The 72089-nt window shown below is 43.0% G+C and overlaps 3 protein-coding genes and 1 long non-coding RNA gene across 8 annotated transcripts; 3 read left to right on the top strand and 1 right to left on the bottom strand.

Annotated features, from left to right (window-relative positions):
- The first annotated feature begins 26211 nt into the window (after positions 1–26211).
- LOC136518759 (uncharacterized) lies at positions 26212–29882 on the top strand. 5 transcript variants are annotated; one of them, XR_010774603.1, is made up of 8 exons: positions 26212–26571; positions 26672–26975; positions 27088–27281; positions 27483–27616; positions 27835–28245; positions 28894–29001; positions 29091–29182; positions 29610–29882. It is a non-coding gene; the product is annotated as an uncharacterized lncRNA (long non-coding RNA). The 5 variants fall into 5 exon arrangements; XR_010774602.1 differs by adding an exon at positions 28663–28780 and having other exon boundaries at positions 26212–26975; XR_010774601.1 differs by adding an exon at positions 28663–28803 and having other exon boundaries at positions 26212–26975.
- Positions 29883–30098: 216 nt separating this feature from the next.
- On the bottom strand, positions 30099–32304 carry LOC136518009 (ATP-dependent 6-phosphofructokinase 6-like). Its single transcript, XM_066511662.1, has 4 exons — positions 31950–32304; positions 31798–31844; positions 30581–31703; positions 30099–30474 (listed from the first exon to the last, which is right to left on the bottom strand). The coding sequence occupies exons 1-4, from the start codon at positions 32163–32165 to the stop codon at positions 30253–30255; spliced, it is 1608 nt and encodes a 535-aa protein (XP_066367759.1). The 5' UTR covers positions 32166–32304; the 3' UTR covers positions 30099–30252.
- Positions 32305–49575: 17271 nt separating this feature from the next.
- On the top strand, positions 49576–50573 carry LOC136515530 (uncharacterized). The gene is made up of 5 exons (XM_066509093.1): positions 49576–49688; positions 49755–49967; positions 50029–50094; positions 50154–50205; positions 50533–50573. The coding sequence occupies exons 1-5, from the start codon at positions 49653–49655 to the stop codon at positions 50571–50573; spliced, it is 408 nt and encodes a 135-aa protein (XP_066365190.1). The 5' UTR covers positions 49576–49652.
- A 14104-nt stretch (positions 50574–64677) lies between these two features.
- LOC136517319 (uncharacterized) lies at positions 64678–71884 on the top strand. Its single transcript, XM_066510870.1, has 4 exons — positions 64678–65314; positions 68694–68849; positions 68943–69345; positions 69855–71884. The coding sequence occupies exons 1-3, from the start codon at positions 64727–64729 to the stop codon at positions 69342–69344; spliced, it is 1146 nt and encodes a 381-aa protein (XP_066366967.1). The 5' UTR covers positions 64678–64726; the 3' UTR covers position 69345; positions 69855–71884.
- Positions 71885–72089: the final 205 nt, after the last annotated feature.

Here is a 72089-nt window from a genome sequence, read left to right as displayed (position 1 = left end):
CAACATGAACAACGGTACACGAAAAAATCACCTCGTCGGGAGGAATTGGTGATGCGTGTGAGACCACGCTGACGAGAGGTTTGTTTGTTGATGGAGGATGGTCGACACTAAAGGCCATTGGGGACTCCCCCTACCATGATTCATTGCGTACTCTCCCATAACCTTCATTGACTGTTGGTCTAGGTCATCCTCATGGATGGTGACCCTCGACTCGATTGTAGGGTCCGTTGGGCCTTGGAACTCCCACTGGGAGTGGTGCCTCATCTTCAAGGGGAGGACTCAACGACCGATGAAGGTACGGATTATCCTCATCCCCGTCAGGCCCCGGTCCTTCAGGTCCTTGATCACATCCAACAAGTTGGGCCCATGGTGCCTGTAGGCCTCTAGGGGTGGTAGTTCCTCCCATGACTCAGGGAGGTCACCACATAGTCGGTCAGGAGAATAAGACAGCAGCGGCAAGCTCTCATTAGGGACATAGAGCCATGACTTTTGCCACCCCAAGCCCACAGAAGGGTAGCGGTCAAGGCTCAGGTACCTATCCTCCAATTCAGGAAGAAGTTGTATCAAGGCGCCCCCCATCTGAGGAAGATGGAGCCCCCTGGGCGCTAAGCGAACCACCCGGAATAAAGACCGCCATAGCTCATAGTGGGCAGGCAATCCTAGGAAGCCCTCACATAGCATGATGAAGATGGAGAGGTGGAGGATCCCCACTAGGGTCAAGTCGTGGAGGCGGAGCCCATAGTAGTATAGCAACCATCAGAGTAAGGGGTGCACCGGCACCCCGAACCCAAAAGAGAGGAAATGGGTGAAAGAGATGACCTCATTCTCCTCCGGACTCAGCTCCACTTTGGTTCTCGGTAGGACTCTCCACCCAATCGCATCAGCAGCCTCCGGGATCACTCATTTAGTCATAGCTCGTTGAACGTCTTGTGGTCAATCGATGACTTCATCCACTATGTGGTCATGGTCCTCGTAAGAGGTGTCGACGACGCAAAGGGCGCCATAGGGTGGAGGGCAAAAGTTTTGGGATGGAAGGAGGAGATTTGGGTTGGGAAAGTAGATGAACATAGAATGCAGCAGATAGGAACCACCCCATGACCCATGACCACTGAGACATGTGTGTAGGTGGGTGGTTCGGCTTCGCCCCGTCACATCAATGCGATGGGCAGCAAGGCGATGTCCCTGCTGCAACTACCTATTGACGCCACCCACGTGCGCGCACCTGCGCGGGAATCCAGGAGCCTACAAGACAAAAATGGATGCCACACATTGTTCATCAATACTATTTGGGTAGTCATGATTTCAAACCGCCGGACCTCCTGTGATAAACCTTGTCGCTCCACTAGTGTCCGGTTAGTGAAAATTTTAGATGATCGTTCTATCTATAGGGTGCACAAACATTTCAATGGTTGTGCATCCGTCCTTTGACGGTTGCAATCAGCCCAAACCTGAATTCAACTACTCCCTCCATCCCCAATCAAGGACTCAGAATTGTCAAATGTGACCAAATAAAAAAAACTCAATGTAACAAGAATCAACCGAAGTATATGAAGTATGAAAGAAATAAAGGAAGATAAATATAATTGGACCAACATAATAACTTCATTCCTTTATATACAAAAGTACATTATGTAGTATTTCTCTAATCGCTAATGTCTAAAACATCTCATCTTTCCAAGGGGACTCATGTCAGACAGTTGACAAATTGCATTCAGATGATCAACATGAGTGAAGATGACAGAGTCTCCTCCCACAAACATAGTAACACTACTAAGTCTTTTCATTTGCTCAAAATTCCTAACATGGACAAAAATCTCGCCACTATCATTGTCTTCGACAACTGTAACAAAGCAATCTTTATCCTCGATTGAGATCTTGATCCTGACTAGAATAAAATGACAAAGAAACTAAAACTCACCTCAACAAGGACGATCACTCTAGTTCTATGGGCAATAGCTGCTAACAAAGTTGTAACACTGCCTCCTTTCCTTGGCTAGCAACTTGCAAGTGAAAAGTAAAAGAGACCAGAAAGGATATTTATACTCGACGCAAACGCTAACAAACCTTAGAAGACATGAGTCCCCATAGTGTTACTAATTACTAATAAATAGACTCAGAATACGAGCAGTCAAAGTAGTAGTTGAGGGGTGGGCGTGTTTTCCTATTCTGATTATGAGAAAGTTCGACGCGTTAAATACATAGAGCTACGGACTTTCTCATTATCAGAGCAGGAAAATGTGTCAACCCCTCGACGACAACACTGGTGATTCGAGTAGTAACGGTGATGAGCAATGGGAACGTACTTGAACAATGGCAAAGTATAGCATCGACTGCGACTCCGGTGAGGAGGACGACGATCCAGAGTACTATGACTCATCCAGCGAATCGCCAAAGCACTAGCGAGGATGAGGATGCTTTTTTCTCTTTCTTTGAAAACTCAAATCCCCTTAGAATCCATGACTTTTTCCAGGTTGGGAAATCCATGGGGATATCAATAACCCATTTAGTTATTTATAGAGGGTTTTCCATTCCTAGGCCTGCCTTCCCCTTGCTTCCAAATTATAGGCCTTAGTTCAAACAGCCACAGACGCAGTCACACAAATAAAAAAAATCGACAGATGCAGCGCAACAAGCTACAACGAGTAGGTTTATTTTTTATTTTTTTGGTAATTTTTAGGTATCAAATTCATGCATCTTTTAATTATTTATTATCATCCTATTTTAGTTTTATGTTTATTTATATTATTATGAAAAAACCAAAAAGGCAACAACTAACTCATTGGATATATAAATAGGTGCACAAGAGAAAAAATGAAAAGACAGATATTAGGTAAGTAACATTTTGTTGCAACCATTTCCTATTAAAACATGGAATAAATTTTGGTCTTTGTTGAGCATAGCGCCGATGTCTCTGTTTTGCCCTCCATGCGGAAAATAGGTTTACCACGCCATCGATTTTAGACAAGGGCATTTGTGGTAATGTGATGGCCACATAAAAGCGCAAAGAGTCATTGTCTCTGCCTCCATCTCCATTCTCTAGCCACACCGTCTCTCTTCTAGCTGCAAATCCTACTCTCATGGCCTCCCTCTCTACTCTCTAGCTGCCCCCTCTACCACCCCGCTCTAGACCCTAGGCGCCATCGGCACAGCAGCTCGACTCCCTCTCCACTCTATAGCCGCACCCTCTCTCATACATTTCCAAACTCTAGCCTCAACAATGATACAAGCCAGATCTAGATCCCCTACCTCAGCACCTTCCATGACAGACCAGATCTAAACCCTAGCCAGAGCTAGATCTATTACCCTTCATCAACGCCAGCCACACTAGCTCCACGACCACGATGACAAGACCAGATCTGAACACAAACACGGAGGAAGAGGTACCCAAATTCCTTTTATGATGTGTGCTCTACTATAGAGGCTGAACCAAGGATATGTAGATAGCGATGGGGTTACATATTTCCTATAGTTGAGTGTAGCTGACATGTGCTTTATTAGATTAATGACTTTCATATAAGCTGTAGTTACTAGTTTGGCACTTATTTGCATACTCTTGCTCTGTTGTGTTGACATTCCATAGAAGCTTTAGTTAATAAATGCCTTTGTAACATAGAAAGATGGAAGAACTTGGAATGCGTGTGGGCCCAAAACCTGTGTCTCCAAAGGCAAAAAAGTCAAGCACAAAGGGTAGACACGATGAAGATTTGGAATATATCCCTGAACCAGGGGAGGTAGTTAAGGGATTTGATGTTACAGATGAAACAGATTTAGATTTAGAAGATGAGCCAGTACCCCTAGTAATTGAGGTGCTTGTTCTATCTTGTATTTAGTTTGGAGAGGGGGTGTAGGTACCAATGCAATGTTTTATTGTTTAGATAGCAATGCAATTTGTACATGCTTGCTGCTTAAGTTTGTATCTCCAATTTCAGTGTCCAAGTCAAAGGAGCTATAGAGGAGGCTCTACTAGTAGGACAAAAGGCAGCGCTGCCATGAGTCCTAGGCGAAGGCACTCTAAGCAGTTGAATTCAACATGACCAAGAGAGTTTGCTCTTAGAGTTCATACTCAGATGGCTACCGCTAGTAAAAGGGTGGAGGTATCAGCAGTAGGTGAACATAATTCTCCATCACCACAGACACTTGTACCCAAGGATCAATTCAAACTTCATGAATTTACTGCAGACATTTGTTGGTATGACACCCTACCTAGCCCTGTGAGAGACTACCCATGGCTAGATGATGATAGCCATTCCAAAGAGGAGCCCTCTAAGGTACCTAGCCCTATGAGAGACTGTCCATGGCCAGATGATGATAGCCATGCCAAAGAGGAGCCCTCTAAGCTATCTAGCCCTGTGAGAGACTGCCCATGGCTAGATAATGATAGTTGTGCCAAGAGGAGCCCTCTGAGCAAACTCCCATCTCCACCCACCTATAGAACAATGAAAGTTGCCTAGGTTGGTATTACCTTATAGATGTCTATCAATCAATTCGCACTAGCTATTTGATATCTATGTTACTTTTCTAACAATCTAAATGTATGAAAACTTTGTAGTAACATTGCTGAGAAGAGTGAGGAAGCCGAGGCCTCGAACTTGTGGAATTTTGCTTGACAAAATGAGCAAATCAATGGGAGGATTTAGGATGCCCAGGGGAATAGAAGGCCACATGATCTAGTGCAAGCTACCAAGTTTGCCTTAGAGGCCGGTGTAGTAGTCAGGCATCAAATACCAATTTTGACATATTGGAAATGTTACAAGAAGCCCTCCGGTGTCATCCATTACAGGAATTTTATGTAGAGGCTAACTATATGTATGGATATGCTCTCTTGACATTCAACTCTGCTTTGAGCAACTTTAACGGATTTACTTTTCATTCACACTACTACATGCAGTCAAGGCTGGACATTGACAAGGCTCACCCACCAACACAAGAAGCTTACTGGAATGTATTGCAGTGTGGGGTACATCAGGCACGCTATAGGTTGAAGCAAACCTACTTCAATGGCATCCCTATTAATCAGATCCGTATAACCTCTCTTGTCCCATGCATAGCAATGCACAGTGGTGTGAACTTGTCGAGACTTGGTCTAGTGCTAAGAACAAGGTGTGTGTGTGTGTGAACCCATCTATTTCCTATCTAGTCTTGCTATGATCTACTTGTCCTGTAGTCTAACACAAATGAAGCTATAGAAAACAGCTAAGACGAACAAGTGAAACCATGTAAAAGTGAAGTACCACCAGTCTACAAGATCTCGCTCCTATATTGTCTAGCTACATACATTTGTAAGTGATGATTGTGTTTTATTGTTACTCTTGCCGTTGTATAAATATAAATAGAAACTCATGTGTAATGTGAATAGAAGGAGAACAAGAGGAAGGTCGCAGAACACGATCCAGGACTTGATGAACAACATGGTCGACCTGATGAAGATGTTAATGCTGTGGAAGTCTTCAAGGACCTCCATACTAGTACGAAAAAGGTCCTGAGAGATGCTGCAAGAGCAGCAGTTGTAAGTACCTTCATTTGCTTTCCTTGAAATCTACTGAACCCATTTCCATAAAAGAAGGAAATGAAGCAAGAGCCTAATGTGGCAACATCATTTAATTTTGTAGTTGTAATTTTACACCAATCAATATGGTACATATACATTGTGCTTATGTAATCTCTATTGACAGTAGGCTGCAAAAGACCTATGCATTGTGCTTATGTAATCTCTATCAGCAATCGTCTGAGGAAGTCCTATGCATTACTTGTTATGAATTAATCTCTTGGGTTTTCAGTTGAAGTCCACTTCCACTATCTGTAACCTAATGTTTTACTGATTCAATTTTGTAGGACGCTATGGAAGCTATGCAAGCAGAACCTGTTGCTGATGGGCAGCAACCAATGACTAGTGTTGATGTTGTTTCCAAGGTCCTTTGCCTCTACCAGGGCAAGCGCCCCTCCTAGGCAAGCAGCAAAAACCTTTTTTTGAAGAATGCTGGTATCCTAAGAAGCTCCACCAGAGTAGAGACATCGGCGGAGATGACACTTTAGGAGCAGCTTGCTGGTGAACAGAAAAGTACATCTGAGCTCATCAAACTAGTGGATGAACTAAAGGTGAGGACAGAAAAGGCTGAAAAGGGAGCTTGAGGAATTCAAGCAACAGCAATAGGAGGAGTATAATAGGCTCTATGAGCTAGTCTTGCGCTTAAGCTCTCCTGGTAATTAACTCTCATCCTTCAACTCTTGTGGCTTGATGCGGTGAACATTTGTGGTCTGTTGTGTGGACGCATGTGATGGTTTGATCTTGTGATACTCTGTTAGTGGTTTGCTGCTGACGTGTGAAATGTTAATTGTGGTTATTTGATTGCCAGGCTGAATTGTTATGTAGTTAATCTATGTAGTAGTGATAATCTCGAATTACTTCTATGATGGATTGATTGTACTCCACGTGGTAGAAACAGAACAGGCCAGTGATCAAATAAAAATATGACACGTGGAGGAACCAGTTCATGACACGTGAAATAGTTAGAGCATGACACATGGGCTATTAAAAATTTGACACATGGAAGGATGTCATCAAGCCACATGGCCGAATAAAAATGCAAAATGTGGACAGACAGTTCTGTGACACGTGGTTGAATAAGAAACCATCACATGGACCAATAAAAATACGCCACATGATCCAATGAAGAAGTGACACGTGATCCAACTGCAACATGACATGCGTGCCCATAAAAAACTAACATGTGGAACAACAGGAACTCAACACATGGTCTAGTAAGAACCTGAAACATGTAAGAACCAGAGATGGCCATGTTGTGCAATAAGAAGGTGACACGTACCTGAACCATCTCCAATGCAACCGGCTATAATATGTACATGTGGAAAGCATTTCTAACGTAAGCACCCACCAGCGTGGTAGCCCCCCTGCAACGCATGCCAAAATAGTTCTATGACATTCTATTTTCATCACAGATCAAGCCACTTCTATGGCAATTTGCGAAAATTGTCATAAAAGTTCAAGTATGACGCGACTTCTACGATTAACCATTTTTTGCTATAAATTCATCATAGAACTGAAATTATGATGAATTTGGCTACTTCAGTGACGAAAGCTATTCGTCATATAACTGGATATTCCTAGTAGTGGGTAGCGCTCCTCCAATCTAGGATGAACTTCGATCGAGGCACCCCCATCGGACAATGACAGTGCTAAGAGCACGCTGACGGAACCACCCAGAAAAGAATCTACCACAGATCATAATGGGCAAGTATTCCTAGGAAGCCCTCGCACAGCATGATGAAGACCGAGAGTGGAGGATCCCCTCTAGGATTAAGTCATGGAGGCAGAGCCCGTAGTAGTAGAGCAACCACCTGAGTAAGGGGTGCACCGACAACCCAAACCTAAGAAGGTGGAAAGGGACGAAAGAGACAACCTCATTTTCATTCGGCCTCGGCTCCACTTCGCTTCTCGCTGAGACTCTCCACCTGAGCTCCTCGGTGGCCTCTAGGATCACCCCCTCTCTCGCAACTGGTCAAACTCAGCTCAGTCAACAGACGACCTTGTCCACTCCGCCATGGTCCTAGTAGGAGGCATCGGCGGTGCAATAGGGTGGAAGGAAAAAGCTTTGGGATGGAATCAGGAGCTCTGGAGAGAGAAGGCAGTAGGTATAACCATCCCTCTCACCTCTTGTCTCTGCTGCTATAGTTTGGGGGCCATAGACCACCCCATGACCGATGACGTTTGCGTCTAGTGGATGGTGGGGCTTTGTCCCCATCATGTCAATGTGACGGGCCTAGAGGTGGACATCCCCTATTGTAACAAGATGCTGACGCCACCCACGAGCAGTGTGCCTAGCGTGGGAATGCAGGAGCACATCGTTCATCAATTACACTATCAGGGTAGTCAAGATTTTAGACTGGTCGAACCTTAGTGTGATCCTGTGAAGTATAGACAGTGTGGTTTAATCCAAGCAGTCACGATAATCGAGGGGTAGACTGAGGACTTGCTTCAATTTCTCTTGATTTGCAGAGGCATGCATCCGATTATAAAAACCGAATACTGAATAAAATTATCTTTGATGCATGGTTCTTGCAAGTTCAACAAATCTTATCAAATACACAAAAATAAGCCAAGTTGGGTTCAACACAAATCAAAGCCACTCATGACTACTACTACTACTGACACAAATGTTGTGCCCTGAGTGCACTCTGTTGGCAATAGTTTTACTCATAGCTCTGTATTGTATAGTGTCCGACAAGATTAAATGTGTCGCATCTGGACTTTCTTGCAAGTGCAGTAAAATATGAATAGCTATCTGGCTACTCCATTTTGGTGGCTCATTTCTCGACGTAGATTTCTTGGAAGGCGTGCTCCTCAGAGATCATGGAGATGTGGCCTTGCGCCCTCGCCTTACCTCCCACTATCGCCTGGCATCTGTTGGAACTCCATTGGCTGTGCACGTCCTATCCTATAAAAATAGAGGAAAAATAGGGGAGTCAGTACAATTGCCTTGTAACCTTGTGAACTCACCTTTCCTGCTCATCGCCTCCTCCCTAGCACCTCGTTCTTCAAGCTTAAACCATGGCGATAGAGAAGCGTCCAAGGGAGGAGATGATGTTGCGGGACCTAGATATGACTAGGCAGGCTCTTTGCGCGGAGAACCAAGAGGCAGAGTGGCTGTAGTCATGCCTCTCTGCTGTGGAGATGGCACTCGCCGCAACCGATAGGGAGACGGCCGCGGTTGAAGCCATAGTGGGTTAAGCGTAGGTGCAGCTCGTTGGTAAGGCATTGTCATTACTATATCTTCTTGTTTTGTGTGGCACCACATCTTATTAATTGGTAGGGTTTTCTTCGTTCTTACTCTTTCAACCGTCATGGAGCAGCGGAACGCAACGTTTGTGCTGCCGATGGGGCTGAACTTCCTTGAGCACGTTCGTGCTCTGCCAGCGTGGATCTGAGAGGTAGTGATGCATGGCATTCACCATCGGGCTGAGTCAACCTTGGTCGTCGCCCACCTCTGTTCAAATGTAGACTTGCGTGCAGTGGAGCCATGGTTCCCGCCGGAGCTGCCGGTCCAAATTGCTCCATATGATTTTTTCTATAGGATTTGGATCCTTCAAAATTCATGTTTCTCCTCCATTCTAAAGTAGCCATAAGTTTTTTAGATTCTTTTGTCTATTTCTTGGGATTCCATTTTGCAGTGTTGGTGGGCCCCAAACAGACAGGGAGATCTGCCCACGTGAAAATTTGATTTTCAGCAAAAATTTCACACCACGCCGAACAGTCCTGCCAACACGCACCAAAAATTAGATGTCTCTCTTTTGCCCTCTACTCAGAAATTAGGTTTACCATGCCATCGATTTCAGACAAGGGCATTTGTGGTACTTTGATTGCCACATAAAAGCGTAAGGAGTCGCCATCTCCGCCTCAATCTCCATCCTCCAGCCGCCACTGTCTCTCCTCCCACTCAAAATGCTAGCCCCATTTCCTTCCTCTCCACTCTCTAGCTGCTCCCTCTGCCACCCCTCTCTGGACCCTAGGCACCATCGGCATAGCAGCTCAACTCATCAATCTCCACTCTCCAGCGACACCCTCTCTCAAGCTTTTCGAACCATAGCTGGAGCCAGATCCCCTTCGATTCATCGATAGCAGGTCAGCTGATGGCGGAAGGACCGCCTCGATGATGGTATAGGCCGGATCTAGATCCCCTACTTCAGCACCTATCATGACTAGCCAGATCTGAACCCTAGCTAGAGCCCAATCTAGTACCCCTTTGTCAACACTGGCCGCACTAGTTCTACGACCATGATGACAAGATCGCTATGCCAACAATGAATCATAGCTAGGGTACGTGGAGGAAGAGGTACCCAAATTCCTTTTATGATGTGTGTTGTATTGTAGTGGTTTAGCCTAGGATATGTAGATAGCGATGGGGTTGCATATTTCCTATAGTTGAGTGTAGCTGCCATGTGATTTATTGGATTAATGACTTCCGTATAAGTTGTAGTTACTATTTAGGCGCTTATTTGATACTCTTGCTCTCTATTATGTTGACATTCGCTAGAAGCTTTAGTTAATAAATACCTTTGTAATCTAGATGAACAGCCACTAACTGCTTTTGAATGAGAGTGGCAGGCACAAGTCATAAAGAATCATAGGAAGATGGAAGAACCAGGGATGGTTGTTGAGGAATTTGGTGATACAGATGAAACATATTCAGATTTATAAGATGAGCCAGTGGCCCTTGCAGTTGAGGTGCTTGTTCTACCTTGTATTGAGTTCGGGCGAGAGGGGCTGAGGGGGTGGGGTGCAGATAGTAATGCAATGCTTTGCTGTCTAGATAGCAATGCAATTTGTACATGCTTCCTGCTTAAATTTGTTTCTCCAATTTTAGCGTTCGGTTCGAAGAAGCCGTAGAGGAGGCTCCGACAGCAGGACAAAAGACAGCATTGATATCAGTCCTAGAGGAAGGTAGTCCAAGAGAGTGAAGTCAACACGACCTAGAGAGTTGACTCATGGATCTGAGAAGAACAAGCAAAACCATGCAAAAGTGAAGTGCCACCAGGCTATAGGATCTCGCTCCTATGTTGTACAGTTGCAATCATTTGTAAGTGATGGTTGTGTTTTATTGTTACTCTAGCCTTTGTATAAACAGAAACTCATGTGCATTATTAATAGAAGTAATAGTGGCAGGAGCCTAAGGCCCCCTTTGGAATGTAGGATCGAAAAAACATAGGAACAGGAAAAATGCAAGAATATGATTGGAATGCATGTGAAAAAACAGAGGAATGAAAAACAGAGGAATTTTGTTAGAAGGGGTGTTTGGTTTTGTACAGGAAAAACATAGGAAACCAATACAATGAGGTTTCACTGGATGTTTTTTCCTTTGTTTTTCCTATGAAAGTTGAAGGATAGGAAACTTTCCTATGGTTTTCCTTCCCCCGTTTCTTCCTGTGAACCTAAGGCCTCTATGGTGCTGATTTCATAGGATTACTGATTCCTACATTTTTTCTTTGGAAATCCTATGAACCAAAAGGGCCCTAAATTTGGCATTATCATTTTATTTTGAAGTTGCAATACCTGTGCATTGTGCTTATGTAATCTATATCTATAACCTATTGTTTACTGCTTGAATCTCATAGTATGTAATCCATATCAGTACCTGTGCATTGTGCTTATGTAGAGGGTGTTTGGTTGAGGGCCACCGGCCGCCACGCCACAAACTGTGGCTCGCCATGGGAACCAGAGCAGTTGTTTGGTTGCTGACTTAAATGAGGCCACCATAGCTTTACTCAATAGAGAATGAGCCACAAGTGTGTGGCGGATGAAAATCCAGCCACCGCCACAACTCACCACAGCGTGGCTATGTGTGGCCAAGATCCAAACAGCCCCGTAATCCATATCAATATGAAACCTGCGTTACTTGTTATGAACTAATCTCTTGGATTTTCAATTAAAATCCTCTTTCACTATCTGTAACCTAATGTTTACTGCTTGAATTTCATAGGAAGCTATGGAAACTATGTGAGCAGAACCTGTTGCTGATGGGAACGAACCAATGACAAGTGCTAATGTTGTTCCCATAGTCCTTTGCCTCTTCCATGGCCAGGTCCACTCCTAGGTCAGCGGCAACGCCCTTTTTTGAAGAATGCTGGTATTCCAACAAGCTCCACCAGAACAGAGACATCGACGGAGAGAATGCTTCTAGAACAGCTTGTTGCTAAATAGGAAAGTTTCGCTAACCTCATCGAACAAGTGGATGAATTGAAGAGGAAGACAAAAAAGACTGAAAGGGAGTTTGAGGAGATCAAGATACAGCAACAGCAGGAGTATAATAAGCTATGTGAGGATATCATGCGCTTCAGCTCTTCTTCTAGTAACTCTTAGTCATCAACTCTGTTGGCTTGATGCAGTGAATATTTGTGGTTTGATGTGTGTACTCATGTGCTAGTTAGATGTGGTGAAACTATCAGCGGGTTGCTCTGATGTGTAAACAATAATTTGTTTTATTTGATTGTCATGCTGAATAATTATGTAAATATTGTTGAATAATTATGTAGTCAATCTGTACAGTAGTGATGATCTTAAATTACTTTTATGATGAATTTGATTGTTGGGCACATGGTAGAACCTAGGCAGGCTGTAACACCCTGGCCCAGGGCTTAACAGAATTAATAGGATACTTATACCAACAAGTTGCAACTTTTTTTCTGGAAGCCCGTCTCTTAAGAACTCCAAGGTTAAGCGTGCTTAGCCTGGAGCGATGGGTGACCAACCGGGAAGTCCTTCCCGGGTGTGCATGAGTGAGGACAAAGTGCGCAGAAAAAACTTATATGGGTCTGTGAGGGCAGTCTATGTCCTAGAAAAGCTGCCAGATGTAAGCGGGTCTGACTCTTGTAGAGGCGGGACGTTACAGAATGGTATCAAAGACGACCCTTACGGTTTCACGGGCGCGTGTGTCAGTTGCGCAGGCATGGTGCGCATGGCTGGTGTGGACCCAGAGTGGTCACCCAGCATGGCACATGCGCTGGCACTAGACACACAGACGTAGCCAAGAGGGGACGTTCCTGGCCTAGGGTTGACCGACGAGGATGTCGGTCTCCTAAGGGGGTGAGGATGTAACACCCCGGCCCAGGGCTTAACAGGATTAATAGGATACTCATACCAATAAGTTGCAACTTCTTTTTCGGAAGCCCATCTCTTAAGAACTCCAAGGTTAAGCGTGCTTGGCCTGGAGCGATGGGTGACCGACCGGGAAGTCTTTCCTGGGTGCGCATGAGTGAGGACAAAGTGCGCAGAAAAGACTTATGTGGGTCTGTGAGGGCAGTCTATGTCCTAGAAAAGCTGCCAGATGTAAGCGGGCCCAACCTTGTAGAGGCGGGACGTTACATAGGCCACATGATCAAATAAAAATGCAACACGTGTACAAACCAGTGCATGAGACGTGAAATAGCCATGGCACAACATGTGGGCTAATAAAAATCCAACACGTGGAAGAAAGTCATCAAGCCACGTGGCCAAATAAAAAAACAAACATGGATGGATAGCACCATGGCACGTGGTCAAATATGAAATGACCATATGGACCAATAAAAATACGACACATGGTCCAATAAAGAAATGACACGTGTGAAAGGTCCTAATGGCTAGAGGGGGGTGAATAGCCTATTAAAAATTTCTACAACAACACTTAACACACTGGTTAGATAATTATGAGGTGAAGCAAGTGTTGCACTAGCCTACTAAAATAGCAAGCCACCTACCACAATTCTAGTTTATATAGTTTCTATCCACACAATAGCTATGACACTACACCAAATTATTGTGCTCTCAAAAGCTAACTAAAGAGCCACACTAACCAAACTAACAAGCTCTCACAACTAGCTACACTAAAGAGCTTGATAACTAGTTTACGGTAATGTAATGAGAGTGAGCAAGAAGGTTATACCGCCATGTCGAGGAAGGAGCCAATCAATCACAAGAATGAATAACAATGAAGACCAATCACCTCGGAATCAAATGATGAACACAATGATTTTTTATCGAGGTTCACCAGCTTGCCGGCAAGCTACTCCTCATTGTGGCGATTCACTCACTTGGAGGTTCACGCGCTAATTGGCATCACACGCCAAACCCTCAATAGGGTGCCGCACAACCAACACAAGATGAGGATCACATAAGCCACGAGCAATCCACTAGAGTACCTTTTGGCTCTTCATCGGGGAAAGGTCAAGAACCCCTCAATCACCATGATAGGAGCCAGAGACAATCACCACCCTCCACTCGATGATCCTCGCTGCTCCAAGCCATCTAGGTGGCGACAACCACTAAGAGTAATAAGTGAATCCCACAGTGAAACACGAACACCAAGCGCCTCTAGATGCAAACACTCAAGAAATGCACTTGGATTCTCTCCCAATCTCACAATGATGATGAATCAATGATGGAGATGACTGGGAGGGCTATGGCTAAGCTCACAAGGTTGCTATGTTAATACAAATGGCCAAGAGAGTGAGCTTGAGCTGGCCATGGGGCTTAAATAAAAGCCCCAACAAAATAGAGTCGTTGAACCCCTTCACTAGGCACAACACGGGGTGACCGGATGCTCCGGTCATATCAACTAGACGCTGGACCTCAGCGTCCGTTCATGCGATGCGTGCCACGTGTCCCCTCTCTTCAAATATTGATTGCTCGATCTCAACAGTCAAGTGATGATCAGATGCTGCAGCTCAAAGTGATCAGACGCTTCCAGTAAGCATCCAGAGATGACTTTTCACGACCGGACGCATCCAGTCATGCTCGACCGGACACACCCAGCGTCCGGTCACTTGGCAACTCCTCTGTGTGTGACCATGTCATTGTGACCGGACGCAGCCAGCCAGCGTCCGGTCGTTTTAGCGCCAGCATCAGGTCGATGACCGACGATGCGCTTTTTTTGCTGCCACTAACCAGACGCGCCGATCCTTCAGAGACTAGCGTCCAATCACTTATAGTGACCTCTATCTTTTCTATCTAGGGCACCGATGGCACCGTCGGACTGTCCGCACTCTACGGGTGGACACTCCATCGGTGAAGTTCCTAACCCTTGCTCAAATGTTGTAACCACCAAGTGTATCACCTTGTGCACATGTGTTAGCATATTTTCACAAACATTTTCAAGGGTATTAGCACTCCACTAGATCCTAAATGCATATGCAATGAATTAGAGCATCTAGTGGCACTTTGATAACCAGATTTCGATACGAGTTTCGCCCCTCTTAATAGTATGGCTATCGAACCTAAATGTGATCACACTCTCTAAGTGTCTTGATCACCAAACCAAAATAGCTCCTACCATTTATATCTTTGCCTTGAGCCTTTTATTTTTCTCTTTCTTCTTTTCATGTCCAAGCACTTGATCATCACCATGGCATCACCATCATCATGTCATGATCTTCATTTGCTTCACCACTTGGAATGTGCTACCTATCTCATGATCACTTGATAAACTAGGTTAGCACTTAGGGTTTCATCAATTCACCAAAACCAAACTAGAGCTTTCAATCTCGCCCTTTTTGGTAATTGATGACAACCCTTATACAAAGATATGAATTGAAATTCAATTGAATCCATGTTGCTTGTCCAAGCATATTTACTATGTGTAAAAGGATATGGATAAGTTTCATGAACTCCATATGGTAGCAATTGCTCCCTCTACATATGTGCTAAGAGTTTGGATTGTAGCTTGCAAATATGCTTAGATAGGAAATATAGGAGACAATGTCTACCAAATGATGTTAAGGTATAAAAGATGGACCTTTGAAGCGTGATACCAATTGGAGTGCACCATTATACCATCCTTAGCACCATGGTTAGCTTGATACCACTTGGAAACACTTGGAAATGAAAATCACTAGATAACCTATGCATGCTAGATTTTCATTTCATCATTCAAACCTATAACTAGCATACACCACACAAGCATGAATATTGAAATTTAAAACTTGTGCTATGTAAGCAAACATATGAAATGCACATTCAACTGCACCATACAAGTTCATGAGCTTACTCCCCTTACTTGTGTGCTCAACATTTTAATTGATCCCTTTCCTTTGTCATAATTGATCCCTTTCCTTTGTCATATTTCTCCCCTTAAGTCAAGTTCTCCACCTATCACTTATATCTTTATTTCTTTCTCCCTTTGTTGTCTTTTCACCATCTTTGTACACTATTTCTCCCCCTTTGTCATCAATGACCACAAAGGTTCAAAATGTAGATAGGTTGAGATTATCAATGTCAATCAATGGGGTGAGGATCATTTTCCCAAATTTGGTCCAATCTAGATCATTTACCAAAGATATTTAACTCGGTTTGATCCAAGGACAACCTTCTTCACACCTCCAAATAAGGGTTATCTTGTACTATATTGAGTTAAACACTTAGAGCTCATTTTCTAGATCAAACACTAGGTTTACAAGCCCACAAACATGTCATATGTTACCACTAGATCAAAATAAGCATAGAAGCAATAGTGGTACCATACAATCATCAAATTCATTTGATTTTCATGAATGAGCCTATTAAATGTGAAAGATGTCTAGATGCACTAAACAAGTCCTTAGCAAGGATGTATGCCATGCCAATTAACTTTTATCTTGGATTGCTCGAAGGAGAGGCATGTCATATGAGTGGGGGGTGCAACAACACATATTTGAGAAATCCAATATGTTCAACTCATTCCTTAGCTTGCAAAATCTTCTATTCCAATGGCTTGGTGAAGATATCGGCAAGTTAATCTTTGGTGCCTATACTCTCAATGTAAATGTCTCCTTTTTGTTGGTGATCTCTTATGAAATGGTGGCGGACATCAATGTGCTTTGTTCTTGCATGTTGAACCAGATTGTTGGTCAACTTGATTGCACTCTCATTGTCACATAGCAATGGCACTTTCTTGAACTTGATTCCAAAGTCACTCAAAGTGGCCTTCATCCAAAGTATTTGTGCACAACAACTACTGGCGGATATGTATTCGGCTTCGACAGTTGATATTGCAACACTATTTTGCTTCTTTGATGACCATGAAATAAGTGATCTTCCTAACAATTGACATGTGCCCGAGGTGCTCTTCCTTTCAACCTTGCATCCTGCATAATCCGAGTCGGAGTAACCAACTAGCTCAAACTTTGCTCCTTTGGGATACCACAAACCAATATTTTGTGTATGCTTTAAGTACCTCAATATTCTCTTTGTAGCCTTCAAATGACTTTCTCTTGGTGAGGCTTGAAATCTTGCACACATGCAAACACTAAACATGACATCTGGCCTTGATGCGGTCACATAGAGTAGGCTTCCAATCATAGACCGATACAATTTTTGATCCACCATATTTCCACTTGCATCACTATCCAAGTTGCTATTTGTTCCCATTGGTGTGCTAATGGCTTTACTATCACTCATGCCAAACTTCTTGATCATGTCCTTGATATACTTGCCTTGACTCACAAATGTATCATTCTTCAATTGCTTGATTTGAAGACCATGGAAGTAACTCAACTCTCCAATCATGGATATCTCAAACTCATTAGCCATCATCTTTCCAAACTCATCACAAAAGTCTTGATTGGTTGATCCAAATATGATGTCATCAATATAGATTTGCAACACAAACAAGTCTTTTCCAATCTTCTTGATGAAAAGAGTGGTGTCAACCTTGCCCATTATGAACCTTTTAGAGAGTAGGAAGTCCCTCAATCTCTCATACTATGCTCTAGGTGCTTGCTTCAAGCCATGCAATGCCTTCTTCAACTTGTACACATGGTCGGGCTTCTTGTCATCTTCAAAACCGAGAGGTTGCTCAACATATACTTCTTCATTGATGTAACCATTGAGAAATGCACTCTTGACATCCATTTGATAGAGCTTGATGTTGTGGGCATAAGCATAGGCTAGCAAGATTCTAATTGCTTTCAATCTAGCAACCGGGGCATATGTTTCTCCAAAGTCAAAACCTTCAACTTATGTGTATCCTTATGCTACCAATCTTGCTTTGCTCCTTACTACTATCCCATCTTGATCTTGCTTGTTTCTAAAGACCCATTTGGTTCCAATCACATTATGTCCTTTTGGTCTCTCTACTAATTCTCATACTTGATTTCTTGTGAAGTTATTCAATTCTTCATGCATAGCATTCACCCAATCAACATCCTTCAATGCTTTATCTATCTTCTTTGGTTCAATGGATGACACAAATGAGAAGTGCTCACAAAATAAATTCAATCTTGATCTAGTTTGCACACCTCTTGAAATATCACCAATGATAGTGTCTAATGGATGATCCCTTGCAATATTGGTTGATTGGAGGATTGGAACTTGATTGCTTGCACTTACTTGATCATTAGGTTGAGATGGTGTGCTAGCCACTTGATCTTGTTTATTGTGATGAGAACCACTTGTGCTAACTTGATTTGTATCATCTTGCACATTTGAGTTAGAGAGCACTTACACTTGATCATCTTCATCATCATTCACTTGCCTAGGCCTCAATTCACCAACATCCATGTTCTTCATGGCATTTGAAAGTTGAATGCCTCTAACATCTTCTAAGTTCTCATTTTCTACTTGTGAACCCTTGGATTCATCAAATTCAACATCATGAACTTCCTCAAGAGTACCACTATCCAAATTCTAAACTCTATATGCTTTGCTTATAGTGGAATAACCAAGTAGCCATCCTTCATCACATTTCTTGTCAAACTTCCCCAATCTTGTGTCTTTCTTCAAGATATAGCATTTGCAACCAAAGACCCAAAAATATGTAATGTTGGGCTTTCTACCATTCAAGAGCTCATATGGTGTCTTCTCTTTCAATGGGTGACAATAGAGGTGGTTGCTACAATAGCAAGCCGTGTTGATAGCTTCGGCCCAAAAGGATTGACTAACATTATACTCACAAAGCATAGACCTTGCCATATCAATGAGTGTTCTATTTTTCCTCTCAACAAGGCCATTTGATTATGGAGTGTACTTGGCCGAGAATTGATGTCTAATTTCAAATTCATCACACAACTCATCAATTTTAGTGTTCTTGAACTTACTACCATTGTCACTTCTAACTCTCTTGATGGTTATTTCAAACTCATTGTGAATGCCCTTGACAAATGATTTGAATATTGTAAACACATCACTTTTGTCCACTAGAAAGAATACCCATGTGTATCTAGTATAATCATCCACTATCATAAGGCCATATTTGTTACCACCGATGCTAGTGTATTGTGTTGGTCCAAACAAATCCATGTGCAATAACTCAAATGCTTTACTAGTGCTCATCATGCTTTTCTTGGGATGGGTGTTTCCAACTTGTTTTTCGGCTTGACAAGAGCTACAAAGCTTATCCTTTTCAAACACAACATCTTTCAAGCCTCTAACCAAGTCATGCTTAACCAATCTATTCAATTGTTTTATTCCAACATGACCAAGCCTTGTATGCCATAACCAACCCATGCTAGACTTAGTGAATAAGCATGTAGATAATCTAGCTTCACTAGCATTGAAATCAACCAAGTATCGATTCTCATATCTAAAGCCTTTGAAGATCAAGTTAGAGCTATCTATACTTATGATCTCTACATCATCTACCCCAAATATGCATTTGAATCCAAAATCACACAATTGAGCCACGGATAGCAAATTAAAGTTCAAGTTCTCTACTAGCAACACATTGGATATGCTCATGTCATTGGATATTGTAATCTTACCAAGCCCTTTGACCTTACCTTTGTTATTATCACCAAATGTGATACTATCATAACCATCATTGCCATTGGTGTTGATTGAGTTGAACATTCTTGCATCATAGGTCATGTGTTGAGTGCACCCACTATCAAGAACCCAATGTCTTCCTCTGGCTTTGTAATTGACCTACAAAAGAAGATCAATTCCTTTTAGGTATCCAAACTTGCTTAGGTCCTTGAAGGTTAGTTACTAAGCTCTTTGGTACCCAAATGGCTTTCTTCTTTGAGCCCATCCATGGTTTATCAATGAACTTAGCCTTTACACCATTTGCACCCTTAGTAAGCACATAGAAAGAGTTAATCTTAATGGAGGATACAATAGCATTTTTACTCTTGTTCTTGCACTCATGCTCTTTATGACCAACGTGCTTGCAACTAGTGCAAAACCGACCATTGTTCTTCACAAAACTAGTCTTGTGAGGAGCAAAGGCCGCCTTGCCTTTCTTGGGGATATAGCTCAACCCCTCTTTGTAGAGAGAAGCTCTTTGGCTACCCAAGCACATAAGCAAGTGGTCCTCACCACCATAGGCCTTAGCTAAGGTGTGAGTGAGCTTATTGACCTCCTTCTTGAGGTTCTCATCCTCAACCATTAGTGAGGCATCACAAGTGAAACCATCACTACTAGATGAGGTGGAAGTAGAAGTACTACAAGAAGGGTTAGTGGGAGCAACAATGATAGGCATAGATAATGATTCATCAATTATATCACAAGTTAAGCCTACATTGCAAGTTTCAATATGCTTCTTTTTATTTTGCTCATTAAGCAAAGAGGAATGAGCCTTTTCAAGCTTCTTGTGAGCCTTGCCAAGCTTCTCATGGGCTTCCTCTAGCCTCTCATGAGTTGCTTTGAGCTCATCAAGGGCTTGCTTAAGGGCTTTTACCTCCTTATTCAAGCTCTTGCATTCCCTTCTCTTAATGTCAAAGTGTTCTTTAGCATCTTCTAGCATGTCAAATAATTCATCTTTAGTAGGTTCATCATCATCACTATCACTATCATTTTCATTTTCATTTTCGTTATCATGTTCTTCATCACTTCCATCATCACAAATTTGTACCTTAGTAGCCTTAGCCATGAAGCGTGATGGAGTGTCGAAGAGAGAAGGCTTCTCATTGATTGCAATGCTTGCAAGTGCCTTCTTCTTAGTGGTCTTGTCATCATCACTATCATCATCATCACTTGAGGAAGCATCACTATCCCAAGTGACCATATATGAACCACCCTTCTTCTTGAAGGTCATCTTGTCCTTCTTCTCTTTCTTTTCCTTCTTGTCCTTCTTCTTGTTCTTCTTGTTGTCGTCATCATTGTCGCTATTGTATGGACATTGAGCAACAAGATGATCTTTGCTTCCACATTTGAAGCACCTTCTTGACTCTTCCTTATTCTTGAATGAAGATTTCTTTCTTCTAGCATGGTACCCTTTCTTCATCATGAACTTGCCAAATTTCTTGACAAAGAGAGCCATCTTCTCATCATCATCATCATCCCATGAGCCATCATCTTCACTTGATGTTTCTTGCCTTGCCTTACCCTTGGATGATGTGGCTTTGAATGCCACACTCTTCTTCTTCTCATCTTTCTTATCATTCTTTTCTTCCTTCTCATCATCATCTCTATATGTATCATCGGTCATAATATCTCCCAACACTTGGTTTGGTGTCATGGTGTCCAAACCACTCCTCACTAGAATAGTGACCAATGTGCCAAATCTTGAAGGTAGGCATCTCAAGAACTTGTGGGAAAAGTCCTTGTCCTTCACCTCTTCTCCAAGTGCTTTGAGATCATTGACAAGTACTTGAAGCCTATGAAACATCTCTGGCACACTCTCATCCTCCTTCATCTTCAAGCTTGCAAACTTCTCTTTGAGAATGTATGCCTTTGCACCCTTCACGGCTTGAGTGCCCTCAAATGATTCTTCCAACTTCTTCCATGCCTCACGAGCTCTCTCAATGTTCTTGATTTGCTCAAATGTTCTCTCATCCAAAGCATCATGGATGGCACTAAGAGCAATGTCATTATTTTGAAGTAGTATTTCCTCAGCGGCGGTGGGAGCCTCTTCATCTTCAATCTCAATCTTTGTCTCTACCACCTTCCAAACCTTCCTATTGATTGACTTGATATAAGTTGTCATCTTAGCTTTCCAATAGGGATAATTTGAGCTATCAAATTGGGATGGCTTCTTGGTGTTGTTGATTTAAGCTATTTTTACACCAAAGGTTGTTAAGCCTCAAATCACGGTGACCTCAGCTCCGATACCGCTTGAAAGGTCCTAATGGCTAGAGGGGGGTGAATAGCCTATTAAAAATTTCTACAACAACACTTAACAAACAGGTTAGATAATTATGAGGCGAAGCAAGTATTACGCTAGCCTACTAAAATAGCAAGCCACCTAACATAATTCTAGTTTATATAGTTTCTATCCACACAATAGCTATGACACTACACCAAGTTAGTGTGCTCTCAAAAGCTAACTAAAGAGCCACGCTAACCAAACTAACAAGCTCTCACAACTAGCTACACTAAAGAGCTTGATAACTAGTTTGCGGTAATGTAATGAGAGTGAGCAAGAAGGTTATACCGTCGTGTCGAGGAAGGAGCCAATCAATCACAAGAATTAATAACAATGAAGACCAATCACCTCGGAATCAAATGATGAACACAATGATTTTTTATCGAGGTTCACTTGCTTGCCGGTAAGCTACTCCTCTTTGTGGCGATTCACTCACTTAGAGGTTCATGCGCTAATTGGCATCACACGCCAAACCCTCAATAGGGTGCCACACAACCAACATAAGATGAGGATCACAAAAGCCACGAGCAATCCACTAGAGTACCTTTTGGCTCTTTGCCGGGGAAAGGTCAAGAACCCCTCACAATCACCACGATAGGAGCCGAAGACAATCACCACCCTCCGCTCGATGATCCTCGCTGCTCCAAGCCATCTAGGTGGCGGCAACCACCAAGAGTAACAAGCGAATCCCGCAGCGAAACACGAACACCAAGTGCCTCTAGATGCAAACACTCAAGCAATACACTTAGATTCTCTCCCAATCTCATAATGATGATGAATCAATGATGGAGATGAGTGGGAGGGCTTTGGCTAAGCTCACAAGATTGCTATGTCAATACAAATGGCCAAGAGAGTGAGCTTGAGCCGGCCATGGGGCTTAAATAGAAGCCCCCATGAAATAGAGTCGTTGAACCCCTTCACTTGCACAACACGGGGTGATCGGATGCTCCGGTCATATCGACCGGACACTGGACCTCAGTGTTCGTTCACGCGATGCATGCCACGTGTCCCCTCTCTTCAAATGTTGATCGCCTGATCTCAACGGTCAAGTGATGATCGGACGCTGTAGCTCAAAGTGACCGGACGCTTCTAGTAAGCATCCAAAGACGACTTTTCATGACCAAACGCGTCCGGTCATGCTTGACCGGACACACCTAGTGTCCGGTCACTCGGCGACTCCTCTATGCACAACCATGTCAGTGTGACCGGACACAGACAGCCAGTGTCCGATCATTTCAGCGCCAACGTCCGATCGATGACCGACGCTGCGCTTTTTTTTGCTACTTCCTACCGGACGCGCCGGTCCTTCAGAGACCAGCGTCCAGTCACTTATAGTGACCTCCATCTTTTCTGTCTAGGGCACCAGTGGCACTATCGGACTGTCCGCACTATACGGGCGGATACTCCACCGGTGAAGTTCCTAACCCTTGCTCAAATGTGCCAACCACCAACTGTATCACCTTGTGCACATGTGTTAGCATATTTTCACAAACATTTTCAAGTGTGTTAGCACTCCACTAGATCCTAAATGCATATGCAATGAGTTAGAGCATCTAGTGGCACTTTGATAATTTCGATACGAGTTTCGCTCCTCTTAATAGTACAGCTATCGAACCTAAATATGATCGCACTCTCTAAGTATCTTGATCACCAAAACAAAATAGCTCCTACCATTTATACCTTTGCCTTGAGCTTTTTGTTTTTCTCTTTCTTCTTTTCATGTCCAAGCACTTGATCATCACCATGGCATCACCATCATCATGTCGTGATCTTCATTTGCTTCACCACTTGGAATGTGCTACTTATCTCATGATCATTTGATAAACTAGGTTAGCACTTAAGGTTTCATCAATTCACCAAAACCAAACTAGAGCTTTCAACATGGCCCAACCACAACATGATACGTGTGCCAATAGAAAACAGACATGTGGAACAACAGGGGCCCGATGCATGGTCCATTAAGAACTTGAAACATGCAAGAACCAGAGATAGCCACGTTGTCCAATAACAAGGTGACACGTGCCCAAACCATCTCCAATGCAACTGGCTATAGTAGGTACACGTGGAAAGCATGTCCAACGGAAGAAACCGCTAGCGTGGGTGCCCCCCTGCCACGTATGCCAAAGTAGTTCTATGATGTTCAGTTTCCGTCATAGATCTATTCACATCTATGATGAATTTCTAAAATCGTCATAGAATATCAAGAATGACGCGACTTCTATGACGAACCGTTTTTCATCATAAAATTGAAATTATGACGAATTTCGCTCCTTCAATGACGAAAGATGTCCGTCAGTAGATATTCCTAGTAGTGGCTCCAGCCAAGCCCTAGTGCGCCCGCGGCAGCCACCTTCCCCCTCGTTGAGGTCACCCTCGCCAAAACGCCCCCGCCCGACCGCCTCCACCGCCGCTAGGGCCCCTAACCGCCCTCCTACCATCCCCATCGCCTAGCCGGCCTTCCTCCCCCCAAACCTTTTCTTCTAAGCCCACCGGAGTTGAGGGAGATGATATGGAGAGCTGGCTAGAACCCTAGATCAGAGATCGAAGGAGGAGGAGGCCTACAGCTCACCGGATCCGCCATGGTCGCCGCTAGATCTGCCTGATCCGCCATGGTCGGCGTTGTGTGGGGGAAGGAGCTCAGCGCGGTGGGGGGAGGAGCTCGGCGCGGTCACGGGGAGGCGGTGGGCGGCGGCGCACAGGGAGGAGCTCATCGGGCGCAGTAGTGACTGTCGGGAGGAGGTTGCTAGGGAAGGAGGGAGGGAGGGGGGAGAGGAGGAGGGAGGGGAGGCGGAAGACGCGGGCGTGGGGAGGGAGTGGTCATGCGGGGCGACAATAAAACGGATGACCATAATTAAGTCATTACCTTTTCTTTATGGAAATAATCATATTTGGCTCGTTATATTCGTGGTCTACATTGGTGGGATTATCCGTTGTGACACCATAACAAAGGCCTGCTTGGCAAAGATGATGAACTTTCCATAGGAGAATCATCAATTCAAAGGGGACATCATGTGGATCTGTCGCACTTTCAATTTCACCCTAAATATGCGACTTTCACCTTGTGAGAATAGCTAAATAGCGATATGCTTTTGTTTTCCTTTGGGACACTCTTTCAATTTGAGTTGTCTTTAAAAAAGCAACGGTCACAGTAGAGGATCACTTGGACTAAACTTTACCCCGTTGCTTTTTTTTTCAGAGGAAAATTCACCAGCGGTCCACGAAGTTGGCACAAGGTGTCACTTAGGTCCCCGAACTTTTAAAGTGATATCTGTAAGTCCCTAAAGTTGGCAGAGGGTATCATCTAGGTCCAAAACTTTCAAAGTGATCATCGGAGGTCCCTAAACTTGGCAGAGGGTGTCATCCAGGTCCCAAACTTTCGAAGTGATCACCGCAGGTCCCTAAACTTGGCAAATGGTGTCATCCAGGTCTCAAATACTGTAGCAATTCCGCACAGAATTTTTTAAAAAAAATCTAAATTTTGATAATGTAGCTACATTCTGCAGAAAATTCTAAAAATTGTACCATTTTAATACGATCTCGCACGAAGATGATTTTTATATAAAAGTTGTAGCTCTCGATGGGATCTACAACTTTCTAGTTTTGAGTTTTTTAATTTGAGGTCGCTAATACACTAAAAAAATTAAATAAATTTTTAGCAGTATATTAATCGCGTACGAACGCTGGTCGCCTTGAAAAAAAACAAATCTTCTTTATATGTCATCTGATAGAGATAATTTCTATATAAAAATTGTAGCGCTCGATGAAACCTACAACTTTCTAATTATGAGTTTTTAATTTAATGTCGGTAAGATGCTAAAAAAGTTAAAATGCTGATTTCAGTTCATGTATAGTGGTTTTGCATTTTAAATTTTTTTGAACATCTTAAAGACTTCAAATTAAAAAACTCAAAATTAGAATGTTGTAGATCTCATCGAGCGCTACATCATTCATATAAAAAGTATCTCCATTTGATAGCATAAAAGAAAGATATGTTTTTTTTTCAAGGCGACAAGCGTTCGTACGCGATTAATATACTGCTGAAAATTTATTTAATTTTTTTAGTGTATTAGCGATCTCAAATTAAAAAACTCAAAACTAGAAAGTTGTAGATCCCGTCGAGAGCTACAACTTTTATATAAAAATCATCTTCGTGCGAGATCGTATTAAAAAGATACAATTTTTAGAATTTTCTGCAGAATGTAGCTACATTACCAAAATTTAGATTTCTTTTTTTAAAATTCTGTGCCGAATCGCTACAGTATTTGGGACCTGGATGACACCCTCTGCCAAATTTAGGGACCTGCGGTGATCACTTTGAAAGTTTGGGACCTGGATGACACCCTCTGTCAACTTTAGGGATCTACAGATATTACTTTGAAAGTTCGAGGAACTAAGTGACACCTCGTGCCAACTTCGTGGACCGCAGGTGAATTTTCCTCTTTTTTCATCAATAGTGTCACACATATATCTATGTTCATCACTATATTTCTATGCCACCTAGGCACTTGTTCATAATCTCCAAATGTCATCGTCACCCCTAAACTAATCGCCCCCCTCCACGCTAATCCCCCGCCCCGCGCTAATCGCGCTCCCTCCTACGCCCGCGTTCATCTCCTCCTCCCTGAAAAGAAAAACCGCAACTTCGTTAAAAAAAAGAAAAAAAAAACGCAACCGCTCCCAACCTCCCACGCGGCCACGCGCACGTCCCCCATCTCCATGCGCCCATGCCGCCGCCATCGCAGAGGCCCTCCTGCCGTCCCCTCCCCGCTCTGTCGCCGCACCGCCGCTGCTCCTCGCCTTCGCCCCGTGGGGCCGCGTCCGCCTCCCGCGGCGCTGCCCCGCCCTGCCCTGCTCTGCGCCGCCGCCGCCCCAACGATGTGCCAGTGTGCCACCGCCGCCACACACAGCCGGCGCGTTGCCTGCCCCGCCTTGTCCTACTCCATGCCGCCATGGGTGTGGGTGAGCTGTGCCGCAGCGAGATCTTCCCCGGAGGTGGCGACGGGAGCTCCTCACATGAAGGGCATTGGTGAGCAGGGATGCAGTTCGTGTCTCGTCGCTGGTTTCCCAATAATGGAGCCTAACCGTCGTGGCTCCCTCTCTTCCTGTCACTGTGAGGTGGTCAACAGGCCAATAAAGCTTGTAGCTCCTCCTGACGTCCATGGCTGTAGACCGGGAAGATCTACCAAGGCGACTCCTCCAGACGTCCATGGTCGTAGACCGGAAAGATCTACCAAGGCCCCGGTCAGACCCGGGGATGGACATGCTAGAGACCACGAGCATGAAGATCGTCGACGGTCAAGAAAAGGCATGAAAGCTCAGTGATATTTTTCCTGGCTGTTTAGCAGGTCTGAACACTCGTTGCCTACTGAGAGCGTTGGTTGCCTTCGTCACGTCACCCACCCTATGCTAAAGCAACTTTGCCTGATTTAGGTAGTAGTTGTTAGTAGTAACTGTTTGATTGTGTATGTCTTGAGTAGAATGTCTGAAACAGCATTAATGTTTTCATGGGTACGCTGACATGCCTTTGTCCACTATTTTGTAGGCTAAGTGTTGAGGCTCATACATATTGCCCGATTTCCAAGGCCGAGATGGAAATTATGTGCCTTCAGAAACATCTTACAAGAAACTGCCTTACATGATGCAGACTTAAATTCCTACCGCCATATTGAGAGGAAGAACATAAAAAAGGAAGGTGCTTACAATGACAATTGACGATGCCTGTTTATGCAGCACCCAGTTAAGTGCTATTTTATGAATGAAATGCAGATCTGGACAAATATATAGCCCTTGACTTTTTTGAAGTCTGATTTGAGTAATACCTGCAAGGATTTGGTTTAATATGCTGAATTTTGCACACCATCTTTTTTTTTCACCAGCACTGATAATATAAGGAGTTATGGGAATGATGTTCTTTATTTATCCCTACTTGTCTGTCAGGATCTCAAGGTTCACCCACTTGTGGAATACGGTTCAAAATCCTTGGAGGGCATCCTTCCTGAAAACTTGAATGGGCTGCAAAAGCAAATATCACGGTTGTTGTCAAAGCTTATGGTTTGAAAGCTACAATCCAGGTACGAAAAGTTCTGTCATAAGCTGGATTTGAAATTGATATTCACTTAGTCATTTGTTGAGTTTAGCTAAGTGAAATCTGCTTTTTTTTTTGAGATATTGTGGATATTGATTTCCATGTCTTTGCTTCACCTCATATTACACTAAAGCCCCATGCTTGTTTGATTTAACCCCAAAATACAAGGTGGGCATGCAGATAACTGGCCATGAATCTTCACAGGGTACAAATTGTCCAAATTTTAGGCATGGAGGAACATGGATATTGGAGGTGGCACTGGCAAATGGAATTTATTTGTTCGCATAATAATTTTCAATCATGTTCTCATTTACATTGATTCCCTTGCTCGAACCATTTATTTGTCTATCTATGGTGATCATTTTGTGATTGAAAAAGCAGATACAAATTATTATGGGCGGCCATCATGATACTGTTGTTCTGCAAGAGGTCAGTTTTTGCTGCAGACCAGTTGGTTTTCTAAGTTTGGGTGCTACTATCTGCTGTGTTTTCTAGCTCTTCGCTCAGATTGACAACGACGGGCCGGAGGCGGGGAGCCAGGGGTCCGTGCTGCCCTCCCCAAATTGACCGGAGCCGCTGTAGGCACCATTGAGCCCTGGAAACCACGTGCACCAGGTATGTGCCATCGCCTTCCATTGGAATCCCTCGATGTCCATTCGTTTGGTTTGTTCTCTGCAAATTGCAGAGCATACTGATCTGTTGTAATGAATCCATTGAACTCATCTCATACTTGTAGTTAAAATATAACGTGTAATCCCATAAAAAAGGGAAAAATATAATTGGTCTGTTTCTGCAATGTAATTTGTGGTTCATAAATTGCAATGCCCTCATTGATGACATGTAAGCATGAAATTTTAGAGATTTAATCTCTTTCCACAGATAGCATGTCTGTCTACCATGGATTTGTGTGTCAGTTGGCCAGTTCTTTCTGTTGTCGAGCTCCTTGGGGACCAACCAGGGCTAATGTCAATTAATTAACCAGAGACTCAGTGAGCATGCCAGTCATCACTAAATCCTTTCTGAATTGTTCAGCTCTTCAGTTTTTGGACATAGGAGGATGATGAGATTAGACACCAAGTCAGTATGGACTTTCAAACATGGTTACTTAACACGGGAATAGATACATAACACGTGATTAAGGTGTTCAGAAGTGAGATATCCAATATTATGCTGGTGCTGCTAACGTTTCTCAGAATCTCAAGTGTTCCTCTTGCCATGCTCTGATTTCTTAGTTGGTTGGTGTGTTTTGGCTTTTGGGCGCAGAGAAGGAGCAAGATCAACGAGAGATTAAGGCACTACAGAGCCTGATGCCGAACACCATATAGATCGAAGAGCTTGTGTACAAGGCAATTTATAAGGGTTTCTGTGCGGGTATCTCTCTCACATAATTCTCTTCTTTGTTTCCTTTGTTTTTAAATCTCTTCTATATCTTCCCTAAACTTTCACTTCTGGTCTTGTAGGAAACAAGTTAGGATAAGATATCTTTGATAAGATTGATACAACTAGGCTTAATGCTCTCCTGAAGGATAGTTCCATCACATTGGATGGAATTGTAAGTTGAAAGAATCTTGTCTTACTGGGTTTTAGTTGCCCATTCTTTCAAGCTTTTTAGTTTTGCACAGATACTTAGAGCAATTGATGTAAATGTATTGTTTTTTCTGGTATTTTAGTTTTTATAAATGTTACTTGTACCTACAGCTCAACTTAATGCAAACAAGTAGTTTGTCAATGTTACACAGTTGGTCATATCTTCAATTCTTTTTACACCTCTGATTATTAACTTCCAGATAACAACATGTAAGCATTTTTATTATGCTTCGTTCATGTGACTACCATCATGTTAAAATGGTCTAAGTGTATATGTACTTGTCATGGATTTTTAAACCCGTAGCAACGCACGGGCATTGACCTAGTTGTGCAAAAAATTACAATATTTTGTTTCCTGTATTTTTGCTAATGTCTTGCTTATCTTTTCTCAGGCTCTACATCGTTTGGTCAACATTCTACTTTTGCTAAGAGTTGAATGTTCCGTGAAATAAACTGCTCCTTTTTTGCTGCTGGATTTGGCGGAAGAAACAGATAATGGCTTTTGATGGAATCGATAGGATGAATTTCATTTGTTGAAAATACCCAGCAAAACTATGTCAAGGTGCTTGTAAAATTTGTAGAGTTGCTTCATTTTTTTGGTATACTAAACTGTAAATACAATGAATTATACAGCTATATGGAGGATCGAAACTAGAATACAGTATTGGCAGAATTACATGGATTTTTTGTTTTGTTTTATGTTCGATGCTCTGTTTTGCCGATAAATTGTGTCAAGTTCTGTTGTGCAAGTGAGCACTGTCACCAAGCCGTCACAATGCTGCAGATTATGCGGGAAGATAGTAGCGTGAAAAACAAACCAGAGCATTTTTCCTGCCTGATAAGTTGAAGCAAGGCTGCTGGATAGATTCAGCGCAGAAAAAGTTATTCTCCTCTTGCCAATACTTGGTAGACATCTTACAACATCATCCAAAGAATGAACAAAAGGAAGCTACCAAGAAATCCTACATCACAACCACATTTGGACCCTTAGTTTTGCAATTTGCATAAACATCTGAACGAATTGTCCCTGCGCCTTCAGGCTGCGCCACTGCAGAGGTGGCCATTGCCGCTGCACATGGACGGGTTCCTGACCAAGGCGTTCTCGCCCTCGACGAGTGGTATGTGCGGCTCCTCCTCGTCCAGCGCCGCCCCCTCGACGTCCTCGTGCGTCAGGAAGCACGGCTGGTTCGTCGAGCACAGCACCCGCGCCCACATCCGGTCCGTGATCACCACCTTGTTCTGCTTCTCGGTGATCCTCTGCAAGATTCAATTCAATGGCCGGACAGACAAGGTCAGTTCACTACTGCAGGGAGAGTAGAAATTTCATGGTGAAAAAAAGCTACTTGGATTTGAGGGGGCTTACGTAGAAGGGGATGTAGGCGTGCCTGCCGTTGACCGGCGCTACGGTGAAGCCGGTGTACCCGGCCATGGCGCCGTGCAGGGCGCTGTGCGCCAGCAGCGTGCAGTAGACGTTGTCGGAGGCGTTGGACGGCACGGCGCGGATCATGTACGTCGGGTCGATGTACTTGAGGGTGATGGGGAAGCTGGGCTTCTTCTTGAAATGCTCCTTAATCTTATGGGAGAGCCAGAGCCCGACGTCGAGGAGCACCTTGTTGCCGGAGGCGTCGTGGGTGTCGGCGAAGTTCATGCTCTTGGCGATGAGGTCCTGGCCAGCGCCCTCGGCCACAACGATGACCATGTGGCCGTTGTCGCGGAGGCGCTTCTCCACGAACTCGAGCAGGCCGCCCTTGCCGTCGAGGTAGAAGGGCGACTCCGGGATAAGGCAGCAGTCGACGTCGCGGCTGGCGAGCGTGGCGTACATGGCGATGAAGCCGCTGTTGCGGCCCATGAGCTTGACGACCCCGATGCCGTTCTCGGCGCTCTCGGCCTCGACGTGCGCGGCGTTGATGGCGCGCTGCGCCTCCTCCACGGCGGTGTCGAAGCCGAACGACTTGTCGATGACGGCGATGTCGTTGTCGATGGTCTTGGGCACGCCCACCACGGCGCACTTGAGGCCGCGCCGCTGCACCTCCTCGTGGATGGACGCCGCGCCCTTCTGCGTGCCGTCGCCGCCGATGATGTACACCTGGTTCACGCCGCGGTCCTGGATGCTGTCCACGATCTTGGCCGTGTCCTGCCCGCCGCGGGAGGTGCCCAGCACCGTGCCGCCGCGCTTGTGGATATCGTTCACGGAGCGCGGCGTCAGCTCCACCGTGTTGCGCGCGTAGAACCCCTTGTACCCGCCCTCGATGCCGTAGATGCTGGTCACGCCGTACATGTCGTGGAGGCCGCACACGAGCTCGCGGATCACGGTGTTGAGGCCAGGGCAGAGGCCGCCGCAGGTGACGATCGCCGCCGTCACCTCGTCCGGCTGGAAGTAGACGCGCTGACGCGGGCCGGCGCGCCGGAAGTGCGTCCCGCGGGCGCTGCTCTTGTGCACCACGATCTTCTTCGCCACCGTGTCGTCCGGGTTCACGAAGTACTGCCTGCGCGGTCGGAGCAAGCCGGATTTGTTTAATTTATTTCAACAAGAAACAAGAAATCGAAGACGGTAGAACAATAATTCGTCGGATTGCTTACTTGACAACAGAGTAGGCAGGGTGGTCTTGCAGGGGATTCGGGTAGCTCTGCACATGAACAAGAATCAAGAACATGAGCTAAAGCAATCCATCTGATTAACTAAAGCAATCTTTGTCAAGAAAGATGATTAGATGAATTAACTTGGGACTCACCTTGAGCTCGGGAAGGTAGTCAGTGAGGTGCGGGACGTCCTCAAGGACGTACCCGCCACAGCCGCCGGCGAGCTTCTTCTTGGCCGGCTTGGCCTTCCTCGCCGGTGACGGTTTCGCCATGGCGGCAAAGGAAGGCTTCGATTCCATAAGCTTGTGCTGCGGTGGCTGGGTGATGGCCACCGGAGCCGGAGCGACAACGACGGTGGCGGTCTCCATCGGTCGCAGTCAAGCAAGCAAGCAAACTCGGGACTGTTGATCGGCGGACTGACCTATCGATTGGACGAGGGGCGCTGTCCGACGACTGAATTCGCCGGAATTGATGGGGAGAGCGAGGAGTGCTACTAATTCTTGTATTTACTCCTGATGAGACTTGGGATTGCTGTGAGAAGGCGGGAAATCGGGTGCAGGGTTTATATAGCCGAAGCCGGGGCGTCCGGGCGGTGGCAGGACGAAGAGCTGTTTGCGTTGCGGCGACCGCGTGCAGGACAAAACAGAGGAGTCGGCGTTTTCGGTATCGGAGTTGGAGAGCGCGTGGGTTTCAGCCCTCGGGTTCTCAGCTCACGCCTTTTTCTCCCGTTGTTTGTTCTTTATTTATTTTTTATTTTTATATATAAAAGAAAAAACTGGACGTTTCAAACTTCTTTGTGAAATGATTTGGCAGATTCGATTGATGCTTATTCTAGCTTACCATTGTAGAGTTACCTTAATCATACTTTACTAATGGTATTTCCTACCTATCTTATGATCTGTTTATTTATCTTTATAAGAGAAGGTATTTTAGGGCCATTCACAACATTAGTTGGAAAAATTAGATAGATTATTGAACACTTCATATTCTTTGTGAAATAATTTTGAGAATTAGACAAATAGACCATTTGTTTATCAATGATTTAATGCCAACCGCGGCATTACACGAATCCTATATAACGTGTACATCTAATAAAAAAAATATATAAAAAATGTTCTTGAAAATCTTTAGGGTGATCATTATTTCAATATGGACAGTTCCACGCTGTACAATTTGGCGAGAACAGTATAGTTGCATTTGACAAGAACTAATATATATTACTCTCTCACTGCATGATAAGCATATTATGATTAGAAAAAAAAATCATATGAAATAGATTTTAATTATTAGTTTCTCTTACAATATGTTACCTTTTGGTAAACAATCAATATCATCTTAGAGCCATTTTGAATACAAATCTTTTGATTTAAGTTTTATGTCCTAAACTCTACAATTTGACTAATCGCTGGTCAAAATTTGTTAAGTTTTGATCTTTTCCTATACAAAAATACATTTATAATTCTAATACAGAGGGAACAATATTTAGCTGCCATTTTCACATACCTCGTTCTAAATTACACGTCATTTTGGCTTTTCTAAGAACATACTTTTTTATATGCAACTAGATATATATTATATTTAGATATCTAACAACTAAAACATATGGATTGTCAACATCTACCCAGCAGGACCAAAACACTAATGCGATCCATATCCGGCAGGCAAATAATCACCGCATGGAGACACTGGAAGGCAAGTAAATAAAATGGAAAATAAAACTCATGGAATCACCGGCAGTCAAATAATCACTGCATGGAGACACCGGAAGGCAAGTAAATAAAATGGAATAAAACAGAAAAAGAATTATAGGAAAAGAAAGGAATTTATTGGAATATCACCACACAATGATCATGACCGTGATCCAAATCTCGTTCGTCATCCTTCGCGTTGCGTGTTGACAACAAATACTTTTTTCCCCAAAAAATGAATTATTGCCATGCCGCATGCGGGTTAGGATATTGTAAGTCCGAGTATACATGTTTTGGTAAGACAGAGCATGGATAAATTTAATTCGATGCCTAACAATAAATTTTCTGCCTTTGAGGCAACTGATGTTTGTCGTAAAACGACTTACAATTTAAAATGAAAAAATAGCAATTAAATTTGCATGTCCGGTGATTCCCATGTCCAAAAGTGTCTAAATATATAATTATGTTTAGATATTAAGATACATAACAAAAATTATATACCTAGAAGAGCTAAAACTACTTATAATTTAAAATGAAAAAAATTAGCAATTAAATTTGCATGTCCGGTGGTCCGTATTTACGAAAAACTGTATACCCCGGTGTATGGGGTCACTTTTCCTTTGGCCCGTGTGGCCAGTTATATTAATAGAATAGAAAAATACCGAAAACCCCTCTTTGTTTTGACCCGGGTAGCCATTAATCACGTGGACATATGAGGAAGAGAGAATAGCGGGCTGGCGGCCTCAGCAACGGGAAGATGCGGCGAGGGAGGGTGACCCACGGGCCCCATTGGTCAATCACGCAGCCATCAAACTTGAAGTTAATTTAACTATTTATTAATTCATTCACTGGAGTGCTGGAGGAGGCTGCAAGCAGAGGGAGCCGCCGGCCGCCGCAACCAAAGAAAGAGGCTGCCGGCCGTGCAATGACTCCAATAGTGCAAATGGCATCCTGGTGTCAACTTAGACCAGACTTTTTAGAGCGGGACCGAGGAGGGGGTTGGCGAAAAATTGAGTTGACCATTATATTGCTTCCAAGTCCTTTGTTTTTTGTGATATTCTTCTTTAGCTCTTTAAAAATGAACATTGTTATGGCAGGTTATCAAAGTTGTTTTAGTCCTTCATAAAAGAAGTCCTACACATGTTTATCCCAAATTGCATAAGACAAGCTGAGAATGACTTTACTTTTTCAAGAAGGGCATCATTACGGCATGTTTATTTGTTTGATTGAGGTTTGGAGAGTAATAAAGTGGATTTGCCGGAGAATAAATTTTTAACACTACACGTGTGCATGTTTTGGAACCAGAAATATATTAATTTTATTAAAATAGAAAATGTAGAATATATTATATATACTGCTTATATTATACTCCCACCCATTCCAAATTGTAAAGTGTTTTGACTTTTCTAGGCACTTAACTTTTGCAATTTACCTACATTATGTCTAAATACATAAGAAAAAGAGTAAAGTGCATTAGCGGTTGTTAAACTTGTTCGGTCGTATCATCCCAATATCTAAACATGCAAATGGCTCGTTTAGATCATCGAACTTGTTCGGATGTTTCATCACAATCGTCCCTAAACATGCAAATCGCTCATTTAGGTCATCAAACTTGTTTGATTATGCCATCTCAGTTCCTGAAAGCTCTAGTTTGGTTTTAGTGAATTAATAAAACCCTAAGTGCTAACCTAGTTTATCAAAGTGATTATGAGATAGGTAGCACTACTCCAAGTGGTGAAGCAAATGAAGATCATGACTTGATGATGGTGATGCCATGGTGATGTTCAAGTGCTTGGACTTGGAAAAGAAGTAAGAGAAAACCAAAAAGCTCAAGGCAAAGGTGAAATTGATAGGAGCTTTTCAGTTTAGTGATCGAGACACTTAGCGAGTGTGATCACATTTAGGATCGATAGCCATACTATTAAGAGGGGTGAAACTTGTATCGAAATACGGTTATCAAAGTGTCACTAGATGTTCTAACTCATTGCATATGCATTCAGGATCTAGTTGAGTGCTAACACCCTCGAAAACATTTGTGAAAATATGCTAACACATGTGCACAAGGTGATACACTTGGTGGTTGGCACATTTGAGCAAGGGTAAAGAAGATAGAGTTGAAATGGAGTTGATTGCGTTGGTCACGGGGTGATCGGACGCGTCCGGTACTGTCTCAGGCGGCAATGTTTCTGACGTGACCGGACACGTCTGATATCGATACCGGACGCGTCCGGTATTCTGGCCAGGCGCCGGCAGAGTTCCTGAGGTGACCGGACTCTGGCTCGTAGCAATGACCAGACGCTGAGCAATCACTGTTTAGTGTCAAGTCATGGTGACGTGGGGCGCGGGTGTTAGTCCAGAGAGGACCGGACGTAGGGGCGCGTCAAGTTGGCCATACCGGACGTGTCCGGTCATAGTTGAGCGGCTCTGGGAGCTCTCTGGACTCGACCGGACGTTGCCCCTCCAACATCCGGTCGGCCACATTGGACGTGTTCGGTCACAGTTGAGTGGCTCTAGGAGCTCTCTGGACTTGACCGGACGATGCCCCTCCTGCGTCCATTCACTTCGCTACAGTGCATCCGATGCATCACGTTAGAGCGTGTCAGAGAGGGCCGTTGGGTGGCAATGGTTACTTCGTTTGAATGGGACACATGGTGGTCAAGCAGTGACTAGACGCAACGACCGGACGCGTCTGGTCCCCACACTGGACATGTCTAGTGCACACGACCTGCGCATCTGGTCGTCCCGCAATCAGCCCAATAATTGAGCCCACGGCTCTATTGTTTGAGGGTGTCTATAAATATCGTTTGACCGGCTCAAGCTCACAATCTTCGCCATTTGCATTGACATAGCAACCTTGTGAGCTTAGCCAAAGTCCTCCCACTCATCTTCATCATTGATTCATCATCTTTGTGAGATTGGGAGAGAATCCAAGTGCATTGCTTGAGTGATTGCATCTAGAGGCACTTGGTGTTCGTGTTTTGCTATGGGATTCGCTTGTTACTCTTGGTGGTTGCCGTCACCTAGACACCTTGGAGCAGCAAGGATCATTGAGCGGAGGTTGGTGATTGTCTCCGGCTCCAATCATGGTGATTGTAAGGGGTTCTTGACCTTTCCCCGACGGAGAGCAAAAAGGTACTCTAGTAAATTGCTCGTGGCTTGTGTGATCCTCATCTTATATTGGTTGTCTGGCACCCTATTGAGGGTTTGGTGTGTGATGCTAATTAGCGCGTGAACCTTCAAGTGAGTGAATCGCCACAACGAGGACTAGCTTGTCGATATGCAAGTGAACCTCGGTAAAAAATCATTGTGTCATCATTTGATTCTGAGGTGATTGGTCTTTATTGGTATTCATTCTTGTGATTGATTGGTTCATTCCTCGACTCGACGGTATAACTATCTTGCTCTCTCTCTCTCTCTCTTTACATTACCGCAAACTAGTTGTCAAGCTCTTTAGTGTAGCTAGTCGTGAGAGCTTGTTAGTATGGTTAGTGTCGATGTTTAGTTAGCCTTGGAGAGCACACTAACTTAGTGTAGTAACATAGCCATTGTGTGGATAGAAACTATATAAACTAGAATTGTGGTAGGTGGCTTGCATTTTTAGTAGGCTAGCGCAACACTCGCTTTGCCTCATATTTGTCTAACCGGTTTGCTAAGTGTTGTTGTAGAAATTTTTAATAGGCTATTCACCCCCTCTAGCCATTAGGACCTTTGAAGTGGTATCAGAGCCGTGGTCACCGTGATTTAAGGCTTAACAACCTTCGGTGTCAAAATAGCTTAAATCAACAACACCAAGAAACCACCCCAATTTGATGGCTCCAACTATCCCTATTGGAAGGCTAAGATGACAATATATATCAAGTCAATCAATAGGAAGGTTTGAAAGATGGCGGAGACCAAGATTGAGATTGATGTTGAAGTGGCTCCCACCACCGTCGAAAAGATGCTACTCCAAAACAATGACATTGCTCTTAGTGTCATTCATGATGCTTTGGATGAGAGAATATTTGAGCAAATCAAGAACATTGAGAGAGCTCATGAAGCATGAAAGAAGTTGGAGGAATCATTTGAGGGCACTCAAGCCATGAAGGGTGCAAAGGCATACATTCTCAAGGAGAAGTTTGCAAGCTTCAAGATGAAGGAGGATGAGAGTGTGCCGAAGATGTTCCATAGGCTTCAAGTGCTTGTCAATGATCTCAAAGAACTTGGAGAAGAGGTGAAGGACAAGGACTTCTCCCATAAGTTCTTGAGATGCTTACCCTCAAGATTTGGCACATTGGTCACTATTCTAGTAAGGAGTGGTTTGGACACCATGACACCAAACCAAGTGTTGGGAGATATAATGACCGATGACACATATAGAGATGATGATGAGAAGGAAGAAAAGAAGGAGAAGAAAAATGACAAGAAGAAGAGTGTGGCATTCAAGGCCACATCATCCAAGGGTAAGGCAAAGCAAGATACTTCAAGTGAAGATGATGGTTCATGTGATGATAATGATGATGAGAAGATGGCTCTCTTTATCAAGAGATTTGGCAAGTTCATGGTGAAGAAGGGCTACCATGCTAGAAGGAAGAAATCTTCATTTAAGAACAAGGAAGAGTCAAGAAGGTGCTTCAATTATGGAAGCAGGGATCATCTTGTTGCTCAATGCCCATACAGTAGCAATAATAGTGATGACAACAAGAAGAACAAGAAGAAGGACAAGAGGGAAAAGAAAGAGAAGAAGGACAAAATGACCTTCAAGAAGAAGAAGGATGATTCATATGTGGTCACTTGAGATAGTGATGCTTCCTTAAGTGATGATGATGATAGTGGTGATGACAAGACCACCAAGAAGAAGGCACTTGCAAGCATTGCTATCAATGAGAAGCCTTCTTTCTTCGATATTCCATCATGCTTCATAGCTAAGACCACTAAGGTACAAACTTTTGATGATGGAAGTGATGAGGAACATGATAATAAAAATGAAAGTGATAGTAATTATGATGAAACAACTAAGGATGAACTACTTGACATACTAGATGATGCTAAAGAACATTTTGACATTAAGAGAAGTGAATGCAAAAGCTTGTGTAAGGAACTAAAAGCTCTTAAGCAAGCCTTTAATGAGCTCAATGCATCTCATGAGAGGCTAGAGGAATCCCATGAGAAGCTTGGCAAGGCTCACAAGAAGCTTGAAAAAGCTCATTCCTCTTTGCTTGATGAGCAAAATAAGAAGAAGCATGTTGAGACATGTAATGTAGGCTTAACTTATGACTTAATTGATGAATCATTCTATAAGCCTATCATTGTTGCTCCCACTAACCCTTCTTGTAGCACTTCCACCTCATCTAGTAGTGATGGTTTTATATATGATGCCTCACTAATAGTTGAGAATGAGACCCTCAAGAAGGAGGTCAATGAGCTCACTCATACCTTAGCTAAGGCCTATGGTGGTGAGGACCGCTTGCTTATATGTTTTGGTAGCCAAAGAGCTTCTCTCTATAAATAGGGATTGGGCTATACCCCCAAGAAAGGCAAGGCGGCCTTTGCTCCTTATAAGACTAGCTTTGTGAAGAACAATGGTCGGTTTTACACTAGTTGCAAGCAAGTTGGTCATGTAGAGTAAAAGTATATGAACAAGAAGTCATAAGCTAATGTATCCTCCATTAAGCTTGATTCTTTCTATGTGCTTACCAAGGGTGCAAATAGTGTAAAGGCTAAGTTTATTGGTACACCATGGATGGGCTCAAAGAAGAAAACCATTTGGGTGCCAAAGAGCTTGGTCACTAACCTTCAAGGACACAAGCAAGTTTGGGTACCTAAAAAGAATTGATCTTCTTTTGTAGGTCAATTACAAAGTCGAAGGAAGGCATTGGGTTCTTGATAGTGGGTGGACTCAACACATGACCGGTGATGCAAGAATGTTCAACTCAATCAATACCAATGACAATGATGTTTATGATAGTATCACATTTGGTGACAATGGTAAAGGCAAGGTCAAAGGACTTGGTAAGATTGCAATATCCAATGATATGAGCATATCCAATGTGTTGCTAGTAGAGAGCTTGAACTTCAATTTGCTATCCATGGGTCAATTGTGTGATCTTGGATTCAAATGCATATTTAGGGTAGATGATGTAGAGATAATAAGTGTATATGGCTCTAACTTGATCTTCAAGGGCTTTAGATATGAGAATCTATACTTGGTTGATTTCAATGCTAGTGAAGCTCAATTATCTACATGTTTGTTTACTAAATCTAGCATGGGTTGGTTATGGCATAGAAGGCTTGGTCATGTTGGAATAAAACAATTGAATAGATTGGTCAAGCATGACTTGGTTAAAGACTTGAAAGATGTAGTGTTTGAGAAAGATAAGCTTTATAGCTCTTGTCAAGCCAGAAAATAAGTTGGAAACACCCATCCTAAGAAAAAGCATGATGAGCACTAGTAAAGCATTTGAGTTATTGCACATAGACTTGTTTGAGCCAACTCAATACACTAGCATTAGTGGCAACAAATATGGCTTTGTGATAGTGGATGATTACACTAGATACACATGGATATTATTTCTAGTGGACAAGAGTGGTGTATTTGCAACATTCAAACCATTTATCAAGGGCATTCACAATGAGTTTGAAACAACCATCAAGAGTTAGAAGTGACAGTGGTAGTGAGTTCAAGAACACTAGAATTGATGAGCTATGTGATGAATTTGGAATTAGACATCAATTCTCGGCCAAGTACACTCCACAATCAAATGGTCTTGTTGAGAGGAAAAATAGAACACTTACTGATATGGCAAGGTCTATGCTTAGTGAGTACAATGTGAGTCAATCTTTTTGGTCTGAAGCTATCAATATGGCTTGCTATTGTAGCAACCACCTTTATTGTCATCCATTAAAAGAGAAGACACCATATGAGCTCTTGAATGGTAGAAAGCCGAACATTGTATATTTTCGTGTCTTTGGTTGCAAATGCTCTATCTTGAAGAAAGACACTAGATTGGGCAAGTTTGACAAGAAATGTGATGAAGGATTCCTACTTGGTTATTCCACTACAAGCAAAGCATATAGAGTTTAGAATTTAGATAGTGGTACTCTTGACGAAGTTCATGATATTGAATTTGATGAAACCAAGGGTTCACAAGAAGAGAATGAGAACTTAGAAGATGTTAGAGGCATTCAACTTTGAAATGCCATAAAGAACATAAATGTTGGTGAATTAAGGCCTAGGTAAATGAATGATGATGAATATGATCAAGTGCAAGTGCTCTCTAACTAAAATGTGCAAGATGATACAAATCAAGCTAGTATAAGTGGCTCTCATGATTATGAACAAGATCTAGTGGCTAGTGCAATATCTCAATCCAATGATCAAGCAAGTATAAGCAATCAAGTTCCAATACTCCAACCAACTAATATTGCAAGGGATCATCCATTAGACACTATCATTGGTGATATTTCAAGAGATGTGCAAACTAGATCAAGATTAGCTTCATTTTGTGAGCATTTCTTATTTGTGTCATCCATTAAACCAAAGAAGATAGATGAAGCATTGAAGGATATTGATTGGGTGAATGCTATGCATGTAGAATTGAATAACTTCACAAAAAATTAAGTATAAGAATTAGTAGAGATACCAAAGGGACACAATGTGATTGAAACCAAATGGGTCTTTATAAACAAGCAAGATCAAGATGGGATAGTAGTAAGGAACAAAGCAAGATTGGTAGCACAAGGATATACACAAGTTGATGGTCTTGACTTTAGAGAAACATATGTCCTGGTTGCTAGATTAGAAGCAATTAGAATCTTACTAGCCTATGCTTGTGCCCACAACATCAAACTCTATCAAATAGATGTTAAGAGTGCATTTCTCAATGGTTACATCAATGAAGAAGTATATGTTGAACAACCTCTCAGTTTTGAAGATGATAAGAAGCCTAACCATGTGTATAAGTTGAAGAAGGCATTGTATGGCTTGAAGCAAGCACCTAGAGTATGGTATGAGAGATTGAGGGACTTCCTACTCTCTGAAGGGTTCATGATGGGAAAGGTTGACACCACTCTTTTCACCAAAAAGATTGGCAAAGACTTATTTGTGTTGTAAATCTATGTTGATAACATCATATTTGGATCAACCAATCAAGACTTTTATGAAGAGTTTGGAAAGATGATGGCTAATGAGTTTAAAATATCCATGATTGAAGAGTTAAGTTACTTCCTTGGTCTTCAAATCAAGCAATTGAAAAATAGTACATTTGTGAGTCAAGGCAAGTACATCAAAGACATGCTCAAAATGTTTGACATGAGTGATAGCAAAGCCATTAGCACACCAATGGAAACAAATGATAATTTGGATAGTGATGCAAGTGGCAATATGGTGGATCAAAAATTGTATCGGTCTATGATTGGAAGCCTACTCTATGTGACTGCATCAAGGCCGAATGTCATGTTTAGTGTATGCATATATGCAGGATTTCAAGCCTCACCAAGAGAAAGTCATTTGAAGAGTACAAAGAGAATATTGAGGTACTTGAAGCATGCACAAAATGTTGGTTTATGGTATCCCAAAGGAGTAAAGTTTGAGCTAGTTGGTTACTCCGACTCAGATTATGCAGGATGCAAGGTTGAAAAGAAGAGCACCTCGGGCACATATCAATTGTTGGGAAGATCACTTGTTTTATGGTCATCAAAGAAGCAAAATAGTGTTGCATTATCAACCGCCGAAGCCAAATACATATACGCCGGTAGTTGTTGTGCACAAATACTTTGGATGAAGGCCACCTTGAATGACTTTAGAATCAAGTTCAAGAAAGTGTCATTGCTACGTGACAATGAGAGTGCAATCAAGTTAACCAATAATCCAGTTCAACATGCAAGAACAAAGCACTTTGATGTCCGCCACCATTTCATAAGAGATCACCAACAAAAAGGGGACATTTGCATTGGGAGTGTAGGCACCGAAGATCAAGTTACCGATATATTCACCAAGCCATTAGATGATAAAAGGTTTTGCAAGCTAAGGAATGAGTTGAACATATTGGATTTCTCAAATCTGTGTTGATGCACCTCCCCACTTATATGACATGCCTCTCCTTCGAGCAATTCAAGGTAAAAGTTGATTGGCATGGCATACATCCTTGCTAAGGACACGTTTAGCGCATCTAGTTATTTTTCACATTTAATAGGCTCATTCATGAAAATCAAGTGATTTTGATGTTTGTATGGTACCACTATTGCTTCTATGCTTAATTTGGTCTAGTGATAGCATATGACATATTTGTGGGCTTGTAAACCTAGTGTTTGATCTAGAAAATGAGCTATAAGTGTTTAACTCAACATGGTACAAGATAACCCTTATTTAAAGGTGTGAAGAAGCTTGTCCTTGGATCAAACCGAGTTAAATATCTTGGGCAAATGATCTGGATTGGACCAAATTTGGGAAAATGATCCTCACCCCATTGATTGACATTGATAATCTCAACCTATTTAAAATTAAACCTTTGTGGTCATTTGATGACAAAGGGGGAGATATAGTGTACAAAGATAATACAAATATAGTGAGAAGATAACAAAGGGGGAGAAATTGACATAGGGGGAGAGATATGACAAAGTAAGGGATTAATTAAAATTTTGAGCACACAAGTAGGGGGAGCAAGCTCATAAACTTGGTGGATGCATTTGAATGTGCATTTCATATGTTTGCTTGCATGGCACAAATTTTAAATTTCAATATCCATGCTTGTGTGGTGTATGCTAGTTGTAGGTTTGAATGATAAAATGAAAAACTAGCACGCATAGGTTAAGTAACTAGACTCATGCTCATATTAAGAAAACTAGACCCTTGCTTCTAATGTTGACCTCATGGGGTATTCTAGTTTTTGTGTATGTCTAGTTACTCATGGTGCTAAGGATGGTATATTGGTGCACTCCGATTGGTATCACGCTTCAAAGGTCCATCTTTTATACCTTAGCATCACTTGGTAGACATTGTCTCCTATATTTCCTATCTAAGCATATGTGCAAGCTACAATCCAAACTCTTAGCACATATGTAGGGGGAGCAATTGCTACCATTTGGGATTCATGAAACTTGTCCATATTCTTTTACACATGGTAAATATGCTTGGGCAAGCAACATGGATTCAAATGAATTTCAATTCATATCTTTGTGAAAGGGTTGTCATCAATTACCAAAAACGGGGAGATTGAAAGCTCTAGTTTAGTTTTGGTGAATTGATGAAACCCTAAGTGCTAACCTAGTTTATCAAAGTGATTATGAGATAGGTAGCACTACTCCAAGTGGTGAAGCAAATGAAGATCATGACTTGATGATGGTGATGCCATGGTGACGATCAAGTGCTTAGACTTGGAAAAGAAGTAAGAGAAAAATAAAAAACTCAAGGCAAAGGTGAAATTGATAGAAGCTTTTTGGTTTAGTGATCGAGACACTTAGCGAGTGTGATCACATTTAGGATCGATAGCCGTACTATTAAGAGGGGTGAAACTCGTATCGAAATGCGGTTATCAAAGTGCCACTAGATGTTCTAACTCATTGCATATGCATTTAGGATCTAGTGGAGAGCTAATACCCTTGAAAACATTTGTGAAAATATGCTAACACATGTGCACAAGATGATACACTTGGTGGTTGGCACATTTGAACAAGGGTAAAGAAGATATAGTTGAAAATGAGTTGATTGCGCTGGTCACGGGGTGATCGGACACGTCCGACATGCCTACCGGACGCGTCCGGTACTGTCTCAGGCAGCAGTGTTCCTTACGTGACGGGACGTGTCCGATATCAATACCGGACGCGTCCATTATTCTGGCCAGGCGTAGGCAGAGTTCCTGAGGTGATCGGACTCTGGCTCGTAGCAGTGACCGGACGCTAAGCAATCACTTTTTAGTGTCAGGTCATGGTGACGTGGGGTTCGGGTGTTGGTCTAGAGAGGACCAAACGTAGGGGCATGTCTGGTCGGCCACATCGGACGTGTTCGGTCACAGTTGAGCGGCTCTGGGAGCTCTCTAGACTTGATTGGACGCTGCCCCTCCGGCGTCCGGTCGGCCACACCGGACGGATCTAGTCGTAGTTGAGAGGCTCTTAGAGCTCTCTGGACTCGACCAGACGCTGCCCCTACTATGTGCTATCGGCCACACCGGACGCATCCGATCACAGTTGAGCGGCTCTAGGAGCTCTTTGAACTCGATCGGACGCTTTCCCTCCTACGTCCGATCACTTCGCTGTAGTGCGTCCGATGCATCGCGTCAGAGCGTGTTAGAGAGTGCCATTGGATGGCAATAGTTACTTCATTTGAATGGGACACGTGGTGGTCAAGCAGTGATTGGATGCAGCAATCGAACCCGTCTGGTCACCACACCGGACACGTTCGGTGCACATGACCTGCCGTCCCACAGTCAGCCCAATAATTGAGCCAACAACTCTATTGTTTGGGGGTGTCTATAAATATCGTTTGTCCAGCTCAAGCTCATACTCTTGGCCATTTGCATTGATATAGCAACCTTGTGAGCTTAGCCAAAGTCTTCCCACTCATCTCCATCATTGATTCATCATCTTTGTGAGATTGAGAGAGAATCCAAGTGCATTACTTGAGTGATTACATCTAGAGGCACTTGGTGTTCATGTTTCACTGTGGGATTCGCTTGTTACTCTTGGTGGTTGCCGCCACCTAGATGGCTTGGAGCAGCAAGGATCGTCGAGTGGAGGTTGGTGATTGTCTCCGGCTCCGATCATAGTGATTGTAAGGGGTTCTTGACCTTTCCCTAGCGGAGAGCCAAAAGGTACTATAGTAAATTGCTCGTAGCTTGTGTGATCCTCATCTTGTGTTGGTTGTGCGGCACCCTATTGAGGGTTTGGCGTGTGATGCCAATTAGCGCGTGAACCTCCAAGTGAGTGAATCGCCATAACGAGGACTAGCTTGCCGGCAGGCAAGTGAACCTCGATAAAAAATCATTGTATCATCATTTGATTCTGAGGTGATTAGTCTTCGTTGGTATTCATTCTTGTGATTGATTCATTCATTCCTCGACTCGACGGTATAACCATCTTGCTCTCTCTCTTTACATTACCGCAAACTAGTTGTCAAGCTTTTTAGTGTAGCTAGTCGTGAAAGCTTGTTAGTTTGGTTAGTGTGGCTCTTTAGTTAGCTTTTGAGAGCACACTAACTTAGTGTAGTGACATAGCCATTGTGTGGATAGAGACTATATAAATTAGAATTGTGGTAGGTGTCTTGCATTTTTAGTAGGCTAGCGCAACACTCGCTTCGTCTCATATTTGTCTAACCGGTTTGCTAAGTGTTGTTGTAGAAATTTTTAATATGCTATTCACCCCCTCTAGCCATTAGGACCTTTCAGTTCCTAAACTCGCAAATCGCTCATTGAGGTCCTCAATCTATGTTTGAGTCTCACAACTAGTCCAATTAGTTCTAGACTTATGCTCGTATGTTGTTATGGCATGCTAACAACTACGACCCCAATGTTAACTCTATCTGCCTCCTCCATCCTCTCTCTCTCTCTCTCTCTCTCTCTCTCTCTCTCTCTCTCTCTCGTATCCACTCTCTCTTCTCTTGCAAGCGCACGGCTCAAGGACGACATGTCTTAGGAGGCACGGCTGAGGTCAGGGATAACAGAGCCGAGGTCAGTGCCGCTAGGGGCTCGCTCGGCTATAGGGGCTTGTCTGACCAGGGTGGCGACCGCCCATGGGGGTTTGGAGTGGCTAGGAGCACAACCAGCTATGAGGGCCTAAGAAGGCATAATCGCCTCTATTGAACGGCTCAAGCCCTTGGGGAAAGAGAGGATACAGGAGAGAGGAAACTCATAGGAGACAGGGGGAGGGAACCCACATGTCAGCATGTCGCATTATTATATGAGCACAAGTCTAAACTAATTTAGATTGGTTGTGAGACCCGAATAGAGATTGACGACGACCTAGATGGTCAACTTGCGAGTTTAGGAACGGGGACTACGCAATGGAATAAGTTTGAGGACCTGAATTTAGGGATTTGTAAGTTCAGGGACCGGAATTACATGACTAAACAAGTTCGAGGACGTAAATATGCGATTTACGAGTTTAGGGACTGGGACGATACAACTGAAAAAGTTTAAGGACCGCAATGGGCTTTACTCTAATAAAACTATGGATCTTAAAAAGTTAAAATGACTTATATATAATCTTGTAATGAGAAAATATTATATTATAATTTTTGTATGCTAATTATAGAGATGTTGATGCAAAAGTGGATCTGCAAACACAAAGGGCTAATACCCGAATCGATATCCAAAGCGTGCCAGTCGATTTGACCTGCTAATCGACAAGGATGAAGAAACGAATACTTTGGTCCTGACAACAGCGATACGCCCGGAAGTCACGGCCAAGAGGTGCTCACGCGGAACTCGAGAATCGCCGAAGATCGCACTGAAGCGATGCAGCTCGCCGAATCAATGAGAACTCGTAAAAAGAAAAAGTATGCAAATTGACGAAGTCGCCGAAAAGTAGATGCAAATAGGAGTAAAAGTTGGTTTTGATATTGATTGATATATATTTTTACATTGCTCCTCACTCCATATTTATACCCTGATCTAAAGAGACACAACCGAACACAACTAGGACACCAATCCCATATCTAAGGAAACACGTGACTCTTACACGAATCATACTCTAACTAATATAGAAAAAGAAATCAACTCCTATCTATTTCCCTGTCCGCCTCAATTACGATGGAAAACTCACCGTCCTCCTTCCCATCGGCATACTCCCTGTTTCATCGGCAGTAGTCTTCAAGCCTCCCTTCATCGGCATATTCCATGTTCCATCGGCAGTAGTCTTCAAGCCTCCCTTTATCGGCATCGACAAAAACACCTCCAACCTCATCGGCAACGCCCGAGTCCAAGTCAACCTTTCCATCGACCACCACCAGCTATCGGCAACCATCTATACAAGCTGGCTTTCATCGGCTATCAAAGTATTCAATAACTTTCCCCTTACCGATTAGTCCACTCCGATTATTTTGACATGTGCAAAAAACGGTGTCAACACATGCCCCCCAATTTCGGAGTATAAAACCATTAATGCTCCGAAATTTACTCCAGATAACGCTTGCCTTCGCCCGATTACCGTAACTCACTCTCCAAGCCAAAACTTGATCTGTTATCAAATCCAATCAAATCTAATCTTGATTCACGCATTTCAGTAAATATCGCGCAATCGCCAACCACTCTTGCCTTGATTATGGTTAAGATACCGAAACAATAACCCATCGGCAAGATCTTAACATGATAATGCTGCCATTTTCAGAAAAATATCCTGTATCGATATCCCCTCTAAGTCATGATTACTTGTCATCAACTCATCTGTACAATCCCCTGATTATCGTGCGAACAGTTACCATATCCTTCTGAACCGTCTCGACCTATATGCGCGCGACATAGAAATAAGTCCAAAATACCCTTACTCCGGGCGGCTTATAAATAGATTCCTCCGGAACCCTCATTTTCTACCTTCAGCCTCCAATCCTTGGCATTTCTCTCTCCGGCGGCGACTCCGACGAACAACCACGCGACCCCAACCAAGAAGAACCCTTCTCCGGTGCTAACTTCAAGTTTCCTCAAGACCATGGCCATCAACTTCGACGTCCCCGCGGTTTGCTCCACTTCCATTACCCTTTACTTTGATCTTTTCGTAAATTCATTCAGTTGGTGATTTTCCCTTTCTTCTATTCTCTGGATTTTATAACCTTAGGAACTGCGCAACAAATTAATTATCCCAACCGATCAGCCGCACGTCCAATGCCTCGGACCAATGGGCAACCCAGATCCAACCGATCTGATCAATGCAGAGGTTAACAGAATCCCCTTTAGAGCCCAAAATTTCTCTCTGAATTTGTGGAAAGACACATTCCGATCTTGGCCCAAAACTACCAAGGGGTGGAAAGACTGGTACTTGAGAGTTAATAACTCGATGCAAGTATACTGGGCAGAACGAAGATTAGACCAATGTATCAGGCTCTCTATTGCCGATATGCAGAAAAATGAATCAATGATAATTGCAGCTGCTTATTTCTGGTCAGATACAACCAATACTTTTATGTTTGGACATGGCCCAGCTACTCCTACCCTTGCCGATGTCCACATGCTTACTGGCTTGGACATCTCAACTGCCGACGAAGGCTCCATCTATGGTAGAAAGCCTGAATATAGAGTGAATACCCGTAACATCGGCGGTTGGACAGGATATATTCAAGAATACCAGAAAACCGGGACACCTAGCCAGAGGGAACATGCCACATTCCTGAATATGTGGTTAGAAAAATTTATCTTCTGTGGTCGATCAGTAGGACCAACCAACGCCTTCCTCCCTGCAGCTGAACTTCTAGCTAATGGCGCAAGGTTTCCTCTTGGCCGATACCTTCTGAGCTCCACTTATCATCTTCTTCACCAAGTGTCTCAGAAGCTTCTGCTTGGCGAACCCATCGGCAACCTGGGAGGCCCGTGGTGGTTCATCAACATGTGGCTGAATGCCCATATGCACAAACGTTTGCAATGGGACTTTTTTGCTCAACAATTCCCACGAGAAATTCCTGAAGATTATGTGCTCGGGGATGATGAATCGGCAACACGCTCACCCCTCAACTTTGGTGAAGCCATAATCGTCCTCCCTGGAACAGAAGCCAACGAAGACCAAATCGGCAGATTCTTTCAAAGCTTCTATAATGGTCTTTCTCGTGATCATAGGGCCTGGGTACCTTATATCGACGAAGAAAACAGATTCCCCCTTCTTTTCAACTTTGCCGATGACACTCTGAATCAAGATAATGAGCTTATGATGGCTATTATCACTCCCAGGGCAATTCCAGTAAACACATTCGGCAGCGGGAAAAACACCAACATTACATATGAATTTTACAACCCATCGGCAGTATCCCGCCAATTGGCTTTTGGGCAACTGCCAATCAAACTCTGCTTTGCCGATGTGATCAAACCCAGGGAAACAATCACCTGCGGAACAGACTGGAACAAGGTAGTACAACTTTCTCCTGATGCCGATACCACAGATGTCGATATATCCAGCTGGACACCAATATCTTTCATCACCGAGTCATACAAGCAATGGTGGCGAGAGTGGAAAGAGCAACTGTTCGCGACTTCTGTTCACACATATCGGCACATGATCGATTCTGAATATGCAATCCCTGACGACGCGGTAAGTTTCCTTGAACTCCCTTCTGCTTTTCCTTTCATTTATCAGTAACTGATTCCCTTGTAACAGGTTAACAACCCAGCACCATCGGTGAGTAAAAGTGGGAAACCCTTCAACCTCCGGCCTGTTTCCCCAACATCGCCAATCGGCTACAACGCTCCCACCTTAGCCGCTTTGACCCGCCAGAAGATTCTTACTAAGACCATCACTTCTAAGTCCAAATTGGCTACATCCAGGGCTACCCCATCGGCCGCTGCTACAACCTTGGTCAAAGCCTTTAAGGTAACAACCTTGTTTATTTTCACTTATGCCGATCACAAACTATATTAACCTTAATCATCAGGGGGTAAGAGCTGCTACGGGATCGTCATCGGCAATTCCGCCGATATCAAGCACCACTCCTTCAGAGGTAGCTTCTTGACTCTACATTTTATCTGTTAAATATCATATCTTACACTTGTTTTGCAGCAACAATTGGGTACATCGGCAAACGTACCAGATGCCCAAGCTTCACAATCAGGTGTCGATGCCCCCCAGCCAATCGTTGCCGATGTCCAAGCAAAGCGCAAAGCTTCAACAGATACTGAAGCACAGCCAAAACGACAAAGGTCTATGCCGATCCCTACATCTGCCCCAATATCATCGGTCATCATACCTCAAGAACCCACCACCGATGAAGTCACAGAGGATATCCCATCGGCAAGCTCAGCCGATCCACACGACATACCCCAGGTTGCTTCCTCCAGTCAAGCACAGGAAATTGCCTTGAAACAGGTAAACCGATTAACCTATCTGATTTTACAATACTCATACCTACCCCTGATTGATTTCCTTGTCTCTCTTTCAGGAACAAGATTCTCCGAACAGCCTATTTTCCTTCGCCATTGACATTTCTGACGACGATGGAGAGGAAACAAGTTCTTCCCTTGCATTGGGAACAATATCGGCAGAGACTAAATCCAAGTTGGAAACCCTCCTGAACTTGCTACAGCAAAGTACCGCCCAATTGGTAGATGACTCGGACCCCGCAAAGGCAATTTTCAAAGCAATTCGTGGCCAGGTCCCTGCCGATGTTGAAGAAATACTCTTCCCAGCAGCTCATTTAGAAAGCCGTCAACTGCAATATCAACGGGCTGCTCAGCGCATTGCCGATAGAGCAGCTCAAGCTCAACTTAAAGGAGAGATGCTACAACTGAAACAAATCGCTGATGAGAAGCACAAGGGCATCGTCAACTTGCAGACTTCGGGTGCTGCACTTAAGCAGAAAATCTTGGATCTATCGGCAAGGAAGGCAGCTCTATTGGCTGAATTGAAAGAAATCGATGCAGCCTTAACTCATGCTCAACAAGAAGAAAGCCAGCTACCCAACGCCGTCAAAGCCCTTCAGCAAGAAAGAGATATCCAAGCTCGCAAAGCTTTAGCCATGAAGAAGAAACTCAAGCCTGTGGAGGGTGCTGCCGATGACGATATCAAAGAAATGGAAGAAGCCGACCAGATTCGCCTGCGCGCGATATTAGCTATCCAATCTTTGCTGAACGTGTAATCTTATTTATTGTATCGGCACTTTATAAGACATTGATACTCTTGCATAATTCCAGCCGATAGTACTGTTATCGGCACTTATACTCTTATGCATCTGTCCAGATACTAGGGTAATATTTCTTTAAATATTTTCCATTTAACGCTCTGGGAAACACAACCCCTTCGAGGGTTTCTAAAATATATGCATTACCAGGAATAGACTGATTTATCCGATATGGACCTTCCCAATTAGGAGACCACTTTCCAAACTTTGAACTTTTAGTCCCAATCGGTAAAATCAATTTCCAGACCAGATCTCCATCGGCAAACTCTTTTACTTTCACCTTCTTGTCATACCATCTAGCTACTCTTTTCTTATTTTCTTCAATACTAACTAAAGCCCTTAACCGATGACCCGCCACATCTTCCAACTCATCTTTCATAAGAGTATTATACTCATCGGCTGTCAGCTGATTTTGAGAACGTATTCGTCTAGAGCCAACCTTAATTTCCCAAGGCAACACTGCATCGTGTCCATATACTAACTGATAAGGCGTTACTTTGGTTGCACCATGGCATGACATCCGATATGACCACAAGGCTTCATTTAATACTGTATGCCACCTCCTAGGATTTTCTTCAATTTTGCGCTTAATGAGTTTGATGATCCCTTTGTTAGAAGCCTCAGCTTGACCATTAGCTTGAGCATAATATGGAGAAGAATTTAAAATTTTAATTCCCATACCCACAGCAAACTCATCAAATTCTCCTGATGTAAACATAGTGCCCTGATCGGTAGTGATAGTCTGAGGAATACCAAATCGGTAAACAATATGCTCTTTCACAAAATCAATCATATTGACCGATGTCACCTTTTTTAAAGGAATTGCCTCAACCCACTTTGTAAAATAATCGGTAGCAACCAGGATAAATTTATGTCCCTTACTCGATGGCGGATAAATCTGACCAATGAGATCAATAGCCCATCCCCGGAACGGCCATGGTTTGATTATAGGATTCATAGCCGACGCAGGCGCTCTTTGAATATTACCAAACCTTTGACACCCCTGGCATCCCTTAAAATATTTAAAACAATCTTCAAGAATAGTCGGCCAATAGTACCCATTCCTTCTGATCATCCATTTCATCTTGAAAGCCGATTGATGTGCCCCACATACTCCTTCATGAATTTCACCCATCAAGCTTTTCGATTCATCATTGTTAACACATCTGAGTAAAACTCCATCTATAGTTCGATAATATAATTCATCATCGAGGAGCACATATTTGGTAGCTTGGAACCTTATACGTCTCTCAACCTTTCTACCTGGATCCTTTAAATAATCGACAATCTCTTTCCTCCAGTCATCGGTATCAACTGCCGATGTTAGCACTTCCTGAATAGGCTGATACCCTGAAGCATGCTGAGCTAGTCGATTAGCTTCCTCATTATGCAATCGAGAGATATGTTCAAGACGAAAATCTCTAAATCCTTTCAATAATTGCAAACACCTTTCATAATACGAAATCAAGGCTTCACTTCGGCATTCATAACTTCCAGCCAATTGATTTATAACTAGCATAGAATCACCAAAGATTTCCACAACATCGGCACGTATCTCCTTCAGCAATTCTAACCCTTTTATCAAGGCTTGATATTCAGCTTGATTGTTTGTTGCTGTAGCAACAATCGGCAATGAAAACTCATACTTCTTCCCTTGAGGTGAAATTAACACAATGCCGATACCTGCTCCTTCACCACATGTGGATCCATCGAAGAAAAGTGTCCAGGGAGCAATCCCCAGAGAATCCACCGTGTTACAATGCTGAGTGACAAAATCAGCCATCACTTGCCCTTTAACTGCCTTAGTTGATTTGTAGTGTAGTTCAAATTCTGATAATGCTAAAATCCACTTGCCGATTCTACCACTTAATATCGGCATCGACAACATATACTTGACCACATCGTCTTTGCATATGACCGTACATTCGGCAGATAACAAATAATGCCTTAATTTGATACAAGAAAAGTATAAGCACAGACACAATTTCTCGATAGCCGAATACCTTGTCTCAGCATCCACTAATCTTCTGCTCAAATAATAAATAACACGTTCTTTCCCTTCAAATTCTTGAATAAGAGCTGAACCGATAACTGCATCATCAGCTGACAAATATAACCTGAAAGGCTTCCCATGTTGAGGTGGAACTAGCACTGGAGGATTTGATAAATATTTCTTAATTTCATCAAGGGCTAATTGCTGTTCAACTCCCCATACAAATTCCTGATCAGCTTTCAATCTAAGTAATGGGCTGAAAGCCTTGATCTTACCCGACAGATTAGATATGAATCTTCTAATGAAATTAATCTTACCGATCAAAGATTGTAATTCAGTCTTATTGGCAGGAGCAATCACCTTGTTAATTGCATCAATAGACTTCCTACTGATTTCAATGCCCCGCTGATGCACCATAAAACCCAAGAATTGTCCTGCCGATACACCGAATGCACATTTATTAGGATTCATCTTCAATCCATGCTTCCTTGTGCACTCTAGTATCTTTCGCAGATCGGCTAAATGTGCTGTGATATCTCCAGACTTAATTACTACATCATCAATGTAGATCTCCACTAATGTGCCGATGTACTCATGAAAAATAAAGTTCATAGCCCTTTGATAAGTAGCACCGGCATTTTTCAAACCAAACGTCATGACTATCCACTCGAACAACCCCACATGTCCTGGACATCTGAAAGCAGTCTTGGGAATATCCTCCTCAGCCATGAATATTTGATTGTAACCTGCATTACCATCCATGAAGCTAATAATTTGATGTCCAGCCGCAGCATCAATCAACAAATCAGCAATCGGCATTGGATAACCATCCATTGGTGTGGCTTTGTTGAGATTCCTGAAATCAATACAAACACGAAGTTTTCCATTTTTCTTATAAACAGGAACCACATTAGAGATCCACTCTGCGTATCGACATTGCCGAATAAACTTTGCTTCAATTAATTTAGTTATTTCGGCCTTAATGTCAGGAAGTACATTAGGGTTGCATCGGCGCGCTGGTTGCTGATGTGGCCGAAATCCAGATTTGATAGGTAACCGATGTTCAACTATCGATCGGTCTAATCCAGGCATCTCAGTATAATCCCAAGCAAAACAATCTTTATATTCTTTTAATAAATCTATTACTCGCTGCTTACACTTGGAATCTAACTTAGCACTAATAAAAGTAGGTCTTGACCTATTACCATCACCAATATCTACTTCTACTAAATCATCTGCCGATGTGAACCCTTGACCTAATTTCCCATCATCGGCAAACCTATCCATTAAAACTCCTCTTCAGAACCGACTGCTTGGATCGGTGGAATTTCATAATCAGCAACTCTAAGGAACTCTTTTTCCCAAGCTTCTCCTGATATGCATTTAGTTCGCTCATAAGTATCTGATTCTGCCGATGCGATGATATAAGAAGAATCACCAGGGACGATCTCAATCTTATCCCCAATCCACTGTACGAGGCATTGATGCATTGTAGAAGGAACACAACAATTAGCATGAATCCAATCCCTCCCTAGAAGGAGATTATATGCACCCTTGCCGTTGATAACAAAGAACGTCGTTGGCAAGGTTTTGCTGCCGATGGTCAATTCCACGCACACTGCCCCTTTAGCCGGTGACACATTGCCTTCAAAATCTTTCAACATCATATCGGTTTTGGTCAAGTCTTGATCCCCCTTACCAAGTTTCCGATACATCACATAAGGCATAATATTAATCGCAGCCCCTCCATCAATAAGTACCTTAGACACAGGCTGCCCATCAACTCTGCCCTTCACAAATAAAGCCTTAAGATGCTGTCCTCTCGTCATCGGTAGGTTTCTCAAAAACGGCCATCATTGGATCTAGTGTTAACTGAGCTACTTGATCAGAGAGAACAACTTCTTCCTCATTATCAGATAGTGCTAAAAACTCCATCGGCAACATGAATACCATATTAACATCTGCCGATGGACCCTTATTTTTGTGTTTTACCTGCCACTGCTGATGACCAGGCTTTTCATTGGAGGAATTTTCCTCCTGGTATAAATCCTCCTGACGCTCACGTTGCATCCTCCTCCTCTGCGTCTTTGTCAGACCCTCTGGGCACCATCGAGGAAACTTGGTTTTCCAAACCGGCTGATAACAAGTCCTAGTTAGTTCTACGCGACGTATATTAGGGTCCCTGTAGAATATCTCCTCATCAGGAACTCTTGCGTTTGCCATCTCCTCAAGCTCCTCTTGATTCCTTGGAAAATATCCAGCGCGTTTACCAAGCCTCTCATGTACACTAAGTCTGCCCCCCAGCCGATCATGCACTGATGCTCTGCCTCTGATCGGTTCGTTGATAGACAAACCCTGATTACCACGTTGAAACATCCTTTCTGAACGATTGACTCCGTAATAACCATTACACTCAGGGCAATTTTCAACAGTTGGCAATTTAATACCTTCTTCCCAGCAATGGATGAAGAACGGACATCTCCAATGATCTTTATGTCGATTCCACTCTTCCTGACGTCTCATTTCTTGCTGTTGCCGATATCGGTCATTACGTTGACGCCAACCCTCCTGCTGCCTTCGATGAGTAATCACAATGCCAGGTCGAGGAGGTTTTTTGGAACTACTGCTTTCCCCTAGCAAACCCTTACTCTTTGCATCATCGGTAGTTATCCGATGTTGGGGGTCTACTGACGCGTTTTTCTCAGCAGCTTCTGATGTCAATACCTTGGTCTTTCCTTTGGCATCCAACATATTTGCTGGAAAAGGGTGTTGATCAATTTTCATCGGCTTCTGGGTCTTGGAAGTACCAAACTTAATTCTCCCAGATTCAATAGCCGATTGTAACTGTTGCCTGAATACCTTGCACTCATTTGTACTGTGTGAAGTTGCATTGTGCCATTTGCAGTACAAAATCTTCTTCAACTCTTCTGCCGATGGAATCACGTGATTAGGTGACAGCTTAATTTGGCCCTCTTGAAGCAGAAGATCAAATATTTTATCGGCCTTGGTGATATCAAAGGTAAACTTTTCTGGCTCTTTTTGACCAAAGGGACATGATATCGGCTTTTTATTCTTAACCCACTCAGCTAAGCCGATAACTGGTTCTTCATCAGAGTCAGAATCTCCTACCTCTTCAACAAATGATACCTTTTTACTCCAGTTCTTTTTAGGTTCAAAAACCCTAGTGTCCTGATCAGAGATCCTTTGCACAAGATGACTGAGACTTTCAAACTCCTGAGAAGCATATCTGTCCTTAATATGTGGCAATAACCCCTGGAAAGCCAAATCGGCAAGCTGCCGATCATCCAGCACCAGGCTGTAGCACTTATTTTTTACATCTCGTAGCCTTTGTACAAAGCTTTCTACCGATTCATCATTACGCTGTCTCAATTTTACTAAATCGGTAAGCTTCTTTTCATGGATTCCAGCAAAGAAGTACTTATGGAATTGTTTTTCTAGATCAACCCAAGTAATAATAGAATTTGGTGGTAATGAAATGAACCATGTAAATGCTGATCCAGACAAAGATGATGAAAATAATCGAACTCTTAATTCATCTCTGTTAGCTGCCTCTCCACATTGAATAATGAAGCGATTGACATGTTCCATTGTTGATGTATCATCTTGCCCAGAGAATTTAGTGAAATCCGGTACCTTGTACCGATTTGGGAGAGGAATTAAATCGTATGCAGGAGGATACGGAGTCCGATAAGAATACGTATTGACCTTGGGCTTTATCCCAAACTGATCCTTCATAATTTCTGCTATCTTATCGGCCCAAAAAGCATCAGCTTCCTGCTGACGAACTGGTTGAACTTCTACCGGAGGTACCTGCTGACATCCCTCCACATATCTTTGTGGCCCACGATCTCCAGCAATCGGCATATTTGCCGTTACTTGTGGTCTATTAGCCTGTTGGAAAGGATTCATCGGCTGAGCTGCCGATGCTTGATTCTGGAAACCAGCTTGCATATGACCTTGTTGAATCCCTGCCACCTGCTGATTTCGCTGAACTGTATGTTGAACAGGTAACTGTCCTGACCAATCATTATTAGAACTCATCGGTACAAAACTTACCGATGGCTGGTAATTTGCCGATATCGTTGGATAATTATAACTGGTTTGAGGCATGAACTGAACCCCAGTTTGACTCATAGCAGGGGCTTTCTGCTGCATCGGCAGTAAGCTCGCCGATGGACTTGAATTGAATGTTTGAACCATAGGCATCTGGAAACCTCCTGGAGTTGGTTGCACAGAAGTAGTTGCGGCATATTGAGGCACTTGAGCCATCGGCGAAACGGCCGATGATAAAGGCGCTCTTCCTGCTGCATCAAATACTTGAGGTAATCTAGGATTGAAAGCAGATGACTCTGGAGGCATGCCATATCCCCACCAATTAGTAGGAATCTGGTTATTCTGAGACACAGGGCCTGACATAGCTGATGCCGATAGATCTGTATTAAGCTGAACTCGCCCTCCTGGTAACACCTGATCTGATTGTATCGGTGTAGATTGTATATTAGGTGAGCCTGCCAATACTGGAGGGGAAGTAACTTCTGTACCCGCAACGGCCGAAGGAACCGATGGAGTTTTTACAGATGCTGGCTCTGGTTGATGATAGGCAGGCCCAACGTAATGTGGTGCCGCTTGTCCTTCTTTGAGAGTTCGAACCACAGCATTATGAACAGTATTGGACAACACACTGGAATGATTAATCAAAGCATGATTTACTGCAGAATTAACCATCTCTTGAAGTTTACCAGGATTGGAATCAAAGGTAACCTGCCGAGGTAACGGCAAATCTTGCTTCTGGATGACTTGTCCACTCTTGTTCAAGCTAAACGATCTCAGACAAAGCTGCTTGTATTCTTCTACAGCCTTTTCCATAGCTTGCCTCTGTTCTTCCTTGAGATCTTCTTCTGATACTGCGATGATGTTCCCTGGATCGATCTCGGAATTGAACATATTGATTGATTGGTCCCACCGAGCGTGCCAAAAGATGTGTTGATGCAAAAGTGGATCTGCAAACACAAAGGGCTAATACCCGAATCGATATCCAAAGCGTGCCAGTCGATTTGACCTGCTAATCGACAAGGATGAAGAAACGAACACTTTGGTCCTGACAACAGCGATACGCCCGGAAGTCACGGCCAAGAGGTGCTCACGCGGAACTCGAGAATCGCCGAAGATCGCACTGAAGCGATGCAGCTCGCCGAATCAATGAGAACTCGTAAAAAGAAAAAGTATGCAAATTGACGAAGTCGCCGAAAAGTAGATGCAAATAGGAGTAAAAGTTGGTTTTGATATTGATTGATATATATTTTTACATTGCTCCTCACTCCATATTTATACCCTGATCTAAAGAGACACAACCGAACACAACTAGGACACCAATCCCATATCTAAGGAAACACGTGACTCTTACACGAATCATACTCTAACTAATATAGAAAAAGAAATCAACTCCTATCTATTTCCCTGTCCGCCTCAATTACGATGGAAAACTCACCGTCCTCCTTCCCATCGGCATACTCCCTGTTTCATCGGCAGTAGTCTTCAAGCCTCCCTTCATCGGCATATTCCATGTTCCATCGGCAGTAGTCTTCAAGCCTCCCTTTATCGGCATCGACAAAAACACCTCCAACCTCATCGGCAACGCCCGAGTCCAAGTCAACCTTTCCATCGACCACCACCAGCTATCGGCAACCATCTATACAAGCTGGCTTTCATCGGCTATCAAAGTATTCAATAACTTTCCCCTTACCGATTAGTCCACTCCGATTATTTTGACATGTGCAAAAAACGGTGTCAACAAGAGAATGTTTTTGCATGTTTACCAATACCTTGGGTGGACTTAGTACGCAGGAGAGAGTGAGAGACCAAAGAGCCGCAGAGACGCACATGTCTTTTTTGACTCGAATAAGGATCTTATTGTCTAGCAGCCTGTTCGTTTGGCTGTGGTTTGTCGTAAACGATCGTAAATTTCTAGCCAGAATATTATTTTTCTCTCACACAAACTAGTCAGCAATACTTCTTTACGAACCAGCAACGATATAAACCAGCCAACCGAACAGGCCGTAGATACCTTGAACAGTTGAACGATGTCTTGTTTTCTTCAAACAAAACCAACGAAGAAAGAAAACAAGGACGGCAAAGTTTGCTGGAGGTGACTATGCCGTACATAGTTCCACTAGGAATGAGAATATATACAGATGCTTTGTTTAGTTTTTGGATGTACTCCACTATAAACATTTGTCCCTTTCATATAGACAATTAAAGAAGCATGGCTATTTCTCTACAAAGGAACATAAATGTACTCCAAATTTGTCGAGCGGATCCGTCGATCCTTTAGTGTCCAATGTCCATGCAAAACTAGGCGTAGCCATTAACTCCAAGACCATTATTTGTTTGATTGTTTTTATAAGCTGTCAAAATCCAAATAAATTTTACTATCAAAAAGGGACGGGTGGACTTTCATTAAACTATGCCCACTAATCAAATGCTTGGTATAAATTATCCCATTTCATAATATTTGATTTAGCTTACTTACATAAAGTATTAGCATCCAAAAAATGATTTCACGCACGTACTCTTTACTATAATGTTTTATACAATAAACATCTTCCCAACAAAAAAAAACAATTGTTTGTTGCTTAATAATGAAACAATAAGGTAGTGTAGACACCAAAGAAGGACCAGCACAGATACAGGGGGTGTTTGGTTTCTCCTCCTAAACTTTAGTCGCTGTGCCATCAGATGTTTGACACATGGAGTATTAAATATAGACTAATTATGAAACCAATTGCATAGTTTGTGACTAATTTGCGAGACGAATCTTTTAAACCTAATTAGTCAATGATTTGACAATGCTGTGCTACAGTAAATACGTGCTAATGACAGATTAATTATGCTTAATAAATTCGTCTCGTGGAGTACTGACAGATTCTATAATTTATTTTTTTATTAGTATCCAAACACCCCATACAACACCCTCATACGACACCTCCTAAATTTTAGTCATCAGATCTTTTATTATCATACACTTGATGGTGCTATCACTAGGTTGCTTTAGCTGACAGTCAGCATTAAAAATCATTAATCTCGTATAACCAATATGTGCTTCTGCTACATTTCTACTAGAAATACTGCACCATGTCTAGGACTCACCAAACTATTGTTTTCTTCAGAATTTTATACACCCATATAGTTTACTAAATGTGTCGTTGTACCATTCACTTGTCCCTGTGTCAAAATATATATTACTTCTGTGAAAATTAATACATTGTTTTGAAAAGGATGCTTTTCAGCAATTTTTTTTGGCGGGGTGAGCATTTTGATTGGTTCCATTAACTTTGTGATTGCGGCTACACGCCGCCGCCGTCGCAAATGACAATGCCAAGTTCTTGTAAAATTGTTCCACTGGGAGACGGAGCATACTATGGAGCATTCCTGCTAACAACAAACACCGTTGCTTGAATTATGCTATTGGTCTAAGTAATTAAATGAGCTGTATATGTTTGTGTTCTCATAGCCGAGGGAAAAGCGAAGCTTGCCTGTTGTGGTTCTAGGTTAATGATTGCTTATTGGAACGCACATAAACGTCAACGATGTTTCCCATCCTGTAATTGGATCCACTGAGCCAATATTAAAAGCATATAGATTGACAATATAAAAAAGGTTGGCTATATATGTCAATCCATTTAGATGATGGTCAAAGTTAGAAAATTTTTATTTAGGAAAAACTTAGATGCACTAATTCTATCAACTACTATACGAGGAAGTATGCACGTGTAAAGCGAAACAAATGTGACCACCAATGATACCCTCAGGGCGTTCGGCCTTCTAGACGGGACCGATCCCGCCTGCCCCCGCGCCACGCATCATCCGCCCCCTCCCGCGCTGCGTGCCTCCCGCCCGGACTACCTCTGCCCGTCGTGGCTATGCGCCCATCCGCTTGCTGCGGCCACTGCCAAGGCCCGTGCCGCTGATGGGCTTTGCACTGGCGACCTCCGCTTCACTCCATGGCATCGAACTCCGCGTTGGCATCGAGCTCCACGTCGACGAGCCTTTTGTAACCATATGTTTCACGCGTTTCATCTATATGTTTCATGTGTTTCATCTATATGTTTCATGTGTTCCATCTTGACGTTGCAAAGGGTCTGATGTTACATATGTTGTAATAGCTACACATGTATGTTTCAAGTGTATGTTCCACATGTTTCATCTATTTCAGTCACATGTTTCATGTGTTTCATCTAGACGTTGCAATGACTATACATGTATTTTTCAAGAGTATACTGCATATGTTGCAACGGTCAGACGAGATGAGACGTTAGGACGAGGGAAGGGGGTGCGTCCGAGACAGAGCGCGGCGGAGGACGGGGGCGCGACAGGGATGGTGCCGCGGCGAGGGGAGGAGTGCGGCATGGCGGGGGAAGGAGCACGACGGGCTTAACACCGGGTCGTAGCCGGGATGGGATTGAGTCACGCGATGGGTCGCAGATGGCCGGACGTGATTCGCTGGCGCGGGTTCTGATGCGAGCGCGGAGGCGTCCGATGTGACGTGGGTGCAGGCGTTCGAGCTGCGTCCGGACACGGGCCTAGGGCCGAACGTTCGGGCGCTAGCCCTGCCGAAAAAGGGGCAGTGCTTATTTGAAGGTGACAGCAGGAATTTCGGCAATAGATTGAACCTGATAAAAGAGGGTACAAACAGAAAAAAAACAAGAAAATAAATCTCCTTCGCTACAAAATGTCATCATTCTGCTGCCATCTCGACCCACGAGAGGTTTCTTCATTGGAAGTTTCTCCTATTTCTCATGTTTCAGAGTATAATGTGTCAGTGGCATTGAAAGCTCAGTGGATGCCCTTTTGAAATGTTTTCGCCGTGCCCTTTATTTATTAGGAAAAAAAAGAGAAGAGGCCATACAAGTCACAGAAACCACATCATTTTTTGTACTACTTTCTTGTGGAGCCAAATGCCAAGAGCCACCCACCCAGCCAGGCTTTTGTATCCCCAGATGTCCGGCGATAAGCGTAACCATGTATCAGAAATTCTCGTGATACTTTGACCCAAACGAAAGCAAGATCCTCATCACGCCTGGAAAACGAAAGAGACGAGACGTCTAAACCCATGGGACTCTGCTCGTCTGCCGCTGCTGAGAAACGCCGGCGCCTCCCACCAACCGGAGCCGCAGTTTCTTTCTCGACCCGGGCGGGGACCAACCAACCGTGCACGAAGACCAGCTTCCTTCGCGTTCGCCTCTGACTGTCAACTGCCATCCCATCCGACCGCAAGGCACCACCGACCTTCCAGGTTGCTTCCTCAAACAAAAGCCAGGTATGAACCGCGTGCCTGCCCTCTTTTCCTGTCACATGACATCACCGCGGTCAGAGTTCAGAAACGTCGTCGTTGCAACACGGGCAAGAAACACGAGCATGCATGACATTTTGACATTGGTTTCTGTTGTCCCAGTTACATTAATCTAGACGTTCAGTATCCGTGGGCTGGGCCTGCAGGGAATCCAGTTCGTCCGGTACACATGTTCCAGAATCCAGATGTTGGAATAAATAAACTTGCAATTGACGTTTTTGTAAAGAAAAGATTCCTCAAGGGAAATTGAAATTGCACACGCCCTATGGCCAATGATATTATATACATGGAACTATGGAAACACCCTGTGATCGTCATCATCAGGAGCATGACATCAGAATCCTCTGCTGCAAATTCAGCAAACGTTTTCCCTTATCTGAATTTCTGATGGATGTACCGGCAATTCGTATATATTTGCAGGTCGTTTAGTTTTGCCCCTCTATGTGGGCCAAAACCAGATGAACCTTGACACAAGCCTCATTTGATTGCCTTCTACTCCCGCCTGGCCAATCATGCATGATTCCTATCTGAATCCATCGTAGTAGCGTAGGGTGATTAAGAAACATGCATGAACCAAAGAACTGCAGTCAATTTGTCACACCATAATATTCAGTATTTCCTGCAAACCGCGGGCACAAGATGGACCTGATGGTGCTCAAGATTCAAGTCAATAAAGATGGGAAAGCAGATCAGACCAAGGTCATGTCGTGCAGGTTTCCAGAATCCAGCCTCAAAGAACCTTCCATCATTTCTTTCAACTTTGAGTGGCAAAAAATATTAACAGGACAGGAGAGATTTTTCAGATTACTACCAAATTGTGAAGAGTAGTCATAGAATGATCATTTGACGTAATCACATAGGCGGTAACAAGAATTATATAGTACTCCTGGAGCAGAGCATCTTTGTTTCTACAAGAAGAGTCCACAGTATGTACAATCCAACAGAAATGATAGAAAAAAAATCAGTAATAAAACTAATGCTCTTTTTTTTATAACGAAAAAAAAGCTAATGCTCTTTGTAGCGGAAACAACCTCTGACTGGAAATAGTTGACTGAGCGAGGGATATACCAAGCATTTGGGGTTTCACTCAAAATCAATGACTTGAGCCCATCAAACTGTTCTCTCATATTTTGTGGAGGCAAAACTGTTCGCTCATATTTGTGGAGGCATTGTAATTGTATGCTTGTCCTCAGAAATGGATAAGCCATAATCAGCAATAAACTATACAAAGCTATTTTTAGGGAAGGAGGATAATCAGCAACATATTCGACCCAGAGCAACGTTTCAATGACCTGCCCTTGCTTATTCACAATCACAGCTATTTTATCCTTTTCTGGTGTATCATGAGCTCATAAAAAGAAATAACCATCTTCAATCTCATGCAGACAATGGAAGGTCATGCAACTTAATAGATGGTTATTTCTCCATCACTCCAAAGATACTTCTCATCCAAACAGGGCCTAAACATTTCAATGAAATACCAACATGATGGGAATAAAACTGTAGCAATTAAAAAGAGCATGGATTCATCCATCTGATGAATAAATGCAAACTGAAAATAGAAGTCATATTTAGTTAGCTAGAAGGAATGGAGAAATTCGCTAGGGTGGGTCTGAGCGTCCATGTACAACTCTCTCTAGGACACCACTAAGGCGTGTTGTATTAAACTTTTTCTCTACCTTAATACAAAGACGCGCAAATCTTTTGCGTGATCGAGAAAAAAAAATCTTTTTGAAATAAAAAGATTTGGATTTCTGCGGCTTGGAATTACTCTGGATGAATCAGGGTTCGATTCAAGTGGCTGACAGAAAAGGGAAAACAAACACCAGATTGAACTTTGCTCGGGTGTCAGTTTCCATCTAATGCTAACACTCAGTGAAGTCGATCCACTCTTGTCTGCAAGGTTTATATGGGCCCTGCTACTCTGAGATTATATGGGCCAAGCTACTCTGAGATTATATGGGCCCTGAGAGCAAGTTCAATAGGCCAAAATTGGCCCGGTTTCTCCTACGCTTTCACGTTTCGCAATCGACGCGAGCCGGTTTCTCCCCCATTCGTCTTCCACAAACCCCCAAAACCATCGCGCCGCCGCCATGTCCTCGTCGGCGTCTCCGGCGAACCGCCGTCCCCCGGGCCCGCTGGCGCTGGGGCTGGAGTCGTCGGCGAACAAGATCGGCATCGGCGTGGTCTCCCTCTCGGGGGACATCCTCTCCAACCCGCGCCACACCTACGTGACCCCGCCGGGCCATGGCTTCCTTCCCCGGGAGACCGCGCAGCACCACCTCGGGCACCTCCTGCCTCTCCTCCGCGCCGCGCTCGCCGAGGCCGGTGTGGCCCCCGCTGACCTCGCGTGCGTCTGCTACACTAAAGGCCCCGGCATGGGCGGGCCACTCCAGGTCGCCGCCGCGGCCGCCCGCTCGCTCTCCCTGCTCTGGAGGAAGCCGCTCGTGGCGGTCAACCACTGCGTTGCGCACATCGAGATGGGCCGCGCGGTCACTGGGGCCGTGGACCCCGTCGTGCTCTACGTCTCCGGCGGAAACACGCAGGTTATCGCCTACAGCGAGGGGAGGTACAGGATCTTCGGGGAAACCATTGATATCGCCGTCGGGAACTGCCTTGACCGATTCGCCAGGGTCCTTGAGCTTTCCAATGACCCTAACCCCGGCTATAACATCGAGCAGGTAAATTGTTCCATCAAATGCTAATTTGATTCTCCAATAGCTGTGGCTTAATGTTGTTTTAATTCTAGCTGTACATGCACATATATGCTTGTTTGTGTGAGTGTTTTTCTAGCACGAAGCCTTGTCACCATCAGCCACTGCATCACATACATGTAAATGCCTTGGGTGGCAAACCATGAGGACTTTAGTATGTAAGGGTGTTTATGAGTCTGGGAGCTATTGGTGGAGCTTTGGTACCTCTTGAGCTTTTTACTGATCCTAGCCACTAGTATTTGGTTGGCAAACCACTAGCTATCAGTGGAGCCTTGGGTGGCAAACCACTAGTATTTTATTGAACAATTGACCCACACAACGAAATTCATAGGCAGTTTAACTTATGCTGGCTGTGCATTTAGTGGCTAGTTTGTCGACTCTGTCAAATCAGTCGGGTTGTTGTACGTGTGGGCAAGATTACTTTTCTATGTTTGGTTGAAACATTGTAGGGATCATATGGTTATATTTTTGTATTGAGCTATACAATATGCTGGGCAGATCCTTTGTTGTTTTGTGCGACAGTGCTTGCGTAACGATGTTCTCCATGGATTTATTCAGTCTATGTGATCACTTGTGTTTCCTCATTTTCTCTTGAACTAACACATGTAGGTAGTCAAAACTATCTCAGTGCTATTTTGCCATCTCATACAATCAGCCAAACAGAATTTAGCTTTTTATATACAGCTGAAGAACATGTATAGGGTGTTCGGTTTGAGAAAAGAGTCCATCTACCCATTCCACACTTTTTTTTTGTTTGGTTTGTGGAATGGAATAGGTTGATGCATCATCACCTCAGTCCTCACAAGCTAATAGTTAGTACTAGTATGAGGAATGGAGTCATTCTGCCAAATTTTAGTTTGGAATGGACTCATGATGCACTACCTCATCTAGGATGGTTTGATTCCTCAAACCAAACACCCTATTATTGTATGATCATGTCCAGGTCGAGTGCATCCATTGGGTTGTTTGGTCGTTTAGGCACTTTGACCTGTAATGGGATCATAATTAGCTTCATCCCAAGATTATGTATGCTCCGTTATTTCTCAATCCTTTATTTGACTATATTGAGACTAAATTTAGCTGACTATATTGAAGTTGGGCTGCATGTATTGGGTTGGCTGTATGTGCTAATTTATTTGAGTGGGAGGGAGTAGATGTTATTTGATATGCTGCATGTAACCATGCTGGATGACACTGCAGCAATAATGGGTATGGGTTGTGTGTTTCCATGTAGATGGAAGGATAATAGGCTTTTGAGCCCTGGAAGCCTTCCCATTTTATCCCTGGATATAGAGGGCTTGAGCTTATAGGATAATCCCAGGATGTCCCAATTTGTTTGGCCTATGTTCAGATTCAACTTCAACTTAGAGGCTAGTTGAAGGTGGAGATAGGCTAAACAGGTTGGAGCTTTATGCGTAGTGTAAGCATATAAGCCATAAGGGTCTTCTTAGTCAAGGGCAATATCTGCTTAATTTATCTCTCTGTAAATTTACTAGAAGCTATTGCTACACTCTGTTTCTGGATTGCTGATTGACATGTCATCGGATACATCACTAACATCAGTGCATGATAGTTTGTTATTTATACTTATGTTTGCATTGCAACTTTGCATCTGAATGTTACAAGGGTCTGTACATTCTGATTATCCCTCTGCTGCATGTCATCATTGGGTTAGCTATGTTTTGGAGGTCGATCGTTGTCTATGGGTGGCATGATGGGCCCTGCTCTCATGGAAAGGTGTGTGTTAGGATGGTAGTTAGGTATACATTGGTCTGTAGGATTGGCTGAAAGCATGGTAAACTGTAAATGATCTGTGATCTGAGCAGTGATTATATAAGTAATATTGTTTTATATGGTGTTATTCTTTCATGGAATCACCACAACCAGTCAGACACAGTAAAGGGATTTTGCTTAATCCCAGTCATAATCTTGATTATTTATTACAATTGTATGCCCATCAGCCAAAATAAGTGTCATTTTTGGGTTGTCTACAGTTAATGCATTCAACCTTTGATCACCAATATATTTTCAAATATTTTTATGAAACTTTTGAAAATGGGTATGGCTAGATTTGTCTTCAAAAGGAATATTGTAAGCTTTATATATTTAGCACTGGCAAATTAGCAGGCTTTATATTAGTAATTAATGGTCAAGATAGTGTCTTTGTGACCATGCAGCATTGCATCTGTTCTGAACAACACTTAGTTTTGACAGGATGTTTTTTTTAAATAAGCTCATAAAAGCATTTTGCTATTTGTGCTGATCAAAGTTGGGCCAAACTATAGAGTCTCCTTCATGAAAGCCTGAAATGCTGCTAATTCAGTTCTCTTCCAAGACAGTTCACTTCTTACTTGATCCTAGAGGATAGTTACTGTTACTGTATACTTATTACTTCCCTTCATATCGCAACTAAAATCAAAATCGTGGTTCCTATGGTTTTATTATTCATAACATTAAGGATTTATCTTACTCAAGGTTTAAGCATTTTCCTTTTTGTCATAAAAACATCATTTTGACTACTACTGGTACCTGCTTGCTCTAACTAGAAGTATAGAACTGCATTGTCTGCCTACCCACCTTACTTGGGCTGCTGCCTTGCTGGACTAGTTCCCGAGCTAGGAGTTTTTTGGTCACCATCCTATTAGGATCACCACTTATGGCTAAATTGTGGTGGCTGAGTAGTGCCCAGCGCCTTGGCGACCCAGGTGGCTTCCTTTTAGAAAACTGATTCTCTTTAACTTTTAGCTATGCTGAAATCATAATCATTAGAGGCCCATTCCACATAGCTTTGAAGTTCTTCAGTGCTATCTTATTTTACTCCATGTTCGTATCATAGGCAATATTGGGGATTCCTGCCATCACGTCAAAGAGAATCTTGGTCAAGTTACAATGTTACATATCTTACTGTTTTTTTTGCCTCTTCTGCTGTTTTTCTGTAGTTGCCTATTCACAAATATTTCAGTTATGTTAGCTTTAAGTTGTGGAAACTGGAAACCTCTCACCTTGATTAGCAATTTAACTTGTTTAGCAAATAGGATTTATTTCAGGAGTGGTAAATCATGGTATAATTCTTAATGCTTTATTATTAACATTGGCAACAATATGGATTCTGTCTGTGTGAATCTTTCAAGAGAGTACTTCTGAGGTAGTTCCACATGATATTGTTATCTACCATTCTACCTTCATTATTGTACTACCTGTCAGGCTGTCACCATTAGCATTTTTCTTCTTTTTTTTGTTTTGTTTTGAAGACATTTTCTCTTTGAACAGATTTACAACATGGCACATTCTTTTCTCATCCTTGAGTTTGGTTTCTTAATGTACTGTATTTATTTTCCTTGTCCAGCTTGCAAAGAAGGGAGAAAAATTCATTGATCTCCCTTATGTTGTGAAGGGTATGGATGTGTCATTTAGTGGCATATTGAGTTTTATTGAAGCTATGACGATTGAAAAGCTTAAAAATAATGAGTGCACACCTGCAGACCTATGCTACTCATTGCAGGTACTCGCATGCTCTTGACTTTCTCCCCCTTATGGATAATAATTGGTTATGCTTTGTTGACAGCGACACTGATGAAAGTCATAATTTGCGCAGGAAACTGTCTTCGCCATGCTTGTTGAAATTACTGAACGTGCAATGGCGCACTGTGATTCAAAGGACGTTCTTATTGTTGGTGGCGTTGGTTGCAACGAACGTTTACAGGAGATGATGAGGATTATGTGCTCAGAAAGAGGGGGTAGGCTGTTTGCAACTGATGACCGCTATTGTATAGACAATGGGGCAATGATTGCATACACTGGTTTACTGGCGTATGCACATGGTGTGACCACTCCCCTGGTGGAGTCGACATTTACGCAAAGATTCCGAACTGATGAAGTTCATGCGATTTGGAGAGAGAAGGAGATGCCGGTGCTAAATAACATCCATTTAGATGCAATGGCTGAAGTATCTAAAGATGAAGCCTCCATCCCGACACCAATCGTTGTAGATTCCTGAGGTACAATTGGCCTATACAATTATGTCTTGCTGCTAATGTTTTTTCATGATAGCTAATGCAATTTGGATTGCTGGAGACAATCCCTACCAATTACTCCCTCCATTCCAAATTATAAGACGTTTTGGCTTTTCTAGATACATAGTTTTTGTTATGCACACATAGTTAAAGCAACATATCTAGAAAAGCCAAAACACCTTATAGTTTGGAATGGAAGGAGTACTTGACAATTCATGTGGAATTGTGGTTGATATGGTGGTGCGTGTGATCCCACTTCCCATGCGTTTGATTTTTCTACATGATGAATATGCTCTACAAATGAAGCTTTCTCACCAAGTGCACAAACCATGCTGTTAATTGCAAAATTATGCAACTTTTTTGGACAATATGAAACAGAAGGAACCATTACATATTTTTTATTTTTTTATGCTTCACTGCTTATCCTCATGTGTTTTATTTCTGAACAGTCACAACCCGACGAGCTAATGGTGGGTGTTTCTTTTCTGTCACAGGCAGTAAGGGCCTGTTTGGTTGGAGACCCGGAGGACTTGCCTGGCAAAAAGTGTTGCCTGGAAAGTTGAGGATTTTTGCCTGACCAGATAAGTCTGAAGAAGGTCTGTTTGGTTGGAGACCTGTGCCTGAAAAAGGCTAATAAAAGATACAGTACATATTTAAAAGCTAATAAAAGGTATAATACCATATTTAAACTTACACGGTTATGGTTATAAATAATAATAAATAAATAAAAGCATCCCTATTTTCTCAATTAATAATATATTTGAAATTACAATTACAAATAAAGTTAATAGATTTCCTAGCTATTTAAAAAATGTCATAAGGAAAGAACGTATGAGGAAGAAAGATAATTATAATTATACTGCACACATTATGCTAATTTTAACATGAACATGATCAACCGAGGGGAGAAAGACTAAAAAATATAAAATATACAAAAAGTTTGTACACATGGCTGTGAAAAAAGAAATAGAATATGCCTGAGAAGTTTAATAAAAAAGAAAATATATTTTCTTCTATATAAAACTTTAGCATCATTCGTGTAATATATATTATTATAATACAAAAATAATATAAATAAAACCTTTAATAAAGTAATATAATAGTAGGTAGTCTACCAAATGAACATTATTAGCCCAGGCAACTTCCGTGCAGGCACCAGGCGCTTGATTTTGATGGCCTGCGGAGGATCTACTTGCCTGGCACAGGCAGCTAACCAGGACACGAACCAAACATGGCACAGGCAGGGTACAGGCAGCGGACCGGCCAGGCAAAGTTGCTTCAGGCTCTATGCTTGTTTGGTTACTATACTGGCCTGGGGAGGCCTGGCCAGGCAGCTCGCTCAGCCGCAGGCGTAGGAAAATGAACGCCTGAGATCCTTGCCTGGCGCAGGCAACTTTTCCAGGTTACAAAGGGCATGTTTGGTTGAAGACCTGGAGGACTTGCCTGGCAAAAAGTGTTGCCTGAGAGTTGTCTGAAAAGTTGATGATTTTTGCCGAGCCAGACAAGTCTGAAGAAGGTCTGTTTGGTTGAAAGCATGTGCCTAGATAAAAATGATCATAATACCATCTTTAAAACATACATTAATGTTATAATGTATAAACAATAAATAAATAAATAAATAAAAATGATCCACATATTTTCTCAATTAATAATATATTTCAAATTATAAATAAATTTAATAGATTTGCTAGCTATTAAAAAACATCACAAGAAAAAACACATGAGAAAGGAAGATAATTGACACTGCTCACACTGCTAATTTAGCGTGAACATGATCAACGAAAGGGATAAAGAATATAGAAAATATAAAATATACAAAACAAAAACTACACGGTGATATGACATGGTTCCCTTTTACCTTGATCACTGTTTCCATGCCAGGCAACCGCGTCAGCACCCAGGTAGTCGAATTCGGTCGCCTGGCTCACGTTGCCCTTGCCTGGTCCAGTCATCATTTGAGGGCTCCAACCAAACACCTCACAGGCAGACTCCAGGCAGCTGCAAATCCAGGCAAAAGTAGTCCAGGGTCTGATCTAAACAAACCCTAAATGCTTGTACGGGAAGGTCTAGAATCACTCCTGCATGTGATACCTTTGCTTGCTGATTGGGACAACAGGTGGCTCCGTATTGTTGTGCTGCTGTATGAACTGCAGCAGGTAAAATGAATATGTTGTATGGCTGACATACCTGACGATAGTTGACATGGATCAAACTTCACCAATCACCCTAACATTCTGGCTAGTTATTTTTCTTCATAGAGTGAACTTCTGATTGCTGTTAACCTTATAGACGCATTTCCACAAAGTTAGGTTAACTCTTAAGTTACTCTTGTGTTGGTAATCTGTTTCCGTTCTAAAGCAGTCCCTTTTGGATGGACATTCTAAGGACCCGTTTGGAGGAGCTCCGGGGGGCTCCGGCTCTAGTACTGATCATGCACTGTAGCACGGAGCCGGCGGAGCTCGAAATCGTGGCTTCGCCGGCTCTTCCTCTTTTCGGCTTCTTTTCAGTTCATTTTGCGCATCGATTTCTGAAACGGCTCCTGCTACAGTATCGCTACAGTACCTAAGGTGAGGAGCCGGAGCCGTCGGGAGCAGCGCCAAATGCGTCCTAAACCCCACAAACGTGTGTATAGATTGCGTTACACAGAAGCTAATGTAACGTGGATAATGATTTGGTTGAGTTGGGCAGTGGCCTTTTTTACCTTCCATGACGCTATGCAGATCATGGAT

Source organism: Miscanthus floridulus, chromosome 17 (genome assembly GCF_019320115.1).
Source record: "Miscanthus floridulus cultivar M001 chromosome 17, ASM1932011v1, whole genome shotgun sequence".
Taxonomy (NCBI): Eukaryota; Viridiplantae; Streptophyta; class Magnoliopsida; order Poales; family Poaceae; genus Miscanthus; species Miscanthus floridulus.
Note: the sequence above shows the minus strand (reverse complement) of the source record. Positions and strands in the feature narration are given on the sequence as shown.

Excerpts from the sequence above, each read along its gene's own strand:
- LOC136517319 (XM_066510870.1), top strand. The coding sequence starts at position 64,727 with ATGTCCTCGTCGGCGTCTCCGGCGAACCGCCGTCCCCCGGGCCCGCTG. Across the intron at positions 65,315-68,693 it reads CCGGCTATAACATCGAGCAG|CTTGCAAAGAAGGGAGAAAA; the intron begins GTAAATTGTTCC and ends TTCCTTGTCCAG. Across the intron at positions 68,850-68,942 it reads ACCTATGCTACTCATTGCAG|GAAACTGTCTTCGCCATGCT; the intron begins GTACTCGCATGC and ends TAATTTGCGCAG.
- LOC136515530 (XM_066509093.1), top strand. The coding sequence starts at position 49,653 with ATGATCGATTCTGAATATGCAATCCCTGACGACGCG. Across the intron at positions 49,968-50,028 it reads CCTTGGTCAAAGCCTTTAAG|GGGGTAAGAGCTGCTACGGG; the intron begins GTAACAACCTTG and ends CTTAATCATCAG. Across the intron at positions 50,206-50,532 it reads TGCCCAAGCTTCACAATCAG|GAACAAGATTCTCCGAACAG; the intron begins GTGTCGATGCCC and ends TCTCTCTTTCAG.
- LOC136518009 (XM_066511662.1), bottom strand. The coding sequence starts at position 32,165 with ATGGAGACCGCCACCGTCGTTGTCGCTCCGGCTCCGGTGGCCATCACC. Across the intron at positions 31,704-31,797 it reads CCTGCCTACTCTGTTGTCAA|GCAGTACTTCGTGAACCCGG; the intron begins GTAAGCAATCCG and ends CCGACCGCGCAG. Across the intron at positions 30,475-30,580 it reads ACGCCTACATCCCCTTCTAC|AGGATCACCGAGAAGCAGAA; the intron begins GTAAGCCCCCTC and ends TGAATCTTGCAG.